This window comes from Amblyomma americanum, chromosome 7, assembly GCF_052857255.1.
Source record: "Amblyomma americanum isolate KBUSLIRL-KWMA chromosome 7, ASM5285725v1, whole genome shotgun sequence".
NCBI classification, from domain to species: Eukaryota; Metazoa; Arthropoda; class Arachnida; order Ixodida; family Ixodidae; genus Amblyomma; species Amblyomma americanum.
In genome coordinates, this window is record NC_135503.1 from 85,453,557 (window position 1) to 85,525,645 (window position 72,089).

The following is a 72,089-nucleotide window of genomic DNA, read 5'->3' on the forward strand; positions in this document are numbered from 1 at the left end:
TGTCCGCATGCTTTGCGCGACATTCCTACTCTCCTGAGTAGACGGATTGCGTCCACTCAGAAATATATTATAAGCCGCATCATCACTTCTAATCCTCAAGCCCCGTGGTACGCCATCCCTACGGCGGCTATGAAAAAGAAAAAAGCGCCTATATCGCACCGCTAGGTTATCTCTAGGTAATACCCACTGAGGCGCACAGAAGGCCGCTAGTAATACTTAGGTAGAAGCACTTAAACTAAGAAAAAATTTCATTGTAGCGCTAAAATTCAAGGTATATACAACATCAAGTTAGCGCATCATCAATACCCGCCGCGGAGGCTCAGTGGTTAGGGCGCTCGGCTACTGATCCGGAGTTTCCGGGTTCGAACCCGACCGCGGCGGCTGCGTTTTTATGGAGGCAAAACGCTAAGGCGCCCCTGTGCTGTGCGATGTCAGTGCACGATAAAGATCCCCGGGTGGTCGAAATTATTCCGGAGTCCTCCACTACGGCACCTCTTTCTTCCTTTCTTCTTTCACTCCCTCTTTTATCCCTTCCCTTACGGCGCGGTTCAGGTGTCCAACAATATAAGCGACAGACACTGCGCCATTTCCTCTCCCCCCATAAAAACTTATTATTATTCAGCAATACCTCTAATCACGAATCCATAACTTGACTGACTTATCTCTCTTATCAGACACAAACCTACCTGCTAATCGCCGCTAGAAACGCCTATATCAGCTTCCAATATATATAGATCCTTCTAGAGTTATTAATATTGTTACGATCAGCAGTTTAATCAGACCACGATGAACGACTAAAACCAGCTAGGTCCGCTTGCCGAGCACAAGCCGCATCTGCGTCGTTCTCCTCATCTTCTGTGTAGTGAGCGATGCCGACCGAGTAGAATAGGCGTCGCCTCCTCATAGGCCTTACACTTCTGCCTGCGCAGTTGAAACCCGCAGGGTTAGTTAAAAAGCACCGCGCGAATGGTAGGGCTTGAGCCGGGCAACGTGGGACACTTCAGTTCGCTCAGAACGACGACCGCTTGCAGTGAGACGCACTACGCGGTAATTGAGCGCGCTAGTTTGCTCAGTAACATCATAAGGTCTTCGTAATGGCACAATAGCCTCTGGAACAAATGCCGCTTTCTGTCAGGAAGCCGCAAGAAGACCAAATCACCAGGGCTGTGAGTGACGTGACGGCGGCGAACATCGTAGTTCGCTTTAGACTGATCTTGGGAGGCAATAATACGAATGCGGGCAAGGCACCAGCCTTCTTCGGTGCGACAGGGTGTCTCGGCAATGGAGGGATCTTCATGAGGCTCTGAAGAGAATGGTAGTATGGTGTCCAGGGTGTAGCGGGGGGGGGGGGGGGGAGCATAGAGCAAAAACAAGGGGCGGAAGCCAGTACAGTCTCGCGGCGCGCTGTATTGAACGCGTAGGGGATGAACGGAATGGCGCTGTCTTAGTATATGTGCTTTGATTCAACGTACATTGGCAGCATGTTAGTGACAGTTCTGTTCATGTGTTCGGTTAGCCCATTCATCTGGGGATGGTAAGGCGAAAAATGGCAAAAATGATATGCGCAGGAATAGAGAGGCCGCTCCTCGACGTCAGCGGCGAACTGCCGACCACGGTCACAGATAACTTTTGGGTGTCCATACAGAAAACTATCGAACGCAGCATAAAAGAGGTCACATGATAACCTATAGACTATGTATAGGGCTGCCGTTTCGCAATACCGAGTAAGGTGATCAACGCCAATCACATTCCAGCGGTTCCCATCATATGACTTGGGAAATTCGCCCAGAAGATCTATGCCCACTCGCTCGAACGGCGCGGTGGGCGGTGCCACAGGGTGAAGTTGACCAAATGCAACGCTAGTGGGACGCTTGTATTGTTGACACTGAGAGCAGGTGGGGACGTACCGCTCGGTCCTGGCCGCATTTTCGGCCAATAGAAGCGTGCCTGGATTCGGTGGAGCGTACGTACCGACCAAAATGTCCAGATGTAGAGTTGTCATGCATGGTCTGCAAGACAAAGGTGTACATGATCATCGGAACTACCAGGAGGAAGCACTGGCCATTATAAAGTTCACATATCCATTTATATTATCCATTTATTCAGTATTCATTTATATTACCTTAGATTTCATTCATAGCCCGGTTTTGACTTAATACCAAAATTTTAAAGGACACAATTCTGTGCACCTCTTAATAACTAACCAAGGTTATTCAGCAAGAACTCAATTGTTCCATTCTGCCAGAAGAGTGGTAGCGGAAAGGTGGATACGTCATTCAAATCAGTCAGCAGAACCACTTCTAGAAATTATCGTCCTATACCACTTGCTCGAAACTTCTAGAACTTGCTATATTTTAGAGAACTTATTACTTCCACAAGTCTTTTCGTTTTTCACACGCGTGCAGCGTGGTTTTCTGTAATTTTCCTGCGTCACTTAATTTGTCTGCTCCACCACATTTTATCTGGCGCATTAAGCAGCTGAGTGCATTTTCTTTGATTACTCTAATGCATTCGACGAGGTACGCCATCTCCTATTAAATTTTAAGCTAATCCAGCCGAAAATTGACTAAAATGTTCTGATATATGTTGCATACGTTCTCCTTAACCGATCACAGTTCATTTCCGCTAACAATTTAAGCTCACTGTGATGGGCCAGTCGGGTTGTCGTGTGTGCAATGCAGGAACCACCACTGCCCCTGGTGCGAAAAGAAGCGGGATGAAAAAAAAAGCAGACTTCTTTTCGCAGCGAGCCTATTCCCCCGCAAGAGTACGTTCGATTTGCTCTAGAAAAGCGGAGGCATCTTAACAATGCTAGGCCAGCCAAGCAGCCCCAGGAGCCTGCCGGACTAGAGCGATCACGTCGCTGTCTTGTGGAAGGACCGTCGAGATGTTGCCGCGTCACTGCTGGTTCATCAGAACATTCAACAAGGCTAGAGGTTACACTAATAACTCCTCTAGTGGCGCCGTATTGCGGCTGAACAGTATTACCTGGCAGTAGGCAAGCATTGAGCCATCTAAAGGCTAGATGCTTTGTCGTCTTCATCTCTCGTGCTGCCTGCTGCCTTGCGCGTCCCAACAGCGTCTTGTGCGTTTAAGTAAACCAAGTAAACCGGCCCTGCATACGTCAACCGTTTCTCGGTGACATATTTGGTGGAGGTACTGGGTACCGGCCTATGTACGCTGACCTCGAGGACACCCTCGACGTCATTTCTCAAAGTGTGTCTGCAACACCAGTCTACAAGGCGAGCCGCAGCCTTGGAGGCCTACAAACGGAGTTCGACGAACTCAAAACATTGGTAAGGGCCATTACATCCACCACGGCTTGACATACAAGTAAGCATTCCGGGAGTGCCGCACCGTTCGTCCTTCACACACCTCAGACGCCCCATTGTTCAACAGTGAGAGGTTTGATGACGTCGAAGACTGGTTGGCCAGCTTTGACTGTGTGGCGGGCCTCAACGAGTGGGACGGCAAGCACAAATTACGGAACATTTACTTTGCACTACAGGACTCGGCAAAGACGTGGTATGAGAACCACGAAGCTTCCTGCACTAACTGGGAGGTTTTCCGCCGAGAGGTCTTAGCCACGTTCAACACAAGAGAAAGGAAGGAGAAGGCTTAAATCGCCTTCCAACCAAGTTCGCAGCAGCTGACGAGAGCGTCGCCATGTACATCGAGGACATGGCGCGACTCTTCAATAACACGGAGCCTGTTATGCCGGAGGCCAAGAAAGTGTGCCACTTATTGCACGGCTTGAAATAGCAACTGTTTGCCGGACTGGCCGCCAAGAACGGTGGCCGAATTAGCCAAGGAGGCAACAAGCATGGAGCGTTCTCTGCGAGAACGGGGCTGTTGTGATCCTTGGGCTGGGACGACCTAATGAACGGCAGATGTGGCCGTGACGGACCCACAGGCGGAGACTGGGAGGCGCCGTCGTTCGCGGACGTCCATATGCCGGACCCTCCCTTTGTTGTCCTGATTGCCTCGTTCGGCCTTCCTGCGGGTCTGTGGTGCGGGATCACTTTGGGGACGCTTCCTGGCCAAACCCGCCTTCCCAGAATGGCTGCTAGCTGGGCGCGCTGGCACCGGCTGTTACCGAGCAGCGGACTGGGAGAGGAGGACCTGAGTGTCCCGGCTGCGAGGAGGATACCCGGCTCGTGAAAAGAAACTCCGAGCAGAAGGGAGTGGAGTGTGTGTGTTCTGACTCTGGAGTAGAGTGGCCGCTCCGCCGGCCGGTCTCCGACCAAGTTTTTACGGTACCATGACAATGTAAATAGTGTACACAAAGTTCTCCCTTTTGGTCACCTTAAATCTGTCTCCGGACCGCTTCGTTTCTGTTCTGCCCGACAAAACCTGCTGAGCGAAGGCATGCTACCCGATCCACGACAACTGGTTGGCAGCGGCGGGATGGCCTGCGTGATGTCCTAGCTCCGGTTTGGTGAGTGCATCGCCTTCTTTCCTTGGAGTCCTGCCAGGCTTAACGTTAAGTGCTGTTCTTCTTGGTAGGCAAAATTTGGTTGCAGAAGCCTGCTTGAATTTGAACCTTCATCATCATCATCATCATCAGCAGCCCTACTACACCCACTGCAGGGCAAAGGCCTCTCCCATGTCTCTCCAATTAACCCTATCCTTTGCCAGCTGCATCCACCCTTTGCCTGCAAACTTCTTTATCTCATCCGCCCATCTAACCTTCTGCCGCCCCCTGCTACGCTTACTTTCTCTTGGAACCCACTCCGTTACCCTTAAAGACCAGCGGTTATCTTGCCTTCGCATTACATGCCCTGCCCAAGCCCATTTCTTTCTCTTGATTTCGACTAGGATGTCATTAACCCGTGTTTGTTCCCTCACCCACTCTGCCCGCTTCCGATCTCTTAACGTTACACCTATCATTTTTCTTTCCATGGCTCGCTGCGTTGTCCTTAACTTAAGCTGAACTCTTTTCGTTAGCCTCCACGTTTCTGCCCCGTAGGTGAGTACCGCTAAGATTATGCTGTTGTACACTTTCCTCTTGAGGGAAATTGGTAAACTGCCACTCATGATCTGCGAGAATTTGCCATATGCGCTCCACCCCATTCTTATCCTTCTAGTTATCTCCCTCTCATGATCCGGATCAGCTGTCACTACCTGCCCTAAGTAGACGTATTCCGGCACAATTTCAAGGCTCTCGCTGCCAATTGTGAACTGTTGTTCCCTTGCTAGGCTGTTGAACATTACCTTGGTTTTCTGCATGTTAATTTTTAGACCCATCGATCTGCTTTGCCTGTCTAACTCGTTGATCATGATTTGCAGTTCACCTCCTGAGTGACTCAGCAAGGCAATGTCATCAGCAAATCTCAGATTATTTAGGTATTCTCCATTTATTCTTATTCCCAACTGTTCCCAATTCAGGCCTCGAAATACTTCCTGCAAGCATGCGGTGAACAGCATTGGCGAGATCGTGTCTCCTTGCCTGACGCCCTTCCTTATTGGAATTTTATTGCTGACTTTATGGAGGACTATAGTAGCTGTGCAGTTGCTATATATATCTTCCAGTATTTTGACATAAGGCTCTTCTACCCCCTGATTACGCAATGCCTGTATGACTGCTGAGGTTTCCACTGAGGCGAATGCTTTCTCGTAATCAATGAAAGCTATATATAGAGGTTGGTTATATACTGCGCATTTTTCTATCACCTGATTGATGGTGTGAATATGATCTATTGTAGAATATCCTTTACGAAAGCCTGCCTGATCATTTGGTTGGTTAAAGTCTAACGTTGCCCTGACTCTATTAGCGATTACCTTAGTAAATACTTTGTAGGCAACGGATAGTAAGCTGATCGGCCTGTAATTTTTCAAGTCCTTGGCGTCTCCCTTCTTATGAATTAAGATAATGTTTGCATTCTTCCAAGCTTCTGGTACAGTCGAGGTCATAAGGCATTGCGTATACAGGGTGGCTAGTTTTTCTAGCACGATGTCCCCTCCATCCTTCAACAGATCTGCTGTTACCTGATCCTCCCCAGCTGCTTTTCCCCTTTTCATTGCTTCTAAGGCTTTTTTTACTTCATCTTTCGTTACTGGCGGGATGACGCATTGCTGTGCACTGCTGTCTTTCTCATTAGCATTCTGATTACATTGGCTACTGTATAGGTCTGTGTAGAACTCTTCGGCTACGTTAACTATCTTATCCATATTGCTAATGACATTGCCCTGCTTGTCTCTTAATGCATACATCTGGTTTTTACCTATGCCTAGTTTTCTCTTCACTGTTTTTAGGCTACCTCCGTTCTTTAGAGCATTCTCGATTCTCTCCATATTAAACTTCCTTATGTCGGCTACCTTGCGCTTATTTATTAACTTTGATAGCTCCGTTAGTTCTATTCTATCGGTAGTGTTAGATGCCTTCATGTTTTGGCGCTTCTTAATCAGATCTTTCGACACCTGAGATAGCTTCCCGGTATCTTTTCGAACTGTCCTAGCGCCTACTTCTACTGCACACTCCGTAATTATTGATGTCAGGTTATCGTGCATTGAATGAACATCAAGATCATCTGCCTCAGTTAAAGCCGAGTATCTGTTTTGCAGCGCTATCCTGAACTCCTGTGCTTTCCCTCTTACGGCTAACTCGTTAATGGTCTTCTTCTTCGCTAGCTTCTTCCGTTCCCTCTTCAAGTCTAGGCTAATTCTAGACCTTACCATTCTATGGTCGCTGCAACGCACCCTTCCGAGGACGGCCACATCCTGAATGATGCCAGGTTTAGCGCATAGTATGAAGTCTATTTCATTTTTAATCTCACCATTGGGGCTCTTCCAGGTCCACTTCCTGTTTTCTCGTTTGCGGAAGAAGGTAGTCATGATCCGTAAATTATTTCTATCCGCGAATTCGACTAATAACTCTCCCCTGCTATTTCTAGAGCCTATCCCATAGTCACCTACCGCGTGGTCGTCAGCCTGCTTCTTGCCCACCTTCGCATTGAAGTCGCCCATCAGTACAGTGTACTGCGATTTTACTCTATTCATTGCTGATTCTACGTCCTCATAGAAGCTTTCAACGGTCTGGTCATCATGGCTGGATGTGGGTGCGTAGGCCTGCACCACTTTCAGCTTGTACCTCCTATTCAGCCTAATTACTATAGCTGCTACCCTCTCGTTAATACTGTAGAACTCCTCTACGTTGCCAGCTATATCCTTATTAATGAGGAAACCCACACCTAGTTCTCGTCTACCCTCTAACCCGCGATAGCACAGTATGTGTCCGTCCTTTAGTACAGTATACGCCTCACCTGTCCTCCTAACTTCGCTAAGCCCTATCACATCCCATTTAATTTCCGCTAGTTCCTCGAACAGCACTGCTAGGCTAGCCTCACTAGCTAAAGTTCTAGCGTTAAACGTTGCCAGGTTCAGATTCCAATGGCGGCCTGTCCGGAGCCAGAGATTCTTAGCACCCTCCGCTGCGTCACAGGTCTGACCGCCGCCGTGGTCAGTTGCTCCGCAGCCGCTGGGGACTGAGGGCCTTGCTTTGAACCTTGCTTTGCACCAACTCTCTTGAGAGAATAACGATCACAAAAAAGGCAGTCATGGACTGGAGAAAGCTGCGGAAGACAGAGATGGTCTTGATATATGGTGAATTGGGGATTGATTGGGGTAAATCCGTGACAAAACGGCAAGTTGTCGACGCGATCCAACAAGGCGGCTTCGAGGATGAGGAGATCGTAGAGTGTTGGGACGACATAAAGAACAAAGCTGAGGAGGAGGAAAGAAAAAGGCAATATGAGCTTGAGCTAGAGAGCAAGCGACTGGAAGTGAGGCTAGGTGAAGCTGAGGCGGAAAAGGCAAAAGCGGCTACGCCCAATGTTCAGAATAACCTGTCATCTAAGCCGGCAAAAATGAAAGATCTTTTGTCTCCTTTCAAAATGAGCGAGGACATAGGGTTATTCCTTGTAAACTTCGAGCGCACATGCGAAAAAAATGCAGACCTTAGTACCACCTGGACTCAATACCTCTTGACGGTTCTTCCTTGTGAGGCTGCCGACGTGCTGGCTCGGCTTACTAAAGCGGAAGCGGACGACTATGACAAAGTGAAGGCGACATTGCTTAAGAAGTACCGATTGTCGGCCGACGCTTTCCGTCGGCGGTTCAGAAACTCCGCGAAACAGCCCGCAGAGTCCTACCCAGATTTTGCGTACAATTTAAAGGCAAACTTAGTCGAATGGCTCAGGACCGCAGAAGTTTATGAGGACCGCGACAAAGTTGTAGAACATATTTACCTAGAACAGTTCTACAACTGTTTGAATGAAGAAACGCGACTCTGGGTTTAAGATAGGCCCGAAAAGAAAAGCTTAGAGCGCGCCGCGGAGCTTGCAGAAAAATTTCAGGCCAGGCGCGACGGAGGTAAAGAAAACGTGCGGGCAGTCACAAAGCCATACAGGAATTCCGTGAATCGTCCTTGGCGGCGAGAGAACCGAGCGACCCCCACGAAGGTAGATAAAGGGACACACGAGGGAGAGCACGGAAAAGGGCCCATCGAGGGAGGCTACGCGGACAAAGAAAAGAAGCAAAAAGAGCGGGCGAAAGCCTTCGAGGTGAGGAAACCGCCAGTCTGTTTCCGCTGTAACGAGCCTGGACATCTGGCGACCGGGTGCCGAAAGGCAAAAGTTGTTTTTTCGCTCACCACCCTCGACGAGGAAAACATGCGCATACTGGAACCGTATATGCGCAAAATGACAGTGAATGAGAGAAAGTGCCGCGTCCTACGCGAGTCCGCCGCTACTATGGACGTGGTGCACCCCGCGCTCATTTCGCCGAAGGAGTTCACGGGCGAGTGCGCGTGGATCAGGCAGGTGGCCCAAGAGGACAGTGTCTGTCTGCCTGTCGCGCGCGTCACCATTGAGGGCCCGTTTGGGATATTGCACACTGAAGCGGCAGTGTCGACGACCTTGCCAGAGCAGTGCCCCTACCTCTTTTCAAACCGCTCGGAAGAGCAGTTGGACACGAGGGGATTGAGCTATGGGGATCGCTCCGTGCACGCGCTTACGCGTTCTAAAGCCCGAGAAATCGTGGCCCAGTTGAGTCATTCCGGGGAAGCAGAGAGGCATGCAACGGGCGAAAAAAACTGTGCAGGTGGGCGCAGAGACCGCTCCTTTCGGAAATGAGACGCCTTCAGCGCCGTGTGGCGAGGCCATTGAGGAGTTGGAAATTTCGGTTCTGCCTCCCCAGTTAGACGGCTTTCCCAAGTTGATTAAGGTAGACCGACAGACCATCGCAGCTGAACAGGACAGCGATGCAACTCTCCGAGATTTGCATGATCATGTCGGTGAGGGACTGGGAAAGAAAAACGTCGCTCTGACGCAGCGCGCAGGAGTACTTTATCGGCAGTACAATGACAATAAAGGTGTGCGCTACGACCAGCTAGTACTGCCCCAAAAATATCGGGCAGGCCTTCTAAAGCTGTGTCACGGAAGCGGCTGGTCCGGCCATCTCGGCATCAAAAAAACAAAGGCCCGGCTTTTAAGAGAATTTTATTGGCCAGGGTGCTTCAGACATGTTGACAGATTTGTCCAGACCTGCGCCGCATGTCAGAGGGTAGGAAAATCCCACGATAAATGCAAGGCGCCCATGAAACTTGAGCCACTAATTAGCGAACCGTTCCGGCGGCTTGTGGTGGACGTTGTAGGTCCACTACCTGTGACCGCATCAGGCTATCGCTACATTTTAACACTCATCTGCCCAGCGACGAAGTTCCCGGACGCAATTCCCCTGAAAGAGCTGAACTCCGTGGGAATTGTCGATGGGCTGTTAAAGGTTTTTCTAGAATAGGTTTCCCCGCCGAGTTACAGAGTGACCAAGGCAGCGTTTTTACGAGGGCACTTACGGTCACATTTCTAGAGAAATGCGGCATTCGCCTTATCCACAGCTCTATCAGACACCCTCAGAGCAATAGTGTCGAGGCGTGGCACTCCGTACTAAAAAGAGTCCTCAGGGCTTTGTGCTACGAGCACCGCCGAGACTGGGAGGCATGCTTGCCAGCTACCATGTTCGCGCTTCGGTCAGTGCCACATGAAGCCACCGGTTTTAGTCCAGCAGAACTGGTATACGGCCGGTCGCTCAGGTCGCCCCTTCGCATGCTTCGCGAATCTTGGGAGGCCAAAGGTCAGGATCCCACCGTCCTTTAATATGTACTTCAGCGTCTGGAACGGCTTCAGTCATGCAGAGAGCTCGTTGAGGCCAACATGAAGTCGGCCCAGCAGAAATCTAAACTCTACTACGACCGAAACGCACGACAGCGATCGTTTTCGGCGGGAGACAGGGTAATGCTGCTGGCCGCGTCGAAGGCAAACAAGCTGGACGTGCAGTGGAAGGGCCCCGCGCAGGTTGTGGAAAAACTGTCAGAAACGAACTACGCGGTAAAGATCCCGGGTAGGCGGAACGAGGTAAAGATCTACCACTGTAACCTCATGAAGCCCTATCGACAACGCGAAGCAATCGTCCAGCTTTCGCTGAATGCACCTGAAGAGGTGCAAACAGATTTTGTATTTCCAGGCAGTGACATCCCCTCTTTTACTCGAGTTCTCGAGATGATACGTGGTGATGCAGAGCTTACCGAACAACAGAAAGAGGACCTCCAGCAGCTATTTTCAGATTTCGAAGACACTTTCGCTGACAGGCCGGGAAAGACACTCTTAGTGGAGCATGATATTCAGGTGACCACCGACGAGCCTATGCGCTCCAGACCGTATCGCGTCTCTCCGAGGCAAAGGGAGCTCCTTAATGCTGAGATTCCCCGCATGCTTGACCTCGGCGTTATTGTGCCAACGCAGAGCGAATACACGTCACCTATCATACTGATAGAAACACCCGGGAAGGAACCACGGCCCTGCATCGACTACCGAAAGCTAAATGCCATCACACGAGACCAACTTTATCCTATCCCTAATTTGGAGGAGCGGGTAGAAACCGTCAGCAAGGCCTAGTACGTCTCAACTCTTGATCTAACCCGCGGCTACTGGCAGGTTCCCCTGACGGATAGAGCCAGTCAGTACGCGGCCTTTATCTCTCCACACGGCACATTCCGACCACTCGTGATAAGCTTCGGGCTCAAAAACGCGCCGTTTTGCTTTTCTCGGCTGATGGATCGGGTGCTGACAGGTACAGAAGCATACGCGCTTCCTTACCTGGACGACATTGCCGTCTTCTCCGACAACTGGGAGGCTCACCTGCGCCACTTGCGCGAGGTTTTGACCCGACTGCAAGAGGCGGGATTGACTGTCCGGGCTGAGAAGTGCAATCTTGGTAAAGCAGAGGTCGAGTATCTTGGTCACGTTATCGGACGGGGCTACCGCCGGCCGCTGGACGCTAAGGTCGCAGCCATACGCGATTATCCTAGGCAATCTACAAAGACTGACATACGCGCCTTTCCAGGGTTGGCTGGCTATTATCAGAATTATATTGCAGGCTACTCGAAAATGGCGACTCCGCTCACAGATAGCTTAAGTAAGGAGGAGGCGATTAAGGTGAACTGGAATACCAGCAAAGAGCAGGCTTTTATCGCGTTGAAGAAAGCGCTTACCAGCCGGCCTGTACTAAAGGCTCCTTCCTACGACCGCACCTTCATTGTTCAATGCGACGCGAGTGAGAGGGGCATGGGGGCGGTCCTGAGCCGGCGCGACGAGAACGGAGGGGAACACCCTGTGCTATTCGTAAGCCGAAAACTGACGACCCGTGAAGAGGCGTACAGTGCCACGGAGAAGGAGTGCGCTTGTTTAGTGCGGGCCACCCACAAACTTCGGTGTTACCTGGCCGGTTCGCGATTCGTCATCGAGACTGATCACTGTCCATTGACCTGGCTTCAGAACATGTCTCCGAAAAACGGACGCTTGCTCCGCTGGAGTCTCGCCCTACAGGAGCATAATTTTGAAGTTTGCTACCGGAAGGGTAAAGAAAATGGCAATGCCGATGGTCTCAGCAGAGGCTTTGTTCGCTAAGTGAAATTGGCTATTCCAGGCGCTCGTCTAAGCGTACCTGGCGTAATGAAAGTTTTTGTTTTTGCTTTTACCTTCGTTTTTATGAGTGCCCTTCCGCATTTGATATTGTGTTCAGTTGTAGCTTAGGTGAGAATGATAAATGTTATGCTGAACTCCTCCCGTATGTCCAACTTTATGCTCTCGTAACCCATCCATCGGCTGTTTGTCTCTTGATTGCAGCGGCAGCTGCGGTTTCTTTTCACAATGCCGCAAAATCTCATTCAAAATTGTAAGGTGCTGGGCCCTGAAATCGCCCGCATATGTCTAACATGCACGCAGCTCACCCTACCTGACGCCCTGGGAGTGGGAAAAATGGGGCGTATTCATGCAGAACAGCTTAAGGCGTTGTTCCTGGATTGCCTGGCACGGCTCCGGGTGGTCGGTGGTGCTCTTGCCTTGCTGGATAGGGGGCATTGTGCAGGCTTGATCATTAATGCCCTGCCAGAAAGTCTGGGCCTGCAGTCATTACCCATCAGGACCACCCGGAGAACAAGGGACCTGTCCAGCTTATCCGGCCTCTTCAGAGGACACCGAGGAGATGTAGCTCCTTTCGAGGCCTCTACCTGGCGGCGGACGAGCTGTTGTGATCATTGGGCTGGGACGACCTAATCAACGGCAGATGTGGCCGTGACGGAGCCACAGGCGGAGAATGGGAGGCTCCGTCGTTCGCGGACGTCCATATGCCGGACCCTCCCTTTGTTGTCGTGATTGCCTCGTTCGGCCTTCCTGCGGGCCTGTGGTGCGGGATCACTTTGGGGACGCTTCCGGGCCAAACCCGCCTTCCCAGAATGGCTGCTAGCTGGGCGCGCTGGCACAGGCTGTTACCGAGCAGCGGACTGGGAGAGGAGGACCTGAGTGTCCCGGCTGCGAGGAGGATACCCGGCTCGTCAAAAGAAACTCCAAGCAGAAGGGAGGGGAGTGTGTGTGTTCTGACTCTGGAGTAGAGTGGCCGCTCCGCCGGTCGGTCTCCGACCAAGTTTTTACGCTACCATGACAATGTAAATAGTGTACATAAAGTTCTCCCTTTTGGTCACCTTAAATCCGTCTCCGGACCGCTTCGTTCCTGTTCTGCCTGACAACACCTGCTGAGCGACGGCATGCTACCCGATCCACGACAGGGCGCGCACTACAGTCGTCAGGCTAGTGTAGCAGCCGCTCACCGCTGTACGCCTACGCCGCTACCCACTGAGGAGCTTCGAGAGCTAGTGAGGAACCTGGTGCGCAAATATCTAGAGAAACTTCGCTTCGAAGCTCCACAGGCCCGGGTCGCTGCCATACTGTAGGTGGTCGCCACCAGCTCCGCAGCCGGCGCCCTACGTGATGTCGTACACTGAAGCACTACAAAGCCATCCACAGCCAGTGATGCAAGGCCTTTCTCTCGTCACTCTTGTGCCTTCACAGCGGTACCAATTCCAGCTGCACCCGCCGTACCGCAGGAGTCTGTGTCCACCATGATCAAAGCGCGCGTTTGGCGCACGCCAAACAATAGGCCGCCCTGGTAGTACTGCGGAGAACCCGGCCACAGCCTCCGCCATTGCCCCTAACTCAGAATGGGCTTGAGGGGTTTTCACTTCACTTACCTCGACCGCGCTACGGAGAACGGCCGCATGATATCGAGCAGTACCTGTCCGATAGCGTGCAGCCATCGACCTCGCATCGACGCCAGTCCCAGTCTCCATCCTCAAGGTCGTTTTCTTCGCCATGCCGCCCATCGTTTTCAAGCTAGTTGAGAGGCACGTCCACATATCGGGAAAACTGTATACGGCGTCCTCCAGGGGTAGGGCCCCCGCTATTCGACATAGTCAAGAGCTCCCACATGACGATCAGCGGCTAGGATCCGACCGACGACCACTTTAACCTCACGACCTCAACGACAACGACACGCTATGACCGACAGGTTTCTGCAGAAATCGATGATTCACTGCCATGGTACGGCCGACGATGACATCACCCGACGACTTCAACGACAACGAAGTACTTTCACCAACTCGTGTCTGCTGAAATCCCAGTAACCGCTGATAACCGCGATGTGACCGCACTTCTGGACACCGGCGCCGATTTTTCTGTAATGAGCAGCCGGTTAGCCACGGCCCTCAGAGAGGTTCTGACCCCTTAGTATGGACCGAACATCTGCACCGCCTTCGGCCATGTGTTTACACCGGTTGGCGTTTGTACGTCAAGAATACCGATACACGACGCTACTTTCCCTGGTTGCTTTGCTATGCTGCCTGAGTGCTCCAAAGACCTGACACTCAGTTTGAATTTCCTTCGGGAGTACGGTGCCGTCATTAACCTTCAGAAGCTGGTCGTGTCATTTTCCACTCAACTCCCTGTTGACGGCGATCCGGAGCCAGGCAGGAGTACGTTACGCGTCTCAGACGACCACGTATTGATCCCGTCAAGAGCTAGCATGCTTGTTAGCCTGTATTGCGATAACAGCACTGGAACTCATGGCATCACTAAACCAACATGCCGCTGTTCCTTGGTCGCCATGTGTGTGTTACTCGCGGAATTGTTGACATGAACAATGACCGAACCGAACGCTTGGTAACCAATTTTGGCTGTAAACCATAGTGTTTGCCTGGCAGAACAGCTATTGCGTATTTAAGAGAACTCAGCGGCGAATTTGCGGGACAGCACGCTTCATCCGAAGCCCCGGCGTCAGCGGAAGCACCCACAACTCCCATAAAAGCGGACGTGAACCCGAACCTCCCGTATAATCAGAAACGCTGCATCGAAAGCGTTATCCAGTCTTTCTGCGACTGCTTTGCCTCTACCTCCAAGGATAGGCAGACGCCGCTCAAGAGCACCGAATTATAGTTGACACCAAGCAGCGGCCGTTATGTCAGCCACATTATCGGATTTCTTCGAAGATGCGAGATGCAATTCACCGACAAGTTCAAGAAATGCTCCAGGACGACGTGATACAGCCGTCGACGAGCCCGTGCGCGTTTTATTAGCAAAGAAATATGGAACCCTACGGTTCTGCGTTGATTACAGATGTTTCAACAAATTGGGAAAAAAGGATGTTTATCCTCTGCCGCGCATTGACGACTCACTGGACCGGCTGCGCCAGGCCACGTGCTAGATTTACGCAGCGGCTATTGGCAAATCGAGGTTTACGAACGCGACCGGGAAAAGACCGCCTTTATTACAGCAGATGGTCTGTAAAAATTCCGGGTGCTCCCTTTCGGACTGGGCTCTGCTCCTGAAACCTTCCAGCGGATGGTGGACACCGTTCTTGCCGATCTGAAAAGGCAGTCCTGTCTAGTGTGCATGGATGGCGTTGTTAACTTCTCTGACATGTTATAAGAGCACCTGAGACGCCTGCGCGCTGTGTTTAAAGCAATTCAGTCGGCTGGTCTTTCCCTGAAGCCCGAAAGGTGTCACTTATCTTTCGAAGAGCTGAAGTTTATGTGCCACATCGTGAGAGCTAAACGGGCTAGCCCAGACCCCGATAAGAAAGCCGCCGTGGCTGCTTTTCCTGCGACCACTGATAAGCGAAGTGCGCGCCGCTTTCTGGGTCTCTGCTCCTATTATGGGTTTTTTTGAGCAACTTCTCTCAGATCGCTAGAGCCCCTCACCTGACTCATGAAAGAGTCCGAACCGTTCTTCTGCGGCTTGGAGCAACAGCAGGCCTTTGAAGACCTCCGAACTAGTCTCCAAAGTACGCCCATCCTTGGATTCATGGACGAGTCAGCAGACACTGAACTGCACACAGGCGCCAGCAACATCGGGTGCGATACGATCCTTGTGCAGTGGCAGGATATTCTCGAACGCGTAATAACATACGCGAGCCGCACCTTGTCACGATCTGAGGCGAACTATTCGGCAATGTCGCGGAGTCCGCTCACGGCTGCGGTGCTGCGGCAGGCGGTTTCGTTGCGGCCGAGAATTGATGCGGCGAGGCGTGTTATCGAGCTGGTGATCGTCGGTACGTCGTAGAAGCGGTCGGTCATGCCTAAGCAGCGGTGTAGGATCTTGGATGTGTCGCCGGTGAGCAACCTTCCGCCAAAGGTAGCCGCTTCTAGTTTTCCCGACGGGGACTAGGAGACATTCCGCGCGAAATGTCAGCGGAAGAACGTCGTGGCGGCGAGAAACGACGTAGACACGGCGACTGAGTGTGCCACGGCCAGGTAGTCGCTTATTTCTCGATGCTAATCACCAGGCTGCGGTCGGGGCGCATCCGCACTATATCCCTGCAGGCCCATAGCACAGAGGCTGCTGATCGGCAGTACGCCAGACGTCGCTCTTCCGATGTGGGACCTTAAAAGGGTGAGGAAGGAGTGGTTCGCGGCGAATGTGTACAGTTGCATCGGGGCGACTTGGAGGCGGCGGCGGACGGCGAACGGCTGCGGCGTATGTGATCATCTGGGGTTTTGTGTCGGTTGAAAAGGGTCTTGCGGCGTGAGCGCCTGTTGGACCTCTTCACGAACAATGTCCGAAATGGAAGAAACCTGCGGCGACTGCGGGGCTTAAAAGAGCTTTTGAAGCTCTTCGCGTGCGACCGTCCACATGGCCTCCCAGAGGGCGTCGTGGCTAGAAGCATCGACACCGCTGATCAGCGACGGCGGACGCTCGTACTGTCTGGATCGCATGTCGAGCATCTTCTTCATTGTAGTGGCTTCGGAAACAAATTTACCGGCTTTTCTGGGCGCGCTTCGAACTAACCCAGCGAAGATCTGCTCCTTGATGCCCGTCATAAGAAATCACAGCGTCTTCTCTTTGGACATGTTAGGATCAGCCCGGTGGAAGAGCTTCGCCGTGTCCTCCGACTTAACGAGAACGCTTTCGTTTGGTAGTTGGACATGTGTCTGGAGGAGCAGCTCGGAACGTTCTTTCCGGAGGACGGTGGTAAACCCTGAAAAAACTGAGTCTTGAAGGAATCCCATGTTGTTATTGTGGCCACTCAGTTCTCAAACCAAGTACGAGTTGCACCCTACAGCGAAAAAACACGTGGTGCATCTTCGAGTCATCGGCCCACCTGTTGTATTGGACTACGCGCTCGAACTTCTCGAGCAAGTCCTCCGGGACCTCGCCTGGAAAACCTTGGAAGGTGGGTGGCTCTCGTGGCTGCTGCAGCACGACGGACGGTGAAGGGATGGTATCCGGCATGCTGACGAGGGTATCTGTGGACACTGATGGTCGCGCTGAATCGGAGGTCAGTGTTTTCACGGTCGGACGAGACTGCAGAGGCCCGAACTCTGGTTGCAGTCCTTGCAGCCGCCGGCTACCTTGTTGGGTGGGCGTAACTTCGACTTTCAAGGATTCAGGCGGGCTGCAGTCTCGGCTTCCTAGAGGGGCCCTGGGCATGGGGTGCGCTACACAGCAAACCTCCACTAATATGTCACGCGTGAATGCGGGAGATCACTGATCACAAGAGACAGCGGCGGGCTTCGACTAACGTTATTGTTGTCCTCATACTATGGCACATGCCCACATAGGGGGATTGGCCAAGAATTGGGGGCAGCGACAGTTTTTTAGGTAAATAATTTCTGGGCGAAATTAAAATCAATGGCGGTGCGTGCTTCAGGACAGTGCTAAGCGAACATGCGGACTGCATCGTTTCAATATAAAAGCGATGATACGTGAGTTCTTGTCATATAGCTTTTAAATCAGGCTGGCCGAAGCGTTGTAGTTAAATAATGCTACGTATCAGCGATCATAATATTGCTGGATTTTAGAGTGTCAGGCGACTTAAACATTATCAACGAGGAAATCACATCGTTTGGTTGATAAAACGCAAATGCAAACAGTATAAGGAATTATATCATAAATTATTTAGCAGTCGCTGGTGAACGCCGCGATATGAACTATGTGTTCTAATGTTACGCAGAAGTCCTAGCTTCTTCTGGCGAGTCGGACGTTAACTTGGTAGCCAAAGGCAGCAAAAGGAGAGAGAGCAACGCGTTCAGCTCGAAGCAGTTCCACGTCCTTGTTCCACAAACCTGGAGAATACGGCTGCAATGTACAGTGGCTCAAACTGATCTAGTTACATGTCGATGCTTTTAAAATGCACTGGCTCCAAAGTGCGGCACAATAAATATGTCCACGGATTCAACGCCTGCTTTTAGTAGCGCAGGTACGCGATGAAAGTCTTGTCACCGAGGGATTTTACTAAGAAGCAGATCTACCGGAGCGTACTCACCAAACGCTTTATAGCCTTGTGGATCTTCTGAGAAAGATGTACAGTTCTTTGCATCAGCTGAAAGTGAGTGAGCGTGGTCCAGCAGTGCTGCACCACCACTACAAACCTCCGCTGACACGGGCACTCACGGTTGAGTTCAACCCACTAGAACGCCCCTACTGCATCAAAAGCTTCGTAGACAGTGCGTTACTTTGGTTAGGGTAGCAGGCGCGCGTATGATTATGAAAACGTTCGTGCGGGAAACAAAGGAGGGGGAATTAAGGAAAGGTTGTCAGCACCTCAGTCCAAGATTCCGCTGGCAAAGTCCACTGCACGTGCTCTTCAGCCAGGGTTCGCTGATCCTCGTGGTCCCAGCGAGTACCAGCAGGAACGAGTAGGAACGATGCGAGCTGGCCAATGCATTTTGAAGAGATATATAACGAACGCCACCCTGTGTGACACAGGACATGTGCTCATGCTGTCACGCACATGAAGACAGAAATCATCTTCAACTATGTCGTTGCTCAGGCACGCTTGACATCAGGAAAAATTAGTTTGTACCGTGTGTTTAATCCGTGCCGTGATCTTCTAATAGGCTGCAGGTGAGAATTCATGCAGCGATAGGAGTGAAAGGTGTGTCTTGAGGCTGAGAAAAAAAGAGAGAATCTGAAGATGAGACAGTCTTCATGCCTACAATTCTGCTCGCGAGGTGAGCCTGTCAGAGGCTGACATAGCAAGAGGGTGCGAAAAAAAATTAAAGGGGGCACTGAAGCTCTACCTTAAGGATATGGTGCAATGACGTTTATTGTTTAATGCCCATTTCTGCGGAAATGGTAATTCTATACTTAAAATTCATGGATCCATGGGAGTCCTGATACCACTGCTGGCGCACCGGTGGTGCCGCGATTAGGCGATGCGCCACTGCTCAGCGATGGCAGATGCTGCCACGGTGGGGTGAGGCGTGTACAACCCAGGTTTCTCGAGAAATCTCTCCAGAAATCATCAATTTACTGCCCCATGACACGGTCGGCACCTTTCTCACAACTGTTTGGAAGGTATAGTGTGGCACTCTCCATAAAATATCTACCAAAAACCAATATGTTGCGCCGTCTAAGAGTGCCTCGATATCATTTTAAACCTTGGCTAAACTTAGCTGGGACAACCTGATGTGGCTCCTTCTGCTCTCCTCTTCGCTTTGTTCGTGGTACTGGCCTCGGTATGGCAGCAGACTTGCTCGGCTCCGGATATCAGCTAGAGAGCTTGGTAGCCATTGAAACGGCGCTGTGGTTCTGGCCTCACTTAGCGATATCAGGGAGGATCGCAAGCCGACGAAAAGCTTCGTGACTGCTTTGTTTTTCTGCTTTTGTGCACAGGTTTACTGACGTCGAAAAACGGCCAGATGTGCCGCAGAGATACGCGCCGTGGTCACAGACTGCTGCATTAAAAAATTGGCTGAAAGATGCGCGTCTAGGTTATGCAATCTTTCAGCGCAGCTGCTGCGCGGTGTTTGAACCATAGGCAACCGTCCACAGAACACGCAGTCTCGAACGGAAGCCGCTCTGGGTTTCGGCTTGTTCAACACACAACGGCTCGCCGCAGCTGAGTTTCTTCGAGTGAACGAAAGACTTAGTGCGTTTCTCGGACGCCATTTCTCAGCGCGTCGCTGGAGCAGGTCTATTCTTCTGGCTGCCATGTACCCTCCTCTTGCCCGCGTTCCTCCTAGCGATCTCTTCATTACATCGTACTTTGTCTCCCTCTGTGCTCCGAGTCCAGTAACTTTCATCATCCTCTGTGCTGCTCGTTCACTCTTGCGGTTGCACCGAGGCCGACGGCGAGGGATGCCGCTCAAAATGTTTGAGAGAGTTTAATAAAGGGCTGCGAAAGAGTATCTAATGCTTCTGTACGCCTGGGATGTTGAAGGGCACGGCAACATGTTATCGAGCCCGAATATTTTTTTAATGCCCTGAGTAGAAGTTATCTTCAGTCAAAGTGTGAATTTCTGCGTGTTCGCGCCTTCCCCTCACCTCTTTCTCTTTTTGCGCGCTGGAAGGTCGGCGCTCTGCCGACGGCCCCACCGGCGTGTGCGGAGTTCCCTGGCCCGCTTGAGCTACGTGGGCTAACGGCCGCTGTCATTGTGGCTGCATACGTCTGAAAAAATCTAACCAATAACCATATCTGAAATGGTATACGCATGAGCAGTGTCACGGAGGAGGGTGCAAGCATGAAAAAGTCACCGAAAAGGGCTCGCCAACTTTCGTGTGTGATTGTGGGTTCTCTGCTGCGTGTAGAAGTGCATTATTTAGCTCAGGTGATCATGACGACATAGCACAGTGACTGAACGAGTTAACATGCTCTCATCGGAAGATGCTTTAGAGCCCCTTTTAAGAGCTGCGCTTTAAAACAGCTGCTTTACTCTTTATTGCAGCAATGGTCGGAAAGAGAAGTAAACAGGAGGTAAGAGCCGACGAAGCCACCCGTCAACGGCGAATTTTCTGCAGAACGAGAGCCTTAACGCTAACGCGTTAGAACTTTATTCCTATTCCCTGAATTACTACGTTCTTAATCATTTCTGAGCCTAAAGTATTTTGCGCGTCGATACAGTCATTTTATGGCACTACCTACTACTGTGAGGATCTACCGCCATAATTAGACACAGGCTGTCGTCTGATTAAGGGTCCATTTATTTAAGAACACCTTATTTCTCCGCTCATTTTTGGATCGTCATCCTTGCCAGCACCAGTCACAGAAATCATAAAGGCAAAGCATCAGCCGCAATACGCACAATAGGCTCCGCCTTACGCGTCCTCCACGGAACGCAATTTCTATTCATTCAACGAAATGCAGTCTGGTTAGGGTCCTGTAAGGCATTTTTCAGCAGTGACATGCTTGCCTGTTTTTGTTTGTAAATATTCCGAAACACATTAATATGCACATACGGGTGTTGTGACTTTCCTCCTAAATTCTTCTGCTCAGATTGCTGCCCAGCGTTTATTTAATGTTGTATTTATCACCAGTTACGTTTTATTTAATCAGGTGCCTCTGTTTAATGTGCTGCAATTTATATCCGCTTAGGTTTGCTGAAGTCACATGTTACAGTGCCTCGTACATTGTTCGTTGTAGTCAGCGGCCGCCAACACGCTTAGACGTAATTTAGAAGCATTGATAATTATGTTAGATTCTCTTTGCGACCTCATGTGTATCGTAATTTGGGCCTTGTTTCAAAGGTGTACGTTTGCAGTGCCTATGTGCGATCTAGATTAATCTCCTGTGCTCTGTAAATATTGAGAAGCCCCTAGCTCTCTAGAAGAACTTTATTCTGATGTGTTCTGTGTCACACCTATACACTGTAATTATTAAATAAATTGGAAACTTCCAAACAAATCTCTTGCGCCAAACTGCTTCAGATTGATTCCTTTCAATCAGTGGTGCTCTACCTGCGCCATCCGCCCCATTTTGATACATTTATATTTGTTGCGCCCGTCGGCTCCAAAAGCGGCAAAATGATCACTACTGCGCCTTAGCTGCGCCAAAAAGAAGACGCGGTCGCGGGAAAGCGAATATTTTTGTAACCGGTCTGGCTTTCAGTTGGCAACTTGATAAAACGTCTCCGCAGTTGTCAACCCAGGGCGCTAGTGGGCTGGCTCGTGGTAGAATTTAGCAGCCAGCTCTTTCGCGTGCATGGAGGAAGGAAAAAACTCTGGAGAGGTGGTTAAGTCGCATTGTTTGAAGCCATATCCCCCTACCTGGCCGCCGTCTCAGTGCGCTTCCGCATGCGCGGCAGGCATTGCAGCAGATGCCTCCGCTGCGCCTAGTGTTATCTTCGTTACGCCGTCGGCCAAAGACTCACAATAGTGGTTGCGAAAGCGCATGACTTCCGGCAAATTTTTTTTTGGCCTGTCGCTCGGATAGCGAGGGCCTTTCCCGAGCTTTCCATCCTCCAGGTTTGCGCATCATGTCGGGTGCATCATGGTGATCAACCCTGAAGTGGGCCGAAGAACTATCATCTGGGTTGAAGAACAAAATATTGGAGCAGTGCAACGAGGTCAAGCTGTGTTGGAACAAGAAAACTCCGGCATTGCCGATTCACTCCTCAAGCTTGATGAATTTGTGAAGAATTTCAAGCATTGAGGTAGTGCCAACAAGAAAAAAGAATTGTGCTAGTGAACATGTCATTTAGACTTTTATTGAAGCACACTTGGCTGAACTTGCGTGCAGGACAGTGCCAGCATTAACAAAATGTTTTGTCTCTGTTTTTTGGGGAACACCTTTCTTCTGTTTTTTTTTTCTTTTCTTGCTAGCTACACCTGGCTGAACCTGATCTCATTAGCAACAAACTCTTCTGGGGGACTCCTTTATTCCGTTCGTGTTGCTCCCGGGTTGCTCCACAATATTGTTCTGGTACAAAAGTGCTCCAAAATAAATATTTTCTGCTCAAAAATTGCTTCATAATTTGAAATGGCTAGGCCACCACTGCTTTCAATGCTCAATTGAAAACCTGCTTTTTAGAGATCACTTTTTAGGGCATAAAGACAAGGTCGATTAACTATTCAAGAATTTATTAGTGGATCATTGTCCTCGCGTTACTATCGGCCTGTCCTCGATATTCTTACCGGTCGCTAAACCGGCCCTCTAACCAAAAAGTTTGAATCTTAAGCACTGCAGATCTTAAGTACTGCAGAAACGGATTTAATGCCCTTAGGCGGTATAACAACAGACTTTCTTTCTTAGCGTAGTGGCGCATCCATTCTCTCGAAACTACATTGGTCTATTTCATCTCCATCCTGTAGATTATCTTATTCCCAGACACCCTTACCATCGATCCCAGACTGTATTCTACCTTCTTGTTTCGGTGTAGTCGTACAAGCAACAGCAGACATCAAGGCTTTCTACTTTAAAATTAATATGCATACATTCCGGTTTGCATCAGAATAGTGTATCAAAGTTGAGTGAGTTTAGTATAGGGTGTTGCATATTTAGAGTGATCGCATGTGGTTCTACTTTGTTCTTGCCGGCTTATCTTTATTTGTATTCTTACGAAGAAGATGACAATGAAGCGGGCACTGTCGAGGCACGGAGCGCTTGCGCTACGCCCGCAGACATTAAGATCATATTTCACCTGTCATCATGTCTTCCTGTTCCTTGGCTTGCCACCCCGTATCATTTGGTGTGAGGTACGGGATAACATCAGCCTAGTCCCTGGAGCATCTACATCGTCCGCTCGCCTTGGTCATCGGCCGAGGGCAGCCCGGCTCTGCCGCAAGGCCCAACTCTAACACGACTTGACCGGAACTGACAAGCCTCTTTCTCCCCGCCCTGTGTCCAGCCTCGAGCACAAGACATGCCGACCAGGAGTAAACGCACTATGACCCAGTGCTTATTGAGCCGATGACGACAAAAACCAAGACGCCCCCCCCCCCCCCCCCTTCCGCTTCCCCCAAGCTGTCCGACGCGTTCATAACCCTTGGCATTCGGCTCTGGGTGGCCGCCTGCAGGACCTAAAGCCCCGAGGGCAATCGTTCATCAGATCATCTCATTCATCGTGATTGGAAGCCTTTCATCTTTTGTCCTTTCGGACCATTGTCACGGGTACCTCATCCTTCAGAATTAAAGTAATCTATCGGGACGATGGCACGGTGGCCTCGGTAGTGTTAAGAAGTAGATGGCGAAGAAGCGAGCAGAGTTGAGGAACGGAGCGCTCGCGCAAGGCCCGCAGCCATTAAAATCATATTTCATCTGTCATCATGTGCTGTTCCTTGGCTTGCTATCCTGTATCAGTATCGTTCATATTTTGTCTTTTTTTAAGTCCGTGTTCACAATTCAAGCTTGCCTTTATACTCGCATGCTGCCATCAGATGCACGAAAAGAAAGGAGTTTCGCGAATCTCCTCCAAAGCGAGGGAACTGCGGTTACCACTGCGCCTGGTTCACAAGAGAAGCATGGCATTATTTTTTTCAGCGATTTCTACTGAATCGCGTACTTTGTGTTCATAACAATCAGGCTGCCAGATTGGAAAAGTTTCTAAATACTAGACTGGCCTTTATATGTTAAAAGAGACGTGGCAAAGAAATTTAACGAGAATGGGGTCATCGATTATTGCGCCGTTAGTCAAGTTCTATTTATGGTCCTGTGCTGACGTGTTTACGAATGACATCTAGGGCAACTTTGTGCAGAAATTCCGTCGCATTGTATCCTACAGCGAAGTCCAAATGGCGCATGGTTTTATCCGGAACAACATGGTGCAGCAGAGCCGCATGTTGCATTCTGGAGACAAGGAAGGCGACATCCCGAGGAGCAGCTATGTTGTCCCCTTCTGAGGAGAAGAAAGCGAAGGAAGATGTGATGCGTTCCACTGGGTAGGCCGGTGGCGTTTCCTGCGAGAGGTTGTAGAGAACACTTTGCGAGAGAAAAAAAACTGGGAGACTGAAACGCCTAGCTGCAGGAAAGAGGCGCAAGGTCGAAGCTTCTCTGCCGGCTTATTACAACGTCTATTCGCTTTGCGAATGGGAAATTCGTCCTTGCAGTGTTTTAAGCTGCATGACGAGCTATTATTATTCGAATACAGCGGCCATCTCCTTAGGTAGCCCGGATGAAAGAAAACAGTTTCTTTCCGATTGCTCCAAGATACCTCGGACTGGCTACAAAACAGCACAAGCTCCACTGACTCCACAGGCAACGAACTAGATTCGACGGTAATCCCGTGTTAGCTTAAAGGTACTTATAACGCCCTTGCTTTGGTGACTGGAGCATCATAGGCCGAACACACGCCTCCATTTTCTGCAAGGTTCAGTGCTCGTGTAAGTAGGGGCACTTCATTTTTCAGTATGACCTCAAAGGGCGCCTAACCATCCGCTAGTCGCATCCGCTGGTCGAGAATTTTGCTCGCCTTCGGTGGCACGAGTTACCGATCCAGAAACACGCTCGTATACATTTTTAATGACCTAAACAGCTTCAGCAATGCAGCCTTATCGCAGAGCTGTTCTCAACAGCCCCACTTTTTAAGATGGCTTTTCTCCCACGCTGAGGCAACTAGCATTTTCAGTGAAGAATCCTCTTTCTCTCACCGCCAGAGTTCAAAAAGCTGTACCGGAGTTGTGGGGTATTCACACCGTATGAGGGAAGCAACGTGTATGCCCGTACCTCTCACATGGACGTGGCAGATGACGTTAACACTTCGTCAATCCCACTTTACAGCTCTCTAGTGCGTGGAAACCAATCAGCAATACAATTTTAAATACCTCTCTGCAATGATCCTGGGGACGAAGGATGGGCAAAACTGGAATAAAGAGTTCGTATCTTATTATTTGAGTGATACATCAGTAAGCTTGGTAAGGTTTTAAGTCCGGCGGCGCACAAAACAAGGGACAGGCCATATATGGCGCTCGGTGCACTCTGCAACAACAGAGCGCAAGGCTACAAATGTCTTGTTAGGCATAGGCAGCGCGTTTGGTGCCGTGTTCGTCTTCTGAAGTGGCCTCGTAACGATGCTGTTGCTGAAAAATCATCTTTATTACTCTGGAAAACAATTTATAGACCGTTAAAAGATTTACCTGGGAGTAGCGTAAACGGTTTTCCTCTCGACCGTAGTCATACATGAGAAAGTCTTTGGAGTTGTATATCTGAAAGGACATTCATGCTGTTGGTATGCAGTGCAGGCAATACTGAAATATAAATGCAACTGCTTGAAAACTATCAAGAATAATGAGGCTCCGGCGGTGTTCACATTTATACTCCCAAATGTGCAAACACCCCGTTCCTCGTTGATTACCTCGCTAAGAAATTTATTCAGCACCACTAGAGGAACAATAAATTTGTTGGCCGCTAGCTGCTGATAGAAAAGCACCGATTCTTTACGCCAGTCACAACTTCGCTCACTGGTCAAAAACTATCTGTAGCTCCCGAAGTCCCTTTCTGAACCCGAAATACTGGTACATGCTGGCTCCAATATCCTCTACTGATGATGACATATACAATTGTTTGGTCTATGCATTATGCCTGCTTCCCGAAAAGGTTTCACGACGCTTTTTTTATTGCCACATCACTCCCGGGTCCAGCACTCATCCTCCGGCTCTCCGCTTGGTTTGTGGATATAGAAACATTTCACATTGCATCTGTGTAAAGTATGATGTCTGGCCGATATGAACCAAAAACGAGCTGGAATTCAGAAAAAGTCAGAAGCGCCTGCGATGAGCTTCGAGCAGCTTTTAAGAGGTATCTGTAGCTGATGAACAGGCGTAAAAACTTGGCTTGTCTTGTTTTAATCATTTTAAGGTACTGGTGTAGTTTTTTGTTAGTTTGAGAAATTTGCGGTGGCAATATTTCTATGCCATATGTAATATTAGCTGTAACTTATTCTTTTATTTTTTCGTAGTGCTCGTCTTCCACTTTTATTTCTCTTTCCAGCTGCCTTTGAAAGTGAATTACGGTATTTGGTTGGTTTATGGGGGTTTAACGTCCCAAAGCGACTCAGGCTATGAGGGACGCCGTAGTGAAGGGCTCCGGAAATTTCGACCACCTGGGGTTCTTTAACGTGCACTGACATCGCACAGTACACGGGCCTCTAGAATTTCGCCTCCATCGAAATTCGACCGCCGCGGCCGGGATCGAACCCGCGTCTTTCGGGCCGGCAGCCGAGCGCCGTAACCACTCAGCCACCGCGGCGGCTGAATTACGGTAATTAGTATCAAGTGCGATACAGTTACGTTAGTCCACCTACGTATCCGTGGTGTTTATTTTCGCCTTTACGCCTCGATGTTTTTAGCAACCTGTGTCCTGCACTCACATAAAAGCGGAATAGATGCTCGCATTACAACAGGTGCCGCCGGGAGGGAACTGTTTTTGTGCATAACCAACATATAGCACTATCGGGCAATTTTCTGGCAACATGATGCGATGAGCCACAATGAGTAATGTGCTCATTGCATCCCCATTGAGTCTGGGCGATGAATTCCATAGCCACTCATTTTCTGGCTTATCCTCCTACCAAGTGCAACGCAAGTGGTGCACGGAAAGCTCTATGTGGTTTATGGCATTAGGGTTACAGCACTTGTAACAGTGATATCTACAGTAAAATAAATTGATATCCATCGCCTCATGCCCTTCTTTCTCAGCATGCTTTCCTTTCAAATGATGAGCCGTAAGAGTATTTAGCGCATGCATTTTCAGGCAAACAACAATTTAGCGAGCAGAAGCCAGTACCTACCTGGTAAAAATGGCGGAAGTTTTGAATGGTTGTGCCGATAGGATAGTGGCCTCCGTACATTGGCAATCGTGTCTGAAAGTACGAGTCCATCATCAGCCATGATACTTGCAATTGCACTGCTATTATTCATTTTTAACGAAATTTCAATAAATAAACTATAAGTTAGCATTTCTCATGTCAAACGGATACGCAGCACATACTATTTCAAATAATATTAGCTCTATTCCCATATATTCGAGAAACGAGTCACCAACCAACCTTTACCAGCGCGCCGGCTTCCACTCAGCCGCTTAGCCGTTCTGTGCGGTCCTTTTGGGTGAGCAGGATGGGGTGACGTCACAAGGTCTCGTGACCTTGCAGCCCACCTGTGCCCCCTAGGTTGCTTCTCTGGTGGTTATAGTGGGCGAGCACTAGAGACATCCCTCGCCGGTTTCAGGCGATGTTCGTACGGTGCCTCTGCGACCTTGAACAGCGGAGTGACTGGGTGCCATCCGTCTGAATGTTCGGTGTGCCACCCAGGTCACGGGGCCCTGTGACGTCATCACAACCTGCCCACCGGATGGCGAGCAAACTGTCCACGCGTGGAAAACGGCAGTTCAATTGCTGAATCGTCGTGAGAGGTTCCGCGGGAAGAGCAACCTGGGTCTCACAAGCCCCACCAGTGGCAGCACCTGCTATCGCAGGGCAGTGGCGCATCCCATAAACGCTGCACCACTGTTCCAGAGATCTATAAACTCCCCAGGACTTCCAGGGAGGCAAGCTCCCAAACTGCTAGGGGTTTATAAAAGTAATGTACAGAATGAGCAATCTGAGAAAGAAAACGAATTATTGCGCACCGAATTCGCATCTGGCCTGATCACGATAAATTGTCATTTTTTGTTTCGGCATTACATTTAGTGCCTCGTGTTCCATGAGGATTTCTTCTTTCGCTCGTGATAAACCTCATTTTCAACGCATTGTTCGTAGACTGCGATATTTGCGTGAGAGGCTTTCTGGGACATCTCAGCCAGTCGCCAGCAGTGTTAGAAATGATGAACTAAACAAAAATAACTGCAAATAAACGAAAGCATATAGATGCGACGACATTATTGCAGTGGCATGCTTAAGCCAAAAGTACCTTCCTGCGCTGTATACATTCACGTTACACCACTGTTGTGATCAAAGGTGCTGGGGAACATACATAATACGTCTTCGAAAAATTCTCTTCGCCAGTTTTAAGTGGTTTCTCCTACGCATTTATTCAGTGCAATATAGGGGCATGCTGCACACAGCAAAAATGTCAATGTCTAAATGTATTTTAATATATGTTTAACTCATTTTTAAGCGCATTCTGGCTAAATCCCGTCCCCAATGCCTAGCGCCTCATACTTGGCTTGCCGTGATAAGTAAAGTGGCGCGTAGTGTGCGCCCTTTAACTGCGAAATGCCGTGAGCACGGGCCCTGCTGTAGCAACTCATGGCAAAATCACCGGTGTACAATACGAGTTTGTTCTTGTACTGCACCCGAGTCTATCGTTATACACACTGTAAATAGTTACGTTTCCTGCCCTTCCCATCTCTCCACCGCTCTCTGCGTCCCCTCAACTGTTGCCCTCTCCCCGGCCTGACAATGTTTACGCGTCAGCGTTGAGCGGAGCAGTTACGGTGCGGCCGGCTCCTTTCCACTTCTTTCTACCCACAAATAATAAACATCACCACCACTGCAACCTTGAAATGCAACTTCCTGGTAAAAGAAAAAGAAAAAAAAATAATAGGTGTTTCAGCGGCTTCCTTTCGGCAGGTGCATTTCTTATTTATTTTTGATTTTGCTATTCTGCTGCGAAAGTATTCCTGGTCCCATTAGGAGGTGTGAGTGTGTGTATGTGCAAGTGCATGCCTGTGCGTGCGTGCGCGCGCGATCGTGTATGTGCGTGTGTACTCACAGATGGTACGGAAAATCCCCGCGATGCCAAGAAAAAAAGGACAACGTCATTACGTCGTAGGAAGCCGTACGACGCTCACTGCTAGCCGAGCACTGCCACTTCTGACCATCCCATACATGTCGTTCGGCTATATATACTCGCCAATGATTGACCTCCATGCAGCGTCCATTTTGCAGATATTCATAACAAAATTGTTACGCAACCGTTTGTTGTACAGCGTTTCGGTTGTTGTCGTACTATTTCTGGTTGCATATAGCTTACACGAGCTAGTAAAGTTGGAGGCTAGCTTGCTAGAGGAATTCTAACCGACGACATATGCACTTCCAATTCTATGCCTTCCCTGCAATTCGTATCAAAATTGTGATGCAACCGTTCCGTCGTACACCGTTCCTGGTGATGTCATACGCGCGTGTGCGTATCCGGGCGTCGACGTCATGCGTCGGCGTCTCGCGTCCACAGTAGGCAAACCCGGCTAACCTTGTCGCCATGCAGCAAGTGGGTCTGAACGTAGCGGTCTCATGAAGAACCAATACGCATACACAAACTCGTAGAACATAAATTTAATGCATGTACGACCATTATGAGTAAACAGTGTACCCAAACACACTAATGCTTTCGCATTACCACACGTAAGCAGTCCTAAGTGTCTCAGCCGATCTTTTTTACCGTTTTTTATGTTGCACTTCTTTATAAACAGGATTCAACATTAGCTCTACATTTCTTTTTCTTTCGCACGACACTTTTCAGGCTGACAAACACAATTTCCATTAATGTTTCATGCTGCGCTTACCTCGTTCAGCTGGTGAGGACTGCTCAGTAGACACGAAGTGATGGCCGCACTGCATATCAGTCCCCCGAGAACCCCACATAGCCGTTTCACAAGAGGATGCACATTAATGAAAGCTCCCTTGTTCAGAGGGTCAATCATCAGCTGTGCAAAAAAAAAGAAGGTACAGAAGCGTAGCGATAGCAGAAACTCGGCTATTGTGATTCGTCACAAAGCACATGTGTTCTAAATTAATGCAATTTTCCCAGTCGGATTTCTCGGTATAAAAACACAACTTTCCTAATTACTTACTTACGCTTAACTTCCTTGATTAATTCGTCCACCTTGAACCAAAGTCAGGAATAAAGTAAACTTCTACACACAAAATGTAGGATATCGTTGATATCGCCACAAGAAGTCTCTAAAGCTGAGCCCACCAATTGTTGTCTCTTTTTATCTGCGTTTTACATTCATCTTCAATATTACCTTACGTTCCGGTCACTTCAGTAAAGCTCAGCTTTCCAAGTCTTCTGTAGTTATAAACATATTAAAGTAGCTCCTGCCTCACTTATGACGTCCTATTCCTTGTCATCATTTCTTCTCGGTGTGGGCGCGTGCGTATGGGTATGCGTGTTTCAAAAATCGAATTCAACAACGTAAGTGTATAATTCAATACTTTGTGCAGAAAACCGGCTTGAAATAACTAAAGTTTAAAGACCCCAGGTAGTCGACATTATTCCGGAGCCCTCCACTAGGGCACCCCTTTCTTCATTTCTTCTTTCAATCCCTGCTTTAGCCCTTCCCTTACGGCGCAGTTCAGGTGTCCGCCGTTATGTGAGATAGATACTGAGCTGTTTCCTTTCCCCAAAAACCAATTTTCATTTTCAAATACTCAAAGGTCACGCTGTTGAACACATTTGGAGTAAGCTATAGGCAACGTAGGTATCCCCCGAAGTAGAAGAAAACCGCCGCCGCCGCAGCTGTATTCGTAGAGCAACGTACACAAGATTCGGACGACGTGAATTCGGAGTCAACCGGTGGCTAGTGTTTCCATCCATCCATCCATCCGTCTATCCGTCCGTCCATCCATCCGTCTATCCGTCCGTCCATCCGTCCGTCTGTCCGTTCCTCCATCCATCCATCCATCCATCCATCCATCCATCCGTATCCGTCCGTCCGTCCATCCATCCATCCATCCGTACATCCATCCGTCCATCCATCCATCCGTACATCCGTCCGTCCGTCCGTCCGTGCGTCCGTCCGTGCGTCCGTCCGTCCGTCCGTCCGTGCGTCCGTCCGTCCGTCCGTCCGTCCGTCCATCCATCCATCCATCCATCCGTCCGTCCGTGCGTCTGTCCGTCCGTCCGTCCGTCCGTCCGTCCATCCATCCATCCATCCATCCATCCATCCATCCATCCATCCATCCATCCATCCATCCATCCATCCATCCATCCATCCATCCCAGCTGCATAGGGGAGGCCCCTAATTTAGAACTCGCCGGCGCACTCGAACGTAGCGCCGGGGCCCACTATTTCCTTGGGGCCCCGAAGCCTCGGGGTCGCCTATTCTAAAGCTGCCTATTAACTGTTTCACTGCATGGTAAATACTTCAAATGTGCCCTGGGGAAGAGATGAAGATGGCAATGGAATAAGAGAAGGAGAAAAACGATCGTAATTGATGTCTTCCGGATTTTTTTTTTTTTTAGCCGGGGTTCTGAGGTTCGAGTCAGACCGCGGCGGCCGCGTTTCGACGGACGCGAAACGCAAAAGGCGCCCGTGTTCTGTGCGATATCAGTGCACATTACAGGCCCCCGGTGGTTGAAATTATACCTAATCCCTCCACTACGCCACTTCATTCTTCCTTGGGGTGCAGTTAATGTGTAGTTATAGTGTACACAGGGGAGTGAGACAGGTATCGTGCTATTTCCTTTTTGACAAAAACCACTAGCCGCTAAAAGGAATAATTTTAAGCACGTGGAGATTTTTGTGATTTTGCGCTTCGCCTCCATGGACGAGAGTCCGCTGCGGGTAGAAGTATATGACATCGAACGCCTCTAATTCTAGCCAGTAATGCGGTGGCCTAAAATTTTAAATACTTTTTATTTATTCATAAGAATTAACAAATTGTCTTTGAAATACTACTACCAAGGCCATTCTTTCCGCCATTCTCTATAACTCACATGCACAGACCGCGCCGTCGTTCATTTCACGGCTTTCTAAATAAAAGTGTTTTACGGATCGAAAAAATTAAAACGTGAAACAAGCGTGCCATGACTATTACCTGATTCGCATAGCATAGGAAAGACGGGCAAGCTGATATTGAGCATGACATCCTTTTCCACTGCAAGGAGCTAAATCCTTGATTTCTGAAACATATTCAATTTCTTGAATATTATAGTTAACTAGCAGCAGACGGCCGCTTCGTGGTTTCCAAGAAGGAAGCCACAGTTATCATACTAAAATTTCCTCTTGCGCCCCTAATGCACACACACTCTAGACTTTCCCAACTCGTGTCTCGCAATATTGCTCGCAGGACTGATGTTTGCACTTAACTCTACCAAACACTTCCTGGGCGTCACATTCCTGTTCGCTGATTCGCTCTGCGCTCCGACCACTGGTGTGGTGGTGGTTACCGCCAGATGCAAAACGCAGCTCAATGAACAGTGTGTCGACGCAAAAGTTGTAAAGGTATAAAAATCTATATTTCAACCGAAAAAACGTGTATACATGACATTTTCTTTCGTAGAGGATGTCATCCATTTGCTTAAACTGCAAGCTGTCACTCATACTGTGCATTACTAAGATTACTAAGCACCTATCTAAGATTAAGGAGGAGGTGCGCGGTAAGCTTACAGTATCACCGGGTATCCGCCGGTGATACAATGAGTTAAACCCAGCTTAACGCTTGGCTTTACGCTTAAACTCAACGCTTAACGATGCGTCATTTGTATAACCAAGCGAAACTATGGGAAGAATATTTTTTGCCTCCAATGCCTTAAATCCCAGTGCTTCCGAAGCTCCGAAGCTCTGCTATCATTTGTGGCAGTTTCGCTTGGGGTTTAGAAACTTTGCAATTAAGGTTGATTTCCTTCTTAACAAAACTCAGGAACAAGCAATTTTGACAAATAACGCACTTACAGTGATACCTTGAAGTATATGCAGTAACAACGGCATTGGATGTCCCATGTTGCTGAGATTAGCAACGGGACCGTAGGCCACGACGAGCTCAACCTGGAATGCAAGAGAACGTCAAAATCTTGAAGTAGTGCAAACTTCAATTATTCGTGTCTAACATGTCACACACCATGCAGCCGCCTTTAACCGAGAATGGCGACCACATATAACAATTTTTGACTAGGAAAAAATAATTTCCTGACAGAGGCCAGTGAGAACGAACTAGCATTTCTCAAAAAACAGAAAACGGATACGCTGTTTTTTTAGAAGGAAAAAGTAACTGAGCGATAATCTAGGCAGCGTGAATTGTAGCTTACTGAAGACAATATGCAACAAATCTGGAAAAACCCCACAACTTTCCCAATTCGGGTTTAAAGGTATTTTGAAATGAACAAATAGCGAGGATGTTCCTTTCCACTTTGGTAAGCATTTATACGCACTTTTAAACTGAGTTCAATTCAAACAGTGCATTCCACGTGCAAACTTATCACAGCGGGGAAGAACCAACTATGGGAAAGCCTTTGTTTCTCTTTAGGGATCAAGACAGCCAGATAAGACCCGCTCACCTTTTTATTGTACTCTGGTCGCGTGGACAACAAGGCCAAAGCAGCAGTCACTCCCTGTGACAGACAGAAGAGCGCCAGCTTGGACGCGCCTGTAGCGTTGAGGACGTGGTCAATGCCAGCAGCCGTGTCGTAGCGGCCGATCTGGTCAAAGCTGAGAGTGGTGCAGAATCATAGCCACTTTTAATACATCCCGCGGTTAAAACCTTCCAGAGTGTGATAGCACTTCTAAACCCCCTGAAAATTATCTGTATTTTTACTTATCGTCAGACGTAGACCCTCTGCGCAGTGCTTCCGTAACCGTACAATAAGTGCTTACTTTTGTTTTAGCGCGGCGAAAATACTTGTGCAATGGAACAATGACAATTTTCAACTCATAAGTTCCTTAATGAAGGGAGCCAATAGGGGATATCTTTTATGGTCATTTTTGATAGAGAATGCTATTTCGAAGCCTCGCTAATTTACACGTGTTAGAATATCATTTTTAAACCTTTTTTCAACTAATCCTCGAATTTAGTTACCGCGCCATGAACAGCAAGCGTTAAAATAGATTTCCAAATCATTACTTGCTCGAAAACACTTTTCTGGAGAAATTCAGTGCAAGATATTGGCTAACGTTCTGAGGTGCCTTCAGCCTGGCGCACTGAAACCCATATATAGTCTGTGCCACCCTTGCGTACAGCTCTACTAACAAAGCGATGCCTGACCACCGCAGCTAGGTTCTGCAAGAAACGTTTTCGCGAAGTATAGCCACATTGGCCTATAAGCCAGATGGGCATGAGCACTGAACCCGAAAACCGTGGGCTTGTTTATTTATTTATTATTTAGAATTTATTTTGACCGCATGGCACGTGCGTTAAGAGCGCACTACTCAGGGAAGCGGACTGCATGTTCTCTAATATGGAAATTTCAGGGTAGAAATGGCGTTCCACCCAGTTTTCAAGAGACCTGTTCTGGCTGCAAGAAACGGTTAAAACCTGATTTTACCCAACTGAATGTCTTTACTTATAAGGCGAACAATGAATAATGCGGTATGTCTAGGTACCGTCTATGCCAAAATTAATTAGTCAGCCGCGACGGCTGAAGGAGCGAGCTTGAGCCGCAACCCACTCCCTAGTTAATTACAACAAATTTGGGACAGCATCCAGGCAGTGCCGCTAAGCATAGCAGCCTATTGTACTCAAATTGAAGCCACTCGGTAACTTTTCTCCGCTTACATTACGGATGCTGTAAACATTGAGTTTCCTACTATTAACTAGAGGGAAAGCTGGCGGCGCTGCACCTGCACCACCATGGGCGCACAAATCATCATGGAGCGATGAGCTACTTGGAGCGAAACAGTAGATTTTTTCAGGAACATAGAGTGGCGTACTGAGATGTTTCATTTCGTATCCACGACGCGCTCCGCGTGCTGACGAAAACGCAACCGCACACGACGCCAATAAATGGTTTTTCTTTTCTGAAATGCTGTGCAAAAACCTTTTAAAATGTTGAAGCAGCAACGCTTTTTTCAGAAACATATTTCTTTTTAAATACGCGCCTGTTAAGCACGAAATATATGCCTTTGTGGTCTGCAGTGCTTGGCCAATAGGTGAGGAAGCCATCGCACATTTTGTGCAAAATTTGCATTTACATGCTTTTCTGCTAGTTTGTTGCGATCTATAGACCGGATATTGAATGACGGGACATTCTTGATTATCGAACAACGTTTGTTTTTTTCATTATTTTTTGGCCAAAAGTTGTAGTTCTGCATTCGGTCGCTCTCCGCCCCATGATGCTTAGAGCGCCCATGGTGGTACAGGTGGCCTCGAGGAAGCTCCATGCAAACTACCATGGGCGGGGCGCCAGCTTTCCCTCTAGTTAATAGTAAGAAATTCTACGGCTGTAAACGTCCTATTTCTGAATGTTAACACCCATGTACCACGTGATGGCAACCAAGAGAACTGGAAGCGCTGTTACAGCATTCGTGGTAATGGGTAGCAGGCACTGCCGGTGTTCTCCGGCTTCGGGGACTTAAGTCTACGCCCAAATGCTCCTTCTCCGGATAATAAAAAGCCGCCGTATAGCATGTGAGATTCGCGTTTTCATGCCTTTGGAGCACTGCGTGGCTGAGGCATGGCGCTGCGCACTGCTAAGCGCTCAGTTCGCTGCTTTCAAGCAGCACAGTGAAGCTCGCATGTGTCGCATTTTCAAATGAAAATCTGTGAGCGTTTTATTTCAGCCCACCGCCACTGTGTTTCAGGAAATAATACTCCACATTATGTGGCAGCAACCACTGCGCAGTTCGCCTATTAAGTGCGAGTTCATTCCTCGTCCCACTGCGCAAGTCACTATGAACAAAGTGACGCAATGAGAGTATAACCTGGTGTCGCTCTTGCGCATGCATGAGGTTCAAGGCGTACCACAGTCTTTATAACACGCTTCAAGATACTTCGCACTCGTCTTCCACGAAATGCTTCGCAGAGCAGACATCTGTTTCGGCAGTAGGCGGTTGTTGTGTAACACGACGGCGGATTACTATACGCATCTTTTCGAGCGATCGCCTCGTGTTCCTCTGTGGTTTCAATGGGGCGCCTTCGTCAGTCGGCTTGCCGCATCTGCCGTAGGGCCTGTTTCTTCCCAGCCTTCTCTGCGTATCCGCGGTCGTCGTCTGCTAGCGGCGTCTGTTGTAGGCGCTGTTGCTTCCCATCGTCATGTTCTACTGCACATCTTTGGGTGGTCGTCGCTTGCAAGGCCCCATCTTGTCTCGCACGACCATTGCTTCGAGTTCGCTCGAGAGCGGCGCACTGACTGGCCGTAGGCTTGGCGAGCGAACGCCGGCGCGCTAGGGATCCGACTGGTCACATGTGCGTGTGCACGGCGCGGCACTGTGATTGGTCCAGCTTCGGCGATCGCGCGGCGCAGCGACCAGCGGTGCGCTCCACGAGCGAGGGGCATTACTAGCCCGGCTACATTGCAAAATCTGGGCGAGGTGCTAACTAAAGGATGTTTATCCTTTTAATGTGCTTTTCTCCACGTTTGTAGTGTCGCAAAAATACAAAATCGGGTGCGGCTTTCAAAAATGCAAAGCACCTTTTCCGCAGTACCACCTGTTCTCTGCTGCTGCATAGAAATCCAACAAGTTTTGTGGCTCTGCAAGCATCATTTCTCGCTCTGTCCTGCATTGTTTGAGCGCGTGTTTAGTAATAATGGCCGAGTTACTTGAAAGAAGAATTGTCTTGGCATCTTGAATTGATCAACTTCCGACAGACCTCATAGTGCCGCAGCATAAGTAAACTGGGGCACCTTTGGGAAGTGCAAGCAAGACGTACATCCAGCAGGCAAGGCTGTGATAGATGAAGCTTTGCTTCTAAGTGCTCTCAATAAAATATCTTTAAAGCGGAGTAAAGAGACCATTACTTTAAAATTCAACAATATTCAATGCGTAGCAGGTGTTTTCCTCTGCTACGATTGTTGGTGGGAATCCTCGCTATATATAAATTTTGTTGTATTACTGTCAAAATTTATTTAATGGCGCCGGTCAAGAAAGCAATTCTTTATTTGCTTAGAATCTTTTCTATGATATTACTGTCAAAATCTATTTAACGGCACCAGTCAAGAAACCATTTCCGTAGTTGCCTAGAATCTTCAAAGGAAGAATGAAAGTAACTTTGGGCGCAATTTATATGGCGCGGAAATAGTCGAACTGGCACCTATTGTGTTTGGTTTGGTTTATGGGCTTGAAGGAGGCCGCAGTGAAGGGCTGCTTTAACGCGTACGGCCGTAGTGAAGGGTTCTTTAACGTGCACTGACATCGCAGAGTACACAGGTCTCCAGAATTTCCCCTAAGCAAAGGGTGCCTTTCATTTTAAGATTCAAGAGTGCTGGAAACGTTATTGTATTGAAATACATGGCTGCTTTGCTTCAGAAAGCACGTGACGATTCCAGCAATTGGAAGGACCAACAGCCATCAACAGATCTTGAAGGCAGTAGTACGAAACTGTCTCGTCACGGGCAACACGAAAAAAGCGGACAAAAGAGGTCACCTTTGCTAAGCGTATTTTTGAAGTGGGCCAATTATTGCGATGTCACTGCCGCCAGAAATCATTTAGGTACTGCCTGCATATCCTTGGAATATTTGAGAAGACTGCTGTTAAATAGACTGCTGAGGTAAAATTCTAGCCATTTTTATTAAAAGATGCGCATAGCTGTAAGACAAGTTTATTGTTATATAATTTAATAGGTCTTTAAATTCTAACAAAGCGCCGAGCGATTGACTGCCGGATTGAGCTTTCTCAATGTTTAACAAAAGTAGCCTGCTAGAAAAAAATTTACTACCGAGCTACGTATCAACTTTCGTGTATTGCTTGCAAACTGCTGTAGCGAAATGTTGTACTATATTACAATACCTTTCCACATGATCAGATTATAATAAACAAGGCACGGTGTGGCTTTCGACAGTTCTTCTCTAGTAATACGCAAATAATTGAAACCATTACTGAGTTTGCGAAAGTTTACGAAAACAACAGCCGGGTAAACATTATGCCTTTAGCCTTCTGTAAATCCTTTGACACTGTATCTCGCCATAGATAATAATAAAACCAAATGATTGGTGTGCCTTCCACTGGCCTAAAACTGGCCTAAGTCTCACTGGCCTAATTGAAAACAATATGTGTATATGCTGACCGCATGTGTTTTTAGAATTTTATTTTACTCTGAAGTGCCACAAGATTGTGCAATAGGACCACTTTTATTTCTTATTTATATCATAGCCCTTTAATGCTTTTGGCCACGAAACTCGTATGGTAGTTTTATGTAGGGTCAGCGCCGGCCGCTAGAGGCGCTGCCGTTTGATGAAGTGCATTATCCCTCCACAATATACTATGATGCTGTACTTAAAGAGTGCTCGAAAGACTGCTTGAAAGAACGCAGGAATATTTCGCGAAAGGTACCTTTACTAGCTTATATTTTCCGAATTTAGGCATAAATCCCGAATACTACGTAATTTCGCCCACTACAAAGAAATCTCGACAAAACGACTACAAGTATACGTTCATCCCTAATACTCTCACAGACTCCCTGTTTCGTGATTTGTTCTGCCTGCCGGTATATATATATATATATATATATATATATATATATATATATATATATATATATATATATATATATATATATATATTTATTTGCCACTTCCTCAGCTTTATGTTTGGGAGGTCACGTGTTCTTCCTGCTCTTCTAGCACCTCCTTATACACTGCCATATTTCCATCAATGTTTTATTAATATGCGGTGTCAGTTTTCTCAGTATGAATGCTGTTTTTTAAACGTCGGGTTTCTTGTACTGAAACGCTTTCTATTCACTTTCTCCTTCTCGCACAGCGTTTGAACCTCAGGATATGAGTCATAAATGACCAATGAAGAAAGGCTCTAAAGTATTTGTGAGAGGTGAATTATATAAAAATAAATGTTAGGTAAAATGTTAGCGTTTTGCTCCTAAATGTTAGTGCTTCTCGTCCGGCAGCCGTGGCTATTCTTCTGTGTCAAAAGGAACAAAATTGGCCCACCTCCACTGCCAGTACTTTGCGTCATTTTTCCTCAGCGTCACATGGTGTGAGTATGGTTCTGACTCCCTCGAGTTAATGGCCCAGACGTCAAAGCCATTGTCGGCAAACAGGAAACCTGCGAATATAAAGTTGAATGATTGTCATACTCTAAGCTGCGAGGTCTCGTTGTAGGAAATGTGCTTGCAAGCATGCATGCTGGCACACCATCGACACCTGCTACATATTCAAACTTAAAACATAACAGTTTTAAACTAGGATGGTCGCTCAAGTTTTGCAATAATTCGTGCGTTAAAAGCCACGTCCTTAGATAACGGTAGTAATGCACAACTGCATGCACTACAATGGGAGCATTCGGTGAGCAATCGCCCCCACACACGCCATTGACTCCGGCATGCTCAAGAATTTTCTCGAGCGGTTCTACAAACAGCCCAGAATATATCCTAGAGCATATCTGCTCCTACAATAAAAAAAGAGATTGGTTAAAGCCGGTACCTTCAAAGCTGTGGCGCAGTGATAAATACAGGGGGCAACATTGCAAGGCCGTCATGTCAAGAGCGCTTAATATTGTCCTGCGATATTGTTATGTATGCAGAAGTGAGCATTGTTGAATCTTTATACACCCTTCAGGCTACAAAATACTGTCTTTCTGCACAATGGCGAGCTCAGGAGGAACATAATTCAATATCTTGCTGGTGTACGAAGCAAGAAAGCGTATAGTATTATCGTCTAGCAAAAAGAACATGATACATATGACTCTGTTCGCATAGGGACGGTAAGCGACACCGCCTGGACCTTCTTGTTTGGGAATATTTTTGTTTTCATATAGCACAGGCAAATGTGTCAACACAAAGCGATGGACATTCGTTTTTTTCTTTCCAAAAACCAAAGCTGACATTTAAAAAAAAATCATATATCCCAAGAGGGGGCAGTCGATGCTTTTCCGATTTCGCGGAATATTAAGTTTTCTATGGCTAGGAAACGCAATCCTTTGTGTAACCTCAGTGCTGTTCTATTATTATATGCCAACATCTCTCTCTGATAAACCCCATGGGGAGGTTCGCGTGACGCGGCGGTGCAGCTGGTGCAATGGCCGGCAGAGCGCAGGGACGACAGAGGAGGGTCATGTGATTCCTTCGGTGTGGCGGGAACCCGGACTGCCCTGGCGACGCTGCAATTCTTCCATTCAGCGACAAATCAAAAAACTGCTACAGCGGGTCATTTGGGCCACTACCAACGCGATACCACATTAGACGTTTTTAGCACACCGGAAACGTTTCAGCATACACATGTACAGTATACCGGAAGCCGGCTGTAAACACGCAGTGACCTCGCCTGGCCCCACCCATGCCCCAGCGCGTGCGCAGGAGGCGTCTGGTAAACCGGCATACGGCTACGCTAATAAGTCTCCGTCGCTAATACGTCAATTCAGAAAGATCAAAGGCCCATGTTTCGCTGAAAGCATTCATTGCAGCCAATGCTAGGCAGGAAAAGCAAAGGAGATGTTCCTTTCTCATCTTGAGGCGTTAATGCGCCACATACTCCGGTCAGTAAAAAGGGGTTTGTACTCCCTGTTTCCGGAAACGAAGGGAAATCGGCTTCCCGGGTTGTTCTGCCCTGAGCCCACTCCTTGACCGCCTTTGCGCTCGCTTCACTACTGGCTTTGAAATGTTGATCCTGATGATTTGCGCCTAGAAAGACGGCTAAGCACCAACGCAATATGGATGGCAACAACAGCATGAGTTGACAGGCGTACCCTTCAGCCATAGCAAATAGACAAGCAGAGGCGGCGCGGCATCAAATCTATAAGCCGGCCAGAAAACAAGTTAAAGGGGCTGTGAAGGGGGCTAGAATAAAGTTGCGGCATGCATGGTATATTGAAGCACGCCGCTTCCCAAATAGTGTCCAGCAAGGATTTTTTAAATGCGCTTTGTAGAACCTGAGTTATCTGTAGTTAAATTTGAATTTCAGCGTCTTCGAGTCTTTCTCTCTCCTCTCGTCACTTTTTGCACGCTGGAAGGTAGGCACTCCTTCGCCGGCCCCCTCTGGGAGCGGAGCTTCTCGACCCGCCGGAGCTAAGCGGCTGATTGGCCGCGGCCACGGTAGCTGCCGGACGTCTGCAAGAATCTTACCAATGGCCACCTCTCACCTTTTCTACGCAGATGTGGGGGACGGAGGAGGGTGCGAGCATGAAAAAGTCGCGGGGAAGGGCTCGCCAACTTTGACGCGTGATTGTGGTTCGTCTGCTGCGTGTAGAAGAGTATTATTTGGCTCTGGTTTTCATGGCAACACAGTGCAGTAATTAAGTGAGTTAATGTGCTCTCCTCGGAAGGTGTTTCAGAACTCCTTTAAAGCTGCCGAAAAAACGAGCTCAAGCGGCTACGTGCATATGACCTTAACAACAAGAAGAAAAGAATTTCGAAGACTTTAGCGCAGTGCGCTTAAGAGAATTCAGGGGGGCACTTTGTTCATCTGAAGTGCAGTGCGGCGAAAGCCTTTAGCGCGGTGTTGCTGCTTGTGTCACTTATGTGCGGTTCAGATGTTGATTAAGTACACAATTGTTTGTGAAGCTTAAATGCTGGAGACACTGGAGGGCGTTTGGGAGGCATCCGTCTGATTCGACGCCTTTCCGCCAACACTCGCCGGGGTCCTAGCCAAGGAGACATACATATGCGTTGGCAGGAAGCAGCGTAGTCGTTAGCGGGCTCGGCTGCGGATTGGAAGGATGGTGGTTCGAATCCCATCAGGCAAAAATTTCTTTTATTATCGAGTTGAAGAGCGTAACGGACGGACGGACTTCCGCGAGCATGAGCCATAAAAGACTTTCGCCTTAGAAATACGGGATCGACAAGCTTCGGAAACTGCAGGGATCCCTTCCACTGGAAGCGGAGGTTTGGCTCAGGCACGTCAACGAAAGTGGAAAGCAGTGTAAAGGCAGCAGCTGCACGTTGCCGCGATAAATATCTTCAAGCAGGATTTCCCGGACATTTAATTTCGCCATGCGTTCTGTGTGTAACAGAGTCTGTCCCGTTTCACAAGCTCGCGAATTTCTCCTGCGACGCTGCGAATTCTATTGGTCTGCGACTGAGCAGGGCAATCGCTTTAGCCGTAGACGACCTCCGATCGAGTTCCTTGCGGTTTGTATTCAGTCGAGTCACAGCGTGGTGTGTTCGCTCTGCAACTAAACAAAGGGGAGCGCCTAGACGGCTGCGACATGTAGTCACGTGAGAGCTGTTGCCGCGGTGCAAGCAGAACAGTTTGTTCTAATGAAAACATAGCAATCTTTGTCTTACATCTAGAAGTACGCTAGTTATAGCACCATACACATACCATGTAGCGTTTTAGTCGCCTTTAGTCATCGGTTGCCTATCCGAACACCAGGCAACCTTTCGTCTCTTTCCGGAAGAATTCACTGTGTACGTGTTTCAGATTAAAGCACTGACCGAAGTAAGCATAGGGGCGTAACCGACTACTTGAATATTTTCGCTCCAGTCGCAGCATGCGAATTGGGCCTCTGGCACAAGCGTGACCTAACCCCAGTTACTGCGCACATGTTTTCCATGTTAAAGACAATTTTTCCAGACGTTAGTTATGTAAATGGTTTTGCATTGTTCGCGACTTGTAAGATGTCATTGAGGCAGCAAAAGATTTATTTAAATTCTTATGTATATGCTAAAGAACTTAGATATTTTCTTCTATTAAATCCGGCCGCGGAATAGCTGCTCTCCCCTCAAGCAGGTTCGCCTACTATCGGAAAAATGTATTCGGTACGCGATCATCGAGCTGACTGTAAATGTTCCGGTAGAGAGAGAAACATGTCACAAGGCGTTGCCGGCTAAAGGTGAGGACGACCGTTTCATACTGGTAGATATTTAGCACAATACATTTAGCAAAACTTCCCACATTTAGCACTTGCTTTCAATAGATACTGGTGCTGCGGATCTGAACAGAGTTGTTCGTAACCATACAAGGATTCACGTGCACGGAAAACAGCCATAGCATATAACGCATTTACAAATACGGTTAAATACTCAATAACTATTACCACCACTACTACTACTGCTGCTGCTATTGTTGCTACTCCTACTACAACTCGTACTACCGCTACTACTACTACTTTTACTGGTGCTACTATATCTATTACAACTACTATTGCTGCTGCTGCTGCTACTAATACTACAACTACATCTATTACTACTACTACTACTACTACTACTACTAATAATAATAATAATAATAATAATAATAATAATAATAATATAACTACTACTACTACTATTGTGACGGCGACGACTACTACCGAGGCCCGGGAGCATTATCAGTAATTGCTCGCGATGGAAAACAAATTACGTCGCTCATCTGACATCGTTGACGACTACAAAAAAACTGCAAGCTCTGCATCTACCGCAATTCATCAAGCATGGAAGTGGGTTGCTTAAGACGACCACTTTAATATTGTCTGCCGGAATATGTGTGCTAATTTTACGCCCCAAATCAATGGAACCATGGATAAAACGAAAAGGCAGTATCGGATGCCATGATTTAACTCCAAAAAAGAGCTTTAATATTTATGGAGTTCAGCGTCCCTACCTAAGATATAAATATTTTCTGTATATTCTTTTGCGTGCAAGTTGAATCTACTGAAAAAAGAAATTTCCATTGTCTTGATGTCAGCATAGGCAAAATTCTTCCTGCAAACAAAAACAGATTGTTGTTTAGAAACTGCTATAATGCACTATCACTTAGAATGAAGAAATCATCTGTTGTGTGCTGAATCTCATTGTACTTCAGCAGACGACTATGTATGTGTCTTTGAGGGCTGTGAACGCGTTAGCAGCACACTAGTATTTTTTCTGCATGCATTCCGCTGTCTAACCTTCTCGTAAAGGCTGTCAGGTTCTTAAACAAACGCTATAAATCCTGTAATTCGTACAAAATAGCAATGCTCTTCTTTATGAAGGCGCTTACCTGGGCTCTGCGATGGATAGTTGAGGAACCACATGTCAGAGGTGGCCAGAAAGCTAGGCAGAACTAGCACGGGATAACGGCGTAGATTGTCCCCTCGCTTTCCGTGTGCGGTGGCACCGCATCTGTGGTGTCCGTGGCGAATCCTGTCCACTTCAAGCACGTAGCCGTCCTCCGTTGTCATGTAGCTGACTTCGCAAGGGTAGCCGAAGTGTCTTATCAGCTGACACTGCGCACCAGGTTGTGTAACAAAGCCCACTCAAGTAACATTCTTTCTACTGATGGTGTTAAACATGCGTCATTGCCTTAGTTAAATGGCACCAGCCGTCGTACTAAACCGTATTTAACTGGTTTTAAATGTTTCAAATCTTGCCGCGGGTGGAATGGAACATACTGTACTTAGACATTCTCTAGAATTGAACAAGCGCGGTTATATTATCCACGTATGAAGTGAATGAAAAGCTGTCATCGCGAGGGGATGAAGGAGGGGCTGCACATTTTTTGCCAGCAGTCTTAGGCTGTGGAAGTGTGCAAGGACTACAACCTTTGGCCGTAATGTTTAGAGACTGAGTCCATTAAAAAATTGCTTTTAACACTGAATTCATTGCGCAGCACACCTTCGAAACAGTCTCCCTTGCAGTCTATACACAGCTTCCAACGCTTCTTGAGGTCTTGGTAACAGTTGGAAAACGCTTCTCTTGGTAGGGCTGTCAGCTCCTTTGTCGTGGCGTCTTGAATGGCCTCCACGCTCCCCATCCAGCGACCTTTTAGGGCTCTCTTCAGACGAGGAAACAGGAAAAAATCGCATAGGGAGAGGTCAGGCGAGTATGGCGGATGGGTAAGTGCAGTATAATGCTGCGCTTGGCGAGAAATTTTGTCATGCTGAGAGCAGTGTGCAGGCGTATGTTATCGTGGAGAATGTTCCATTGTCCACATGCCCATAAGTAAGGGCGACGGCGTCGCAGTGCATCACGCATGTGTTGGAGCACGCGGATATAAAGCTCCTGATTCACCGTCTGCCCTTGTGGGACGAACTCGTGGTGTATCACAGCTCTGGCATCGAAAACAGCTATCAGCATCGTCTTTGTTTTCGTCTTCTGTCGCCGCACCTTTCTGGACGCCCCAGAGCTAGTGGACCGCCATTCGTCGCTCTGCTTTTTTGTTTGAGGATCGTATTGAAAAGTCTTCAGCAATGATGCTCTCGACGAATGCAGCATCCTTCTCTGCCTCCGAGAACAAATCAGCGCTCACTGATGCCCGCGTGTCCTTCTGGTACTGTATGAGGGAGTGCGGCACAAGCCTGGCATTCACTTTTCGTTTCCCAAAATTCTCACGCAAAATTTGTTGGCATGCTGTCTTACTAATGTAGAGAGCATCTGATAGCATGCGGACGGCAATGGTGCAGTCTTGCTGTACGACTTCCCTGATCCTAATCACGTTGTTTTCATTCCGTTAGGTTGCAGGGCGCCCTTGCCATGTGTTGTCTTCCACTGACGTCCCCGAAACGAACCTCTTGTGCCACTCGAAAAATCGAGCCCGCAATAATGTTTCATCGCTGTAAGCGTCACGAAGGAGCTCATACGTCTGAGAGGCTGTTTTGCCAAGTTCCACGCAGAGGTTTATGTTTACACGCTGTCTGAGGTGGACGTCCATCTCTCCACATTCACTCGAAGTTGAATGCGCGGACGACTAGTGACAACGAATTTTTTTTCTACGTGTACTGCCATCTGGCGGCTGCCACAACAATTAACGTAAATAGCTTAGGTTAGCACGAAAAGATGGCGCTACACATACGCAACAATTAGAGTATACAGGAACACTAGCACTAATATTTGTTTTTTTTGGAATCGTTTCTAGAGAAGGAAGTAAATCAGTTTCGAAACCTTACGGACAAATTTTATATGTTAGTACTTTTGCATAAAACAGAGGAAGAGGCTGAAAGAATTTCGGCGCAGTTGAAAGTAAATAAAACTTAAGTGCGGGGTAAAATCGAACAGGCACCGGGTTGGTAAAAAGTTCCCAGACCACAGGGTCTGCTTTTCAGCGTCATATCCTACCGCTTATGATAAGAATGAAGCTATCAACTTTTTCTTAGGTGAAATCTCCCTTCTCCTGCCCTCTCTGGAAATTTTTGGGCTTCGGGGATGTCGTAAGTGTCCGACTATAGCGTTCGAAAGCAGACCCTGTGGCCTGGGAAATTTCACCAACCCTATGCCATCGAGGGCGAAATTAGCAGACCCCCCCACTTGAATTTCTGACCCGTGTCGCTCTGCATATGGACGGCACCTGACAAAAAGCAAAGCACTCCTACCAGCGAAACTTGCCAACTGCACGAAGTGTATTGTCAGCTGCGCCCCCCCCCCCCCCACGCAGAATGGCACAGGACGGCACTTGGAGGGGTGTCTGTTACATTTCCCTCGTTGGTACGTCACTTTCCTTCTTTACATAATATATTCGAGGTTTGTACAGCTGCCTTGTTTGCGTTACGCAACGTTCATGATGAAATAAGTTCCAAGAAAGTCAAGAAGCACCTCCGACATCTTCTATCTCTAAGAATTTGCATTCTTCATTCGTGTTGCCCACACTGGGGGCATAAAAAGCCAAACTCTTCAATCTCGAGAGTTGGAGAGGCAAGCGAAAGGATACAATTCCAAAAAGTATACTTTTTAAACAATTGAGAAATTGTTTAGCAGAGCATCTATTCATCTAAGCAATAAGAGAAGTCTTTCAGTTAAATCTATATCAATCCTTAAATTCCCCCTTGAAAGAATGCATATTCTGCACCGGAAAGATCACAACTTGCCACAGTCCATAAGAATGTACAGTTTCAGAACGAGTATGAATTTGGCAAGCACGGACACCGCCTAATGGTCGCCGTAAGTCTGAAAATTCTCTTTTAGCGACACTCTGCAATTCTTCCACGTCGAAGTTATCACGAAGTTTTGAGTAACGAGCATTAGAGCAGCAGTTAATTCAAAGTGTCTAATCCAAGTTAGCGCGACCTTCTGAAATAAGATGAACTGATGCCTCGGTTCTTTACCCCCTTCAAAACACAAGACGGCAACCAAACTTGATGAAGGCAAAGCATGATATGAATATATGCGGTGTGATGTCATTGCATAAACTCGGCGGACAACTCTACTCAATTTTTCTTAATAATAAAAATCGATTTTATGGCTCCTTCTGAGTATGTTGAAATTGGATCGGCAGAGAAAGTCACATTCAATTGTGAAAAAAAATTTAATTTATTTTTCTCTCCGCTTGATTGAAACTCAAGATCGCTACACCAAAAAGTATACGCATGATCTCCGCTTTCAAGTAAATGGCAGTGTAGCCTGGACTCTGAGATCCGAGAAAGAGCAGGTGTTCACACACGTCAATTGCCTTTCCAAATTAGCAGGTGATGCCGAAATCTTTTGTTTATGTCCTTGGCTTTATCTACCTTTCGTAACCTCCATATACTTGTCGCTAAAATGCGGCAGTCTATCGCTAAACGCCTACTTTCATCTGCCTTCAGGGTCTTTTTAATTTAACTATACACTAGTCACTACTAACTACACACTACTATTAATTTGACTATACACTATTTACTATACATACATAATCGAGAAGTATAGAAAAGATTTTTGTAAATTTTCTGTGGCTACACTCCGACCGGTTTCCGTTATTTCGTGGCCGCAATTTTGGAGACAAAACAAGGCGATTTCAGTTTCATGCCCTACTAATTTTCTAACATCTCTTTAAAGACAGTTACATTTTCACTCATGAATGAGAGGAACGCTCCATTTTTCTAGGACAAGCCTGACTTTTCTTATCTAACTTAAGGACCTGTCCTTGTTGAAACCTAACAGAAATGATTTTTTTTGAAGATGCAACCTTTATCGGTTTGAAACTCTTGAACGAAACGACAAATGTAGTCATGATGGCCGCGCAGAATTTGCCTACGCCAACGATCCACTGCGAAATATTTACTTACTGGTGTCATGCGTGCTTGTAATTCCAGTTCGTTTTCAGCGAGCAGAAAGATATGCAAATTAAGGAGCGAAAATGCGACAGTCGCCGTGGAAATGCGGCAGAATCCCTCCATTCTCAAAGCAGTGCAGCAGCTACCGCCTACGTCTCGCACGTTTTCTAACACATGCTGTTCTAGTTGTCGTCGCAGGTTATTTTTGCATTTCATTTCTCCCCTTTTGGTGACCCATTTGCTTGCTACGGGCGCTGTCACTGAAGCGGGTCAGAACAGCACCGTTCCATCATTCATGCTCACGCTTAGGGTCTATTTCCTACCTCTGAAGAATAGACTTAATAAGTTGACAGCAACGAGCATATGGCTTTATCTTTTTGCTTTTTATGGTACATTATCCGTTTTTGTTCTCTTATGCGGATCATCACGTGAAGTTACCACAGGCAAGGCGGCCGGAGTGAGAGTAGACAGTTGTAAAATAGGAAAAAAACTCAAAGGTTGAGGGAGGTGATGTCCAGAATGGAGAGAAAATTTAGGATTGCAAGTATAGTTAGGAGCACTGAGCGCACAAAGGCAAAAAGTGCACGACCATAGGCTGTCTGTTTCGAACGACTTAGAACAGAGAAGTTCAGTCGTTTTTTTTTTCAGATGGTCACCTCACGCTGCATGTTTCAATTAAATAAAGGAAAGCTTCAGTTTGAAATATTACCTGGTCCGACACAACTGCTCCTATAGCTGACCGTTTGTCGTTCAGAAATTAGCTGGAAAAATTGCATCCGCTTTGAAATACACTGTGACAGTGCACTTTTTGTCGCGCCTTTCTGTGTTTAATTTCGCAGTTGAATTAGGTGTTCGCGTTAAGTTTTTTTTTAAGAGCGTTAGCTCTTACTCATCACGTTTCGAGACTTAGGGAGGTCTGCTACCACCCTGATATCAGAGCGCCATCTGTTGCAGCAACTACTCATATATTTGCACGATGGAAGAGAGAGGGAGAGAGATTGATTGGAAGATTACTACCAAAGATCGCTGCCAGAGGTTCAAAGGCGGCAGGAAAGCACTCGGCACGTGAAGGCTCCTTTCACTTTTTCCCTCTCCTCCTACCGAAATTATGCTCCCATGGGTCTTTTGTATTTGGCTATTTATTTTGTCGTGCAATGCCAGAGATGTAAGCAACGTAATGCACCTAACTGGTGATATGTGTGCCTGGAGATTAATTTTAAGAGAACTTTGAAATACCGTTTATTGCTGCATGCGTCGTTGCAGTGTCGTAGGAAATGGCCTTGCTAACGTCTTTGACAACATTGAAGTGGACTACATTTTGGGACACCTTTTTAATAAAACTGGTTTGCTCACTTTTCAACAATTTATGGTATGAAAAACGTGTCTGATTATTTAGTGCTGGCTGGGTACTGAAGTTTTGTTTTTGTTTTCTCTAGAGCTTCAGGGATGTGTCCTTTGCTTGCTCAATTGATGAAAATTGGGCTGTTCAGTGCCTTAATAGCAAAGTTATCGCCATATTCTTCAAAGTTAAAACATCAAATACTAAGTGCGGTGTTTGGTAATACTGGCTCATACAGTATGGGTTGGATTCGTTTCTTTGATTCTTGTTAGTTTTGTTGTCTCAGCTTGCGTAGGTCTGAAAAAGCCTCTGGAAGTTCGTTGACGCACGTCACCCGTTGCAAGCTGTGAAGCCAGTCCACTGCGCTTCATACCGAAGGACGTGTCACCAGTTCGCCGATTCACGCGACGTCACTAGTAGCTCAACCTGAGTTTGGGACCGTTCCAGACCACATCCGACATCGAACGGACGCTCCAAAGTCCACTACGACCTCGCCACAGACCTCGACCCAGATCATCCAGCAGAAGCTGCAGGTGCCGTCAACAATGAAGGGCTCTCCAGGCGAAAGCCCCGAATAATTGTGGCAGCAATTTGGACGCGTGGCATCATTTAACAATTCGGGTGATGCCAAGAAACTCGGACGCATCTTTTTCTCACAAGAGGGCTTAGCGCGTACGTGGTATTAATGCCACGAGTCTTCCCTAAGGACTCGGGGGTATTCAAAGAAATGATCTTTGTCGTGAGGAAAAAAGGAGCCAAAAAACATCTCGAGCTCAGGAACCAGTTTCCGAACGAGCCCCTACACGGTTACGTCGCAGAAATGAGATGCCTCTTTCATCGCAGCGTCCCCGAGATGACCGAGGAAAAGAAAATTCAATTTTAATGTGCGGCGTTAAAGAACAACTCTTTATGAAGCGGAGACCTGGAAACTAATAGAGACCTCCGTTCTTAGCACTATCATCAAGTCTACACCATACGGCACGCTCACATAAAGTGAAAGAGCGGAACTGGATTCTCCAGTTATCCTACAAAACGGCACTCAACCTGGCCCCTTCTATGCCAAATGAAAAACTACTGCAGTTAGGAATTCATATCACCCTAGCGGAAATGATGAAACCACACCTCACCGCACAATAGAAAAGAGCATCAGTCACTGAAGCGGGACATTTCATTCTAGAAAAAGCAGTAATAGAGTACGGTGCTATTCGTACACCAACATCATCCTCAACGCCAGCCTGACTACGCCCACTGTAGGGCAAAGGCCTCTCCCATGTCTCTCCAATTAACCTTGTCCTTTGCCAGCTGCAGCCCCCGTATCCCCGCAAACATCTTCAGCTCATCCGCCCACATAACAATCCGGCGCCACCTGCTACGCTTGCCATCTCCTGGAATCCACTCCATTGCTCTTAAGCACCAGTGGTCATATTGCCTTCGCATTGCATGCCCTGTCCAAGGCCATTTCTTCCTCTTAATTTTGACTCGGATGTCATAAACGCTCGTTTCTTCTCTCATCCACTCTGCCCGCTTTCGGTATCTAAACGTTGCACCTATCATTTTTATTTCCATAGCTCTCTGCGTTGTCATTAGCTTAAGCCAAACATTTTTTGTTAGCGTCCACGTTTCTGCCCTATAGGTGAGTACCGCTAAGATACAGCTGTTGTATATTTTTTTTATTGAGGGATATTGCTAAGCTACCAGTTATAATCTGACAGAACCTGCCCTATTCGCTCCACCCCGTTCTTATTCCTACAATGATTTCCCTCTCAAGATCGGGATCAGCGGCCACTACCTGCCCAAACTAGACGTATTCCCTTACCGCTTCCAGTTCTTCGCTACCAAATATGAACTCCTGTTCCCTTCCCGAAATGTGCAACAACTTAGTTTGGTTTTCTGCACGTTAACTTTAAGACTTACCAATCTGCGCAGCCTGCATAATTCATTGATCATGCTTTTCAACTCATCTCCTAAATGCTTTCGCAAGAAAATGTCATCAGCAAATTAGAAATTGCATAGGTATTCTCCCATAACTCTTACAGTGAACTGTTCCTAATCCAGGCCTCGGAACACCTCCTGTAAGCAGGCGGTTAATAGCAATGGCGAGATCGTGTCTCTCTTTTTGACACCCTCTGTTATTGGAATTTTATTGCGGATTTGTAAAGGACTATGGTAGCTGCGAATTCGTCATAGATATCTTCCAGTATTTTCACATGACTCTTCTACACCCTGATTACGAAATGCGTGCATGACTGGCAGGATTTTTAATGACCCAAATGCTTTTTTGTAAACAGTGAAGGCTATATATATATATGTATATATATATATCAATGAGCGCTGTGTATGAACGCTATATAATACGTACACACACCTTGCTTAATCTATGACCCGTGAACGAGCACTTAATAGTCTTTTTCGCTGAGTTTTTATGGAGGCAAAACGCTAAGGCGCCAGCGCACTGTGCGATGTCAGTGCACTTTCAAGATCCCCAAGTGGTCGAAATTATTCCGGAGCCCTCCACTACGGCACCTCTTTCTTCCTTTCTTCTTTCACTTTCTCCTTTGCAAGCTCCGCAAAAAAAAGCCGCAGCGAAGATAAGCGCCAAGAAACCTGTGATCATATTCCTCGGACTGTGAGCGTATTACAATGTTTTGCCAAGAACTTTTCGCGCATCGCCGAACCTCTGAACCAACTGAAAAAGGCGTGCCATTTGAGTTGGAAGCGACGCAAAGGAAAGGCTTCGCCTTTCGACATGGGACCAGGGTTGGATTCAGTGTCACCAGAAAGCATTAGCAGTATGTTTCCGAAGCCGAAAGAAGCCACTAAAAACGCGAATATTCGCTTTAACGTGTCTTCAAGAGCAGGTAAGCACGACACCGCCTAATGGCGCGTTCACACTTGGACATTCGGCGGCGAGAGGGAGCGGAATCCGCGGCCGCCGAAATGATGTCTCGTTCACACTTCCCGGCCACCGCGTCATCGCTGACCGTCTGTGTGTCGTCTGCTCACGGCGTACACACATGTGGCAAGAGGTTAATCGATGCTGTCTACATACCAAAATTGTATGCACGCTTACGTACGCTAAATGCAGCTATATTGTCGGGCGTTACGCCATTTCTAACATCCTCACTTTTTAAACGCCTAGTGGCGCTATCTGGTGGTTATGAGAGGAAGCATTGTTGCCAACAAACCGATGCCCCTCTTAAGCCTAAAAGGGGAAGAATCGTCACCCGAAATAAAAATTAAAGCAAATTTATCGCTCAAATGTGTTCTTATGGGCAAGATAAGACAAAGCGAAAGACCGCTGGCTCTTTTATGGCCAGTGAACGCGCTGAAAAAGGCAGTAACAGCGACGAATTCAGTCCGAAGCGAGGCGTCCTGCATCGAAGGGCGCCGCCATGTTTGTCGTCGCGGGTACTCGCCTTCCTATCGGCTGACGAAATTCGGCAGATTTTTTCCGGCGGCGGAATTCGGTACTGGACCGATCGGCCTTTCCGCTGGGTATTTCGGCGGAATTTTCGCCGCGGCAGCGGATTCCGCTCGCTCTCGCCGCCGAAAGTCCAAGTGTGAACGCGCCATAAGACAGCAATTGGTACTTTTAACACAAGTCACGTTGTTCAAGTAACTAACCTGAAACAACACAAGTCAGGTTGTTCAAGTAACTAACCTGAAACATCAAACAGCGTAAGCGCCTCACCCCGGGTGCGATGTCGGGCCCTTTGATTGTAAAACATTTTATTCGCCGGGAAGAGCTTGGCAAGAGGTCGCGTTAAGTGGTCGAGAGTACATAGCCCTCGACGACTTTGTCAGCCCACTCCACCGCCAAAACTTGCGTTCTGGGGTCAGAGCTAGCCAGCACGGTCTCCCACCGCTCGAGAGAAGGAGCTGTAACTAGGTCACCCGGAGGTGGCTCTATTTTGCAGTCCCACAGGATGTGATCGTAGGTAGCACGTTGGCCACAGTGTTTGCAGTTTGGGTTGTAAAGATCTGGATAAATGTGCGCGAGGAGTGATGGGGTGCGTATCGATCTCGTCTGTAGACGACGCCACGTAACCACGATGTCGGGCCCGAAGTGTGCTTGCTGGTTTGTTCGTATACGGCGCGCCAACACCTCGAACGCTGTTGTTGTAGATCCGGGTTGCCAGACGAAAAGGTAGGATTCTTCCAGAAGTGGCGCGTTCTGACTGGAATTCGGCGAAGTCAGTAGCAAATACGGTGACGGGAGGTGGACTGGGTGAAAGAGCCAAGAATAGACCGTCCAGGTGAGAGTGGCCTGCAACATCAAGCAGCGTGAGGGCATCACAGGTGCGATGTCGAGACCGAAGTGTGCGCTATATATATATATATATATATATATATATATATATATATATATATATATATATATATATATATATATATATATATATATATATATATATATATATATATATAGCTAGTGAGAGCTCCACAGCTGGTGAGAGCTCGGCAGAACTAGCGTTGTAGGCATCGAACGCAGTGGCTTCGCTCTCTGGCAACATGGTCTCTGGTAACATGGCAGACGTCGGACTTCCTGACAGACGGACATCGGTGCGTTTCAAAGTCAATGTTTCGTGCCGAGTTTCCTCCTTTTTGGTGAAACGAGGGCGGCGGCGGCGACACACACACACACACACACACACATATATATATATATATATATATATATATATATATATATATATATATATATATATATATATATATATATATATATGTATATATGTGTGTGTGTGTGTTGCGAACGTAGGTTGCGTTGGCTCCGCAGAATAAAGATTTAAGAGAAAATGGCACTTCTACAAAGACACTTTTATTTATCAACATTTCGACCGCGGTGCGGTCTTCTTCAGGACTGTGGAAGTCCTGAAGAAGACCGCACGGCGGTCGAAACGTTGATAAATAAAAGCGTCTTTGTAGAAGTGCCCACTTCTCTTAAATATATATATATATATATATATATATATATATATATATATATATATATATATATATATATATATATATATATGAAGGGAGCGAACAGTCACCAAAATTATGGTGCATAGGGAAACGTTTTTTTTAATGTGTTATGCTTATCAGTGGGATAATATTACTTAGATTAATAAATCGCTTAAAGAAAATTACTTATAAAGCAGCAGAAAAAACAACCATGCCGCCGGTGGGATCCGAATCCACGACCTCCGAATATCGCGTCCGGTGCTCTTACCAACTGAGCTACGGCGACGGCTGTCCAATCTGCTGCTCTCGTGGGTATTTATGTTCAATGGGTGTAAGCGAGCCTTGAGAGTGTTCACCAGCGCCACCCTCGACCATAGCGGCGGACGTAGCACGTCCTATAATACCGCGAGCGTGACGTAGAACGTCATCTAACGGTGAGGGCGGAAAGTGTGCGAGAGCCCTCTTATGCTACCTATGGCATCAAAACTGCCAGAACCGAGACCATCGTTAAGCTATTAGCAGACAAGTTAAAGGAAATGAGGGGCACGTTTGACAAATTTATGAAGGGAGCCAACAGTCACCGAAACCTTGGTGCATAGGGAAACGTTATTTGTTTTATTTTTTCTTTAATGTGTTATGCTTATCAGTGGGATAATATTACTTAGATTAATAAATCGCTTAAAGAAAATTACTTATTAAGCAGCAGAAAAAACAACCATGCCGCCGGTGGGATCCGAACCCACGACCTCCGAATATCGCGTCCGGTGCTCTTACCGATTGAGCAACGGCGACGGCTGTCCAATCTGCTGCTCTCGTGGGTATTTATGTTTACTGGGTGTAAGCTCGCGACCTCCGAATATCGCGTCCAGTGCTCTTACCGATTGAGCAACGGCGACGGCTGTCCAATCTGCTGCTCTCGTGGGTATTTATGTTTACTGGCTGTAAGCTCGCTGCTCTCGTGGGTATTTATGTTTACTGGGTGTAAGCTCGCGACCTCCGAATATTGCGTCCGGTGCTCTTACCGATTGAGCAATGGCGACGGCTGTCCAATCTGCTGCTCTCGTTGGTATTTATGTTTACTGGGTGTAAGCTCGCGACCTCCGAATATCGCATCCGGTGCTCTTACCGATTGAGCAACGGCGACGGCTGTCCAATCTGCTGCTCTCGTGGTTATTTATGTTCACTGGGTGTAAGCTCGCGTCCGGTGCTCTTACCGATTGAGCAACGGCGACGGCTGTCCAATCTGCTGCTCTCGTGGGTATTTATGTTTACTGGCTGTAAGCTCGCTGCTCTCGTGGGTATTTATGTTTACTGGGTGTAAGCTCGCGACCTCCGAATATTGCGTCCGGTGCTCTTACCGATTGAGCAACGGCGACGGCTGTCCAATCTGCTGCTCTCGTTGGTATTTATGTTTACTGGGTGTAAGCTCGCGACCTCCGAATATCGCATCCGGTGCTCTTACCGATTGAGCAACGGCGACGGCTGTCCAATCTGCTGCTCTCGTGGTTATTTATGTTCACTGGGTGTAAGCTCGCGTCCGGTGCTCTTACCGATTGAGCAACGGCGACGGCTGTCCAATCTGCTGCTCTCGTGGGTATTTATGTTTACTGGGTGTAAGCTCGCTGCTCTCGTGGGTATTTATGTTTACTGGGTGTAAGCGACAGCCGTCGCCGTTGCTCATTCGGTAAGAGCACCGGACGCGATATTCGGAGGTCGTGGTCGTGTAAGCGAGCTTACACCCAGTAAACATAAATACCCACGAGAGCAGCAGATTGGACAGCCGTCGCCGTTGCTCAATCGGTAAGAGCACCGGACGCGATATTCGGAGGTCGTGGGTTCGAGCTTCTGACTTCTGAGGCAATATTTATGAATATTTGCTAGGTTGAATGGTACATCCACAGTTCCAGTCGTTGGGCAGTGGGTTATATTGCATGTGCCAATTTTCAAAAGCAGGATACCAGTGTTAGAAAGCTGGCTATAAATGTTTCAAAGCTGGATACCAATGTTCGAATGCGGGATGCCAGTGTTCAAAAGCTGGAAAGCCAATCCGAGGCATTTACTGGCCAATGTTGCGAAACGAACGCCAGGCCTACGTTCGCCGCTTGATCGGCCGAACGTTGGCTTAAAACTGGCCTGAAAGTGGGGCTGTGTCAAAGTGGTAGCGCTTTGCTTAAATGCCAATGTAGGACTGCAGCTCAGGCCACTTTTTACCAATGATCGACAAATGATCGCCCAATGTTGGAATGCTGCCTCGGATAGGCGTTTGTGCGCTGTACTCGCCCGGGCGGACGATGTCAGCCACAAACGGAATGATGCCGGCTAATCTGTAGCGGAACTATTGGTCAGAGCCTTTTTTTGTTGTGTTTTTTGCCGAAAGATCTTAAAAGGAGCCTGAAGAGATTTCCATCTCATTTTTGTGCGTCTTTGAGGTCTGACATGTTCCTCTTTCTGAATATGCTGTCAACATGGTATTTACATATTCTTGAGCAACGACTCCAATTCGCGACATTCAAGTACAAAATGCACCGCAGTAATCATTCCGAAGTGAACGCAGTTGCATCCAAATACCACAGGTCCCAGCATAGAAAACCGTTGCTACAAACGGCAGCTTGCTTAAAGGCATGATGCACTGCATATCTCTTCCAAAGCAAATTTCCTCGGAACATAGCATGATGTTCATTTCCGCGAATAAATCGACGGACAAATCTCCTAACGACGGAATTCAGCAGCGTTGAAGAACCTGTACAGCGCCGCGGCGAATTCACTGGCTTTCCGTCCTTCTCACGCATTCTGTTCCCGTCTCCTTCCCTCAATTCCTCGGCACAGAGGGCGCACACTGATGGTCGACTAGTGAAGTGTGCGCAGATTACGTTCATGGATGGGCAGTTTTAGGGTTGACTGAATTACGTTGGCGCTGCTAAAAAGCACCTTGCTTGTGCCGCGGGCATTGAGAAAGAGATGAATTCGCTAACAAAGTTGTACTTCAAGTAGGAATTGAAGGCAGACGGCGGGAAGCGTGTAGTGCAGGTGGAATATCGTCAAACTAAGCTAACGGGCCCAAGGAGCGATTACAAAACAATAAGAAATATTCTATCACTTGTAGATGCAGTAGAGAGCCCGCTGGTACTCTCTTTATGATGTGCATTTAGTCGGCTATTGCCAAGTAGTTTGGAAACGAGTACAACTGCAAAGTTGAAGTGGAAGGGCCGATTCGCCAAATAACTTAGCGCTAAGTCGCACACCCGCTATAGCTTGCTTCCTCGCTTGCTTGCTTTCTCGCCTGCTTGCTTGCTTGCTCGCTCGCATGCTTGCATGCCAGCTTCCTTGAAATGGAAGCGAAATGATAGACGCCCGTGTATTGCGCGATGTCAGTGCACGTTAAAGAACCACAGGTACTCTAAATTTCAGGACCCCTTCAGTTGTCAGATTTTTTTCACGCAGTGAAGTAATTATATTGCGCGCCAACTGCGTCGCCTTCTTCACTCGCCAACATGGCACCTCACGTTCGAACTGTTTCGCGGCCATGCTAACCAAACCAATTAAAGATCTTCCTTCGCTGTTCTTTTCAGCCAGCGTTTAGCCAGAAAAAAAAGCAAGTAGTAAAACTTCGCCCAACACACCAGACACATGCCTGGTGTTTTAGAAGTATTCAAAGCTAATGCATGTGGTTTGCAGTTAACCACTGAGGTTCCGGTTGATAACAAGACTAAGTTTTTAGATTTATGTTTGAATATAGAGGAGGGACACATGTGTTGAAAGTACCCACCACGGGCCAAAACACCGTTGCTGAATTATAAATCGCATCATTCAAAGGTAGTAAAAACGGAATTGTTGTTTCATCTTTGTCATCAAAATCCTGTGACCATGCTATGAAACTAAGCTTCGATGATCAGGCTAAGAGGCTTAAGGATGCAGGTTATCCAGATGAGCTCATCACTTTGGGTAGAAATAAAATAGTTAGAAAGCTGAAAAGCACGGCGTTTCCGCCTTCTTCAGAGAAAGAACAGGAAGAGAAAAGTTCGCAGTCCTTAACTATGTACACCGCCTGTCACATAGTCTTAGAAATGTGGTCCATCTATAGGTATGAAGTTGATGTTATTTTCTCGGCACCAAATACGCTCAATAAAATTTCTTCAAATGTTGAAAATAAGGCTCACAATCCTAATAAATCTGTAGCGTCGTGTGGCATTAAGCATGATTAGAATTTTTGCCGTGCTCTAAAGGCGTAGTGATGTTCATATTTACTTCCTACCATACGGGGAAGCAGTGAATGAGGGGGCTTTGTTCCTTCGTGTAGAATCAAATAGGTTCACGACAAAGAAGAGGAAGGCAGAAAGACGACATGGTGATGTGTTCGAAAATATTAACTCGAAATGGTAGGGGTTGGATAAAAGTATTACAATGTAGTCTCAGAGAGCAGTGCGAATCGGTATAATGGCGTCCATCTCGTACACTACTGTGCACGTAACTGTAGATGATGGCGTCAGACATGGGCGGCGAGGCGACGAAAGTGCAGGCTTCCGTCACGAGCACGGTGGCCACACACGTCGCCTGCATCTCGAACATATTCTGCGGCACAAACTTGAACGGCATCACTGACACCTCGTTCATCGTGCACCGTGTTGAGGTACAGACGCAGGAACTGACGCAGCTTGACGAACCAAGGGCCCTGAAGATGCAGCAACTAATACAAAGCAATGAATCCTTTAGTACCGCGCGAATTCGGCTACACCGAATGAAGTAGTTTTAAATAACGTGCGCGTTCTTCCCTCTTCTTGTTGATAAAAACATTTTTTGTGCTAAATACGACAAAGTGTTCGTGAGGAGCGCTGCAGGCGAAGTCCAAAGATTTATGTCCACTATGCCGGATTTTGATAGCGTTTAGGCGGCGGTTAAGTATCCCCTTATTTATTTATTTTTTGCGGGCACGGCTTTGTTTTCTGACGCTTCACCCTAAAAATCAAGACAGTTTTGCTTCCCTTGGGGTTCATGTTTTGTGCATTACTTAAACTAATTTTGCTGCGACTCTATTGATATGTCTGAATAATCGTGCGGCACTGTCAAAAGCTCAATGAAAACCGGTGGCGCGTGTCCTACAGGACTCATCACTCTGAAAGGAGAAAATCAAGTGCAATACCTACATGAATGAAGCCGCAAACTAAAATATTTCTTGTAGGTGCTGCGAAGCTTAGTGTGCTCAGTATATTGACGTAAAAATTAGATACAGCCAACGACAAACTTTCTAACGCCTTTGGGTTTCTTGACTAAAATGAAATAAATATTTGTGCACAGATTTATCGGCGCATATTAGGACTGGGGACTGTTCCGTCTCGTGTTTGTGTAATTATTTAAATGCTAGAGCTTGATCCTCCGTAGCTTTCATGACATTTTTCTTCCGCGAAAATTAGTTTCCTTCCCAACAGCTAAAGTTAACGGCTCAGCACTGCAATTAAAACTCAAGAGGCTAATCATGACGCGCAATGGCGAGTATTTGCTTCTTTCCACTTCCTACGTTTCATTTTTATTGCGATAGATTTTGGAACAGAAGTGCCATCGCGAAGAAAATGTGCCCTTAGACACTGAATTCGCTGGTTTGCTGCAGGGAAGTGACGTCTGCAGATTGAAAAATTTCCAGCCTTCAATGGAGGGAAAAAAACTGACGTCACCAGATAAAAACATACCCATTGGTCCTAGGGAAGCGACGTTAAGATACACGTCACGACAACACTGGACTTGAAGTAGCAATGGCATGTTCAGGTGCATATAGGGTAGCAGTGTAACACTTAACGAAGTTTTTTGTGCTTGTCAAAGTTTCTCCTTCGTGTTCCTAGTGATATGAAAGTGCCCTAAGACTAGACATAATCAAGTCACACTGATACTAAGACACGCAATTACTACCCCTATTTTATATGCAGCCGCAAATCTGCCTTGGCGTCATTATAAAGTACCCGCTTAAACAGTCGGGGGTGGCAGTAACGGTATTTCATTTTATCTCTATTATTCCGTCCATATACCCCTGCTTCTTCATTGTGTTTTTTTGTTAATTTTAATCTTAGACATGACGTAACTGGTCAAAGTGTGGTAGGAGAGTTATCACTCATGGGATCTTTTGAACCGTTTTTATCCGCCGCAGACATTTGAAGCGCAGCCCGGCGTGCCAGCATAAAATTATGTATAAATGCCAGCATAAAATCCTTAACGCGATACACCGCGAATAAAGACGGGGACGATGCGGGACAAGACACCACAGCGCTTCACCACACCACAATGCTTCCGACCGATTACGATAACAACAGTTATATACAGGCTGGCGATGCAGGCGGTGAAATTAAATATGTAGTCATGGGTATAAAGCAATAGAATACTCGGCGAACTTCCGAACGGATTCAGAAGAGGTAGGCGCTTGAATGATAGCCTGTTCGTGCTTACCCAGTGCATAGAAATAGCTAAGACGGAAAACAGACCTCCGTATATAACCTCCCTGGATATAAGCGGTGCATACAACAACTTGAACAGAGAACTCCTGTAGAACATATCAAAGATGAAGGCGTCGGTCATGAGGTAATTGATTTTCTACAATAAATATATCGAGAAAATAAAGTTGAAATAACATGGGAAGGAAATAGGAGTACGACAACTGTTGAGGTACACAAAGGATTAAAGCAAGGCTGTCCAATATCACCGCTGCTGTTGATGCTCTATATGATAAGTATGAAAGAAGGCTACAAAGAAGCAATCTAGGTTACAATCTGCCATACAGATTAGGCGGAAAGGTTGTTGAGCAACGACTACCGGGGTTAATGTATGCGGACGATATTGTACTCTTTGCAGATAGCCAGGAAGCTTTGAAAACTCTGGTTAATTGCTGTGGAGAAGAACGAGACAGTCTAGGTTTCAGTTTTAGCGCAGCTAAGTCCGGTGTGATAATTTTCAATGATACAACTGATCAGGAGCTCACAATACACGGCCACGAAATACCCCGAGTAGCCGAACACAAACATCTCGGGGTATGGGTAAACGAAGGTCAGGTGTACGCGGAAAAGCACGAGCAGTCGCTCATAGAAAAAAGGGTGAAGAGATGCCAGGATAATGAAGCGTAGGGTATTGTGGAGGTACAACTGGTATGATGTATTGAGAGGTATTAGGAAAGGAATAATGGTGCCGGGGCTTACTTTCAGGAATGCGATTCTGTGCTTAAGGGCACAAGTTCAGTCGAGATACAAGTAAATCGGAGAACTCTCGGAAGATTAGCACTAGGTGCCCTCGTGAAAACCACAAAAGAGGCAGTACAGGGGGATATTGGCTGGGCATCGTTCGAAGCACGGGAAGCTCAAAGTAAAATACTATACGAAGAACGCCTGAGAAAGTTGGACAACAACAAGTGGGCAGCGAAGGTATTTATATACGTATACAGAGAAAGCATTGACTGAAATTGGCGAAAAATAACTAGGAAGCTAACTAGTAAGTATGCCAGACACGATGGCGGAGGAAAACAGACCATTAAACGACAGGTTAAAAACGCGGAAAGTAAACATTGGTTAAATTCAATGGCAGAGAGACATAGTGTAGATCTATATCGATACTGGAAACAGAAGATGAGGAAGAAAGCGTTTCATGATAACTCATGAGGCGGTGCCCTACTCTTTGAACCTATGTCAGGATGTCTTAGAACTCGCAGCTATAGAAAGAAAGTTAACGAAGAACATGACACATGTGCTGTGTGTGGTAAATCTGCAGAAACAATAGGGCACATCATACTAAATTTTGATGGTATCCATACTGATGTCGATGCAGACACAGTCGCTCTTCCTGAGGTCGTAGTGTTTAGAGATAACAATAGTCATGTAAATAAATCTGCGGCAGAAATTAGCAAAAAGCGATTGGAAGATTGGTGGCTTAAAAGCAGAGAGGTGGCATAAATTTAAAAGTGTAGGAAGACGAATTTAAAGAAAATTGCGAAATTTAAAAACTTACAACACAGTTAAACGAAAATAGAGGAAAAAACTGAGCATGACGGCTACTGCCATCACCCCGTTTCAAAGGGGACCCTCCTACCTTCCATCCACCCATCCATTCATGTCCCTGGCTCTCTTCATGAGACAGCCAATCGAGCTCGTGCGAGGGGGCGAAATGCTATTCGAACCACTACTGTACGTACACGCTGGACGCTTCACACACGCTTGTCCAGCACTCCAAGGTCGACCATGACAACTTCTGCTTCTCCTACCTGTGGACGGATCGGCACTTCCCCGGTGGCATACTGGGCCTTGCGTACGTCGCCGTGTTCTCTGGTGCGTGACGTCGCAACACGAACGCCCGAAGGCTGCAACAGAGGAGAAGGGCGACATCGGTTATATAAGGCTATTGTACTGCGTGTTCCTGCACACCTCAAGGGCAGGCATTTAGTGTATATATATCGCTTAAGTGTCTAACCAACTGTGTTTTAAACAACAAAGCAATTTGCCAGGATTTAATCTACTCGTGCAATTTACAGCGACATTGAAGACAATGTAATAACACGTAATCAATAATTTCACACCGAATATTTGCAGGGACACTTTTTTACACCCTTATAATGCAGGCTCAGGAATCAAGCTGCTATACAGGTAATGTTGATATACATTTAAAACTGGTTTTTTCCTAACATATTTTTCACTCAATTAGATTTTTAGCTAGGATGTACATTGAGAACAAAAACCGCATAATATAAAAAATTTTAAAGAGCCCCCAGTTTGTCTTCTGATATCATGGTAGCACTACTCAATGTTTCAAATTTTTTTGCTGCTGCGATAACAACATTCATATCTATGTTTTGGGTCCGTGGAGAGAGGGGCGAAAGAAGGGTATAGGGCATTTTAACAAGGATGAGGTGGCAGCCTTATTGGAAAAGCTTATGTTTGTATACACTATTGCGTTTCTTGCAGTCGGGTTCTCATGCGTGCTGTGGTGAAATCTGCAGGATTATTCATCTTTCGTCCGTAGCGAACCTCGTCTCACGCTCTCTCCGCCCGTTACTTAACAGCCACTTACTTAAATCCACGCTTCAAAAATTGACTGTACCCTGACTGTCTTTACAGTCTAAGGCATCTGGGATTCTTGTTGTCGCTTTCTGAATTAGTGGAAAGAGAGCATTGCGCCCTATAAGTGAGGGCGCGTTTTTAATGACATAAATCCACTTAAACCGCAGCGGCTTAACAAAGGAGCAGGATATTCATGTAAGTTTGAGAAACTCATCATCATTATGTACTGAAAAATTGTGCATATTATTTGCAAAATTCCTATAAACACTGCATTTAGCTCTAATTATTGTCATTCTTTAAAACTGATCCAATTTTATTTGTAAGGTTTAATTCTACAGTATTATTTTGAGTTTTCTTTGTGAAAATACAACTTGAAATAATTACACTGTGAGTTTGCAGAGAAAGACTAATAAAATGCTTTGAGCGCACTCACGAACTGCGGTGCTTAACCAACACAGGCACGTAAACGCGAAGAGGAAGCATACGTAACAAGCGCAGACGCGACCGCCTTCTTTTCTTATGTTCTCTGCAAAGACCGTAGCCTCGTAGCTACGTCACGGGGCAACGCGTTTGACTGAGATCGCTTTGCGAACGTTCAGCGTCCCTCTTAAGTGAGGTGTAGGCTTACCAGAGGACGCCCAGTGCTTTGTATTTTCGCTTGAATTTTGAGCGTCACGAATGGAGCGCACGAGTATATTAATGCATACACTGGGAAAAATAGCCGTGCCTAAGGCAAAAGTGCAATGTTTTCGCGCTTTTAGAGTTAAAATTTCTCTAGGAAAATTTGTTGAGCAGTGGCACTGATCAAGGCACCGACTAAGTTCCTTCGGGGTCTGTTTCCGTCATGTGACCGCTAGGACAGCTCCTTATATATTAGCCTGAGTGGTACCTCCTATAGGAATCAGATTTGAGCCCAATTGCGATCTGCGCGCTGCGAGTAGAATGATCAATGAGACCTGTTGAAGACAGCTTAAGGTATATATAAAACAACTTCGTTGGCTCGAGTTAGCTTCTTTATTTCTTGTAGCGAGTGTTGTTCAGATACCGATGATACCTATATTTCCAGTATATTTTGGGCTCTGCACAAACGCAAAAGGGGTAAATGAAAAATTATCACATGTAAAGTCAAGGCGGGGAAGCTAATCCTTCAGAGCACTGCTGTGACACTTCAGAAGCGGGAAAGGCAGAAAGCTGGAACAGCCACTAGTTTGATTTGATTGCATGTTTGTCGTTGATTCTCGCGGCCGTCAGCTGGCAGTCGACAGAAATGACAGAAAAACTCAGAAAATAATGGCTGGGGGGGGGGGGGGAGGGGTTAACCTTCGCTTTAAGGCTATGACTCGATGACTAATGGGTTATCGTTCATATGCAAAACTGGTCATTCTATATTACAGATTCATAGATCACTGCGAGTGCTCGTACCGCTCCTGCCGCAGTGGTGCAGCGGTAAAGTGATGGCCTAGGCGTGCTTCCTAGGCAGGTTGATGATCGGCACGGGTCCTTAAATGCAAATAATGCATTGACCCTTTGTGTCACACGTTAAGAAACTACGCTTATTTAAAATTTACCCGAAGCCCTCCACTGCGGCAAGTGTCTGAGGCCTTCTCTCCGCTTAGACACTCGGAGATAAATTATCTGCTGTTTACTTACCAAATTGAATTTCCTTTAATATGCGAATGTTAACACCCTTTGTCCAACTCGAGTAAGCTGCTCTCATTCGAATGGTACAAAGGAAATCAAATTTCGCACAAACACGCTTGGAGCACAGTGCTATTTTGTTCTTATAGAAAATTGGTACAAAAGCTTCCAAGATGCTACGAGCTTCAGTCAAGTTCGTGGCCAGCGAAATATTGGCAGTACCTGCTCGAGTAAAAACAATATATTGAAAGCTACTGCCATATATAGCTTCAAGTTAATTACATGCTACAAGCGAGCAGTTAAGGGGAAACTTGAGACATTCCTAACACAGGCAAACTTAGAGAGCACACGCAGCGTCTATCCCTATCGTCATCAGGTACCCTGGAACATTCATTTTCGCGTACATGCTATGGCCAACAAAGAATTGCGACACGCTGCCAAGCATTCTTAACTGCTTCCACTCGGAAGGCGTGGATGTGGAAAGGCTTGAAAACAGCCGCATTTCACTAATATTATCATGTCATAGTGAACATTTGTGATGTCAAGAGAAATAATCAATGTGGATAAGTTTTTCATTTGATTGAAATTATTAGTGTTTTCGCATTAGAAAGATGCGTTGCGTACGTATGTCTCTCTTCCGTGTATATTTGTCCGAATCTTTCATTCTTTATATTTCTTTTTTTCCCTGTAATAACAAAGGGAAAAAATGTCCTTTGCCTGGTGCCTTTGTAAACTTTAGGCTTTGAAACCTGTAGTCTTGTAAGCAGTATATTTTCTTTTTTTTTCTACAATCTTGTAACGGGATATATGCAAACTGTGACTTTTGCCTTTACCTTTGGGGGATGCAGCGCTGTCAAGCTATGTTAAAACAGCGTTTTCTCCACCCTCTCTTTTCACTTTTTCTGTGCAATAAATAAATGTTCAAAATGTTCAAAATGTTTAAAATACAGACAAATGTGTTAGTAGCGACTACACTCCACGCAACCAGTGAAGCGGCTCATATCCAGCATTTTCGGGAAAAAATTATGAAAATTGAGAAATCGTACGAAACTCTTAGACAAACATTGAAGGCAAGGGTTCGTCCTTCTGATATGTTGAAAAAATTTTCCTTTAAAGTGTTTGCATCGATCGCATCGAATAGTTAAGAATGTCATAGAAAACCAAAGGGGAACGCTTTTGACGACAACAAAAACGGTAACAGAAAAAAATAAAAACTGCCGTCAGGTAATCTGCGGATATATATAATAATTGTTGTAGTGAGATCTTGCATTAAAGCAAAAAATGCGTTCATAAATGGTTTCCCGCTCAAAGATTCGTTTGTCCAGAATTGCTGGGTATGTGGGCCTCGAAGGTACCCGTAGTTAACGAAGACTCTTTAGCAATTAAAGAGTGCAACTACTTTCTTGTAGCGCACTTTTGTTTAAGCGACGTCACGTGAGGCATGCATTAAGACAATGCCAGACAGTGGCAGCCGCATTGATGCGGTGCAGGCGTTCACGTATCTATAGCCCGGCAGTGAAACAAAGATTGGCGATGCATTCATCGTGAATATCAGTGGCCGGCATTTTTATAAGATAGAGGAATGCTCCTGAAGCAGCAGTTCTTTCATGGTCACACTTAATTTCGCTTTTCAAATTGCTTGGGATAGCACAGGGACGACACAAACGCTGGTGCGCACCAGTGTTTCTGTCGTCCCTGTGTTGTCCCGAGTCATTTAAGAAGCGCAGTTATATGTGTCCATGTTAATTACAAACTAGCCCAATTTGAATCTCTCTTGAAATTCTTTCATGATACGGCCCTCTGCGTGGAGAATTGGGGCAGTCCAAGTAACGCTGTGCATATAGCCCAGGTACGGTTTCTACGCGCTTCCGTATTCTACTGCGCATTTCGGCGGGGGTACGGTACGTTACGCTATCGCACGTGACACAAATCATGCAGCGGAAAAAGTCATGATGCAATAAAAACCCGCCTAGACCGTGCTCACCAGCCGTGACATTTCCACTGCGTTCTCTTCGCGGCTGTGTGTGCAAGTTGCAGGGATCAGTCGCGCGCAATATCATTATATGGATCAATGATGTGTGGCCAAAGTTGCCACCTTCTAATCACCATTTTTCTTATTCTAATCTCTGCTGTGCTAACTTTTTCACTCAAAGCTCATAGGGGAGGTTTCGAATCGTGTTAAACAGCTATTTCCAGAATGCCTTTGTTGCAACCAACGGCTATCATCCTCCCTGAAAGCAAGAGAGTCAGGAGGCGCCAACAAGGACTGAGCAACCAAAAGAAATGCGCTGAAATGTTCTCACCACGGCTTTGTAGGTTTGTGTTATACGCTGCGCTGTAAGTGCTACTGCCTCTTTACGAAAAATACACAGTAGACGCTGGTAACAGCAGTGGAAGGAAGGAAGGAAAACGTTTATTGAGCTCTGGAGAGTAGGTGAGCAATTTGGCGGAGTCAGGTGTGTCGTCCGTCTTCTTAGCAATGGTCGTCTGCCCCTAGTCCAGGGCTCCGCTGGATGCCGCTGCCAGCTGTGCTCGCCGGATTAGCCCAAGTTGGACGTCCTGACGGTCGCTGTAGAGTATTCCTTCCCATTGCTCCGCACTCGGGTTTGGTATTTTTGGTGCCACCTCTATTTTCTGGCAGGCCCACGTTATGTGATAGAGCGTGGGTGTTTCATGGCACCATTGGCATTTGTCTGTGTATTGTGTGGGTTGTATTTTGTTGAGTGTATTTAGATTCGGGTATGAGCCCGTCTTTAACAGCCTCCAGGCGACGGCGTCTTCCCTGGAGAGAGATTTATGTGGTGGGGGGTACCGTTTCCTGCAGCCCTTGTAGTGGTTTAAGATTGCCGAGTAATCTCTAGGGACAGGTTCGGCTTCCTCGAGGTCGCTTTTGGGGGGAGCTCGGTAGAAAGTGTACCCTCGATCTACCCTGTCGACCGCTTGGTTGCCTTCCACTCCCGCGTGTCCCGGCGTCCATACTATCGTATGTTTTTTTGGTTCTCTTGTGCTTTGTTTGGGTCGGTCCCCAGAGCGGAGTATGCGGAGCGCTTTGTGACCTATTCTGCTTATCATGAAGTTTCGGCATCTGAGAGTCGGTTAGTATTGTTAAGTATGTACTCGGCTCTCGCCTTTCTGCGTTCTTCGTGTAGGTTGGGGTCCACGTTCTTGGGGATGGGGGTCACTCTAATTGTGCCCCGTATGCCGTCCTGGATAGTCGCGGTTCGCTGGATTTCTTGTATTTGTTCGTTGTATCCCGACTTCTGCAGAATCTCCCTGCCAGACGGAGTCTGCTGTAGTCTCTGCAACTGGGAGACGTGTTGTGCCTCTCAGTTCTTCAAAGCTGTTATGAAGTCCTAGTGCTAAAAGCTTCTCTGTGGATGTGCATTGCTGTAGATGGAGCGCTGTTTTGTATGCTTTGCGTATAATCGCATCAATCTTTTGGATTTCGCTTTTGATTGGGTTGTAGTATAGAAGACTGTAGGTGACTCGGCTGATCACCAGGCGCCTGACCAGCTTTAGCCTGTCTTCATCTCGCATGCCCGAGTGTTTATTGGAGACCCGCGTGATCAAACGGGCAACTTGTAGGGTGGAAGCTTTGAGTAGAGCAAGTGCATGTGTACACCGTTGGTTTGATTGTATCCACATGCCCAAGATTCTTATGAGTGTTTTCCATGGTATGGGTTTTCCCTCTAGGTAGACGTTGAGCTTAAGCTCGTCGCTGTTCGGGACTGTGCGGTCTTGTTTCCCTCTCCAGACTCTGAGCAGTTCTGATTTTTCGGTGGAGCAAGCTAGCCCTCTCGCTTTTACGTAGTTCTCTACGCAGGTCGCGGCCTCCTGTAGTCTTTCTACCTTTTCTTTTAGTGAGCCCGTATTTGTACAGATGGTGATGTCGTCGGCATACATGACATGGTGTATTCCTTCGACTTCCTTAAGATGTATTGCAAGGCTGATCATTGCAGCTTTAAAAAGCGTAAGCGAGATGACCGAGCCCTGGGAAGTTTCCTTATTAGGGGTGTGGAGCTTCTCCGAGCGGAGTTATCCCAGCCCTATCGTCTCTATTCTATCTGAGAGGAAAGCTTTGACGTAACCGAAGACCCTCCTGCCGCAGTTCAGATCGTCCAGGCCTGTCAGGATGGCTTCGTGGCTTACGTTGTCAAAAGCTCGTTTGATATCCAGTGCCATTATTACGTTCTCTCCGTCCCTATTGACGTTACTTAGAACTCCTTCTTTGATCTAAGAAGTACGTCTTGGGTCGACAGCTTCACCCTGAATCCGAACATACTGTGGGGATAGAGTTCGTGATCCTCCATGTATCGTTGTAGCCTTAATGTTACCACTCTCTCGTACAGCTTGCCGAGGCCCGATGAGAGGGAGATGGGTCTTGGGTTTTTCATTTGTACCTTTTTACCTTGTTTTGGAATCACAACCACCTCTGCATGCTTCCAATCTTCGGGAACGGTCTCCGCTGGCCAGTGCTTGTTGAGGAAATCGGTTAATTCTGCGACTAGCTTGTCACTGAGGTTGCGGATGAGTGCGTTGTTGATTTTGTCCGGACTCACTGCCGTATTCCTAGTTGTGCTCGGAATTGCTGCATAGACTTCTTCTCGTGTGATGGGTCTATCCAGGTTTGGATTTTCTTTTCCCCGATAATCTCTTGCATTGGTTCTCGGGTTTGTGTCCCCGAAGCACTTGATGCGCACTTTGTCCAGGATTTCTTCATCGGTTCCTTCGAACTGGTGGATTAATCGGTATATTGATTTATTGTTTTCTGCTTTGGTTTTGGTCGGATCGATGAGCGCTTTCAGGATATGCCATGTCCTAGCTGCGCTCAGAGTTATGTTGAGGGAATCACTGAATTGCTGCCAGTTCGTTTTCGCCAACTGTACTGCGTACTCCTCTGCTTTCGTTGTAATTTCTGCTATTTTAAGTTTGAGGTTCCTGTTGTGTTTCTGTTTTTTCCACCTCTTGATTAGACCACGTCTGGCTTCCCATAGCCTACGGAGCCTGGCGTCTACTTCGGGTGTCTGTGTTGTTCCCTTGATCTCTTTGGTGTGCTCATTTTGCTTTTGCTTGAGTATGTTTCCCCATTCTTCAATCGACTGAGTCCCTCCTTTGATGAGGTGTTCTTCGCATGCTTCTCTAAAGGCGTTCCAGTTTGTGATTTTAGCCGTGCCTAGTTGCCGCTTGAGTCGGTCGGAGGCCACTTTGGTTTTGATTGTGTAGTGGACACTCCCCAGATTTTCCATAAGGTTTTCCCATCGTGCCTGTCCCGGACCCTTAATGAAGGTGAGGTCCGGGCAGGTGTCGGTACTGACACCGTTGCCTATTCTGGTCGGAGTCTCTGGGTGTGTGAGTAAATTGTAGCCTGCAGTTTCTGCCGCTTTCGCTAATGTCTTTTTCTAACATTGAAATTCTCGTATCCCCAGCTTTTATCCCGTGCATTAAAATCGCCTAAGACGACTAGCGTGTTGCCCTTTGCCAGTTTGCTGGCGCCTTGAAAAAGCTCTGTTTTCCTCTCTTTCGGCGGGCGGTAGCTATTAACGATGAAAATGCTGCCCCTTTTTCTCTGTTTCTGTGGAATAATTTCTATGATCATATGCTTTATGTCCGTTTCAGCTATCCTGTCGTGGCTTATGGCTATGATCGCTTTGTTGACTAGGATTGCCGTCCTTCCTTTTTCCTGAGTTTCGTAGCACGTGCATCCTCCTAGGGTTGGGGTGATGCCCGTTTAATAAAGCACTATAATGTCGAGTGGCGTTTGCTGTGTGTGAATGTACTGTTGAAGTAGATCTTACTTCCTCTTATAGCCTCTGCAGTTCGACTGCCAAATTTCTGGGTTTTCTTGTTTGCTTAAGGTTTTGTTGGCCATGTTTAAGCTTCCGTATTGGTTGTTGTCGTGGTGGCGAGGGGCGCCAGCGCGGGACGGTGATGTGCCTTCTCTCTAATATTCTCAGTGAATTTTTGCTTGCGGATTAAGCTCCGTATCTCTATAATTTGCAGTTCAATCTGTTGAATCATCTGCTGAATTTCAGCTTTGAAGTTGTTGAAATCCTCATTGCTTGCTTGCGGCGAGGGTGGCGGTTGGATTTGCTCGGGTTGCGGCTGCCGAGGGCTGTTTGGTCTCTGCTCCCTAACTGCCTTCGTGAGCTCGGCTACCTGGCGTTCTAGCTCGCTCTTTCTGACACGGGCGAGCTCTAGTTCGCGTCTTAGGGCTGTGATAACTTTGTTCGCGTCCTCCTGCTGCGTGGGCGCGGTATTGTTGTTTGTACTTGTGTTCTGTTTAGCTTCCCCACCCTGGTGCCCCTGGTTGGCCGGCAACAACAGCAGCAAAAGCAGAAGAAACGCGCAAGGAACACCTGAGTCAACGTGAGCTGGGGAGCAGGACAACAGCAGCGGAGCTACTTTCTTGGCGTTTTCTAGGGCAAAGCAACGAATGTCATTGTGATACTCGCCGAAATATCTGAAAGCTCTGCCGGTTTAGGACTGTCTCGTTTTTTTCTGGTGACGTCCGCAAAAACAACGCTTCAAAAATTCTTTTCCTGATATGGATTGATGACACGAAGATGTTAACCTCTACAAAATAACACAAAGTACAAGGCCCCTACACTAGATTTTGCAAAGTATTTCAACGGCAGGTAGCATTAATCGCCCCAAAGCCGCAAGGGAAGTGATGAGTGAATACCTTCTCATTCAGGCCTGCAAACAACGGTGCACTTCAGTTCGACACATGATAAGGAATATTCAAGATATCGCGCAACTGCAGATAAATGACTGCCTAACTTATGAGCGCTAACACCGCAGCCGTGGTGTAGTGGCTTGGTCGTCCGCCTCGGCTGCGGGAGGTGGCAGGTTCGAAACCCACCGACGGAAACCCACCGTACGGGTACAGGCGCTCCCCGACCTGGCGACAGGTTTGTTCGTGG

General features: G+C 47.1%; 1 protein-coding gene across 1 annotated transcript; it reads right to left on the reverse strand.

Moving 5' to 3' along the window:
- Positions 1-24,242: 24,242 nt before the first annotated feature.
- LOC144097890 (tear acid lipase-like protein) lies at positions 24,243-48,342 on the reverse strand. Its single transcript, XM_077630496.1, has 9 exons — positions 48,232-48,342; positions 44,259-44,484; positions 39,294-39,408; positions 33,752-33,902; positions 33,150-33,242; positions 30,037-30,177; positions 27,326-27,397; positions 25,674-25,742; positions 24,243-24,497 (listed from the first exon to the last, which is right to left on the reverse strand). The coding sequence occupies exons 1-9, from the start codon at positions 48,340-48,342 to the stop codon at positions 24,243-24,245; spliced, it is 1,233 nt and encodes a 410-aa protein (XP_077486622.1).
- Between the last annotated feature and the right edge of the window lie 23,747 nt (positions 48,343-72,089).

Excerpts from the sequence above, each read along its gene's own strand:
- LOC144097890 (XM_077630496.1), bottom strand. The coding sequence starts at position 48,342 with ATGGAGGGATTCTGCCGCATTTCCACGGCGACTGTCGCATTTTCGCTC. Across the intron at positions 30,178-33,149 it reads ATATACTTCAAGGTATCACT|CTGATGATTGACCCTCTGAA; the intron begins GTAAGTGCGTTA and ends TTTTTTGCACAG. Across the intron at positions 24,498-25,673 it reads ACCGTTTACGCTACTCCCAG|GAAACGCCACCGGCCTACCC; the intron begins GTAAATCTTTTA and ends AACCTCTCGCAG.